This window comes from Rattus norvegicus, chromosome 9 (assembly GCF_036323735.1).
Source record: "Rattus norvegicus strain BN/NHsdMcwi chromosome 9, GRCr8, whole genome shotgun sequence".
Classification (NCBI taxonomy): domain Eukaryota; kingdom Metazoa; phylum Chordata; class Mammalia; order Rodentia; family Muridae; genus Rattus; species Rattus norvegicus.
In genome coordinates, this window is record NC_086027.1 from 73,307,360 (window position 1) to 73,379,448 (window position 72,089).

Consider the following 72,089-nt stretch of genomic DNA (forward strand, 5'->3'; position numbering starts at 1 on the left):
TTGAAGGATGACTCAAAAAAAAAAAAAAAGAACTCTCAAAAACAACATCTATAATGTGGACACCTGAGTTCTAAGTGATGCCTTTGGACCAACCTGGATCCTCCCACTCAATAAACCCCAGCCTCCAAAAGATCTCCTTTTGTTACAAGAGAAACACACACACACACACACACACACATACACACACACACACACACACACACACACACACACACACACACACACACAAAGAAACAATCTGGATCTCTGAAAATAGAGCAGCACTCGGGCTTCCACCCGCTTGTATGCCACCCACGCCACTTTAGCCTTTTCCAATGGAAGCTAACATGGAGCTGCTTCTGGCTTCCGGATGCACCTGCTTTGTGCACGGTGCCTGGCTCACGCTAACCCTTCAGAAGATAACCACGAATGAATGAAAAGATAACTTCCTCCTTCCTTCCTGGAGTGCAACCCTCTGTAAACATCATCTATCTTTCTATACTGTTTCAAAAGAAAAGGAACTGGAGATGGTGTTCCCTCACAGACGCGAGCAGAAACTGATCTCCAGGATTATCTACGAAAAAGGTAGAACAAATACACTCCCACCCTCATCCTCCACGATACTACACCCGGACACCAGCTTCCCCCTCTCCCTCTTTCTCTCACTTGAATGTCAAACAATCACTGGGTCCCTTTGGCAGACATCAAGCATCTTTTCCTTGCGAAGCTATCCAAAAAGTAATGAATATTATTATATCTTCTTCACAGCCATGTAATCGGCTAATACTAAAAGTGCTAAGAGAGATGGTGTTTTTTGCTGGTTCACATCTAAAATTTAGACAATCAACCATGAATGCCTCGGGCTGATCACATGCTGAGAAAAGCAATAATAATACGTCTGGCCAGATTTCCCTGCCAACTGGAAGGCCCAGGTTTGGGAGCAGATGTGCTGTGGAGGGGTGATACATTTGGTTTCCAGTGGGGAGGGTCTGTAGGTCTCATCTGTCTTCTGGACCCCTACTGGTCAGCTCCAAGTACAGTACCAGCTGCCTGAAGGACCAGCTCTTCCATGAGCCATCCAGGCATGGGGACAAGATGCATCCTGAGGACGCACAGCCCCCAAAGCACCCTACAACCGAGGGGACAATGCCAACTCTCTTCTTAATGTCATCACAGCTCGGTGGCATTGCACAAGGTGATTTTGGGATCGTCCTCTTCGCCACTCCTCCCCCAAGCTCGCTTCTGCCTCTGCATAGAGAATCAGCCTACAGATCACATGTCCGCTAGAAGCCACAGATGACCAACTGCAAAATCAATAACCTCTGTCGTTGCTGGAGCGGGCGACCCTGGGCTTATCAGCAGCATCATAAGTACCTATTTGCCTGACATCTCCTAAATCAATAGCTTTGTTATTGTTTGCATTATCTGACTATAAGTTTGGTCAATAATATACCCAGCTAATGGATAACATGAGCTAGAGTTGCGTTTCTTTCTTCCTTTTCTTTTCTTTTTTTCTTCTTTTCTTAACTCCCCCTATGACAGTAGGACTCACTAAGTGACCCTTTACAGGCCCTGTTTCTATCTGCCTTCGCTGAGTTTTATCAAATCCTTCTAAGATATGGGCTGTACTGAGACAAGGAAATTAATGTTGCCCAGGTCTAAACCAAATTGAATAAACCCTGACTCTCCTTGCCATTACTTTTATTAGGTTTTCACAAGGATGGCAGATAGGCCAGGCCTGGGGTGTATGTGTGTGTGTGTGTGTGTGTGTGTGTGTGTGTGTGTGTGTGTGTGCGTGTGTGTGTGCTTCCTTTTCTTAATATGCTCAAAAGAAGAGAATAAACTTGCTAGTGGGTCAATCTAGATGCACAGAGTTTTTTAAAAAACTGCTAAAAATAAAAATATACACGGGGCCAGTGAAGTGGCTCACAAAAGTTAAGGTCCTTGTTGCCGAGCCTGACTGACTGATTCAATCCCAGAACTCACACAGTATATGTGAGTTCCATGATGAAGTTTTGAAGTCCTGTACATTTTTTAACCTAAAATACACATATGATAGCATGTGGATAAAAATAAGCATTTTAAAATCATGTGACACTTCTGCTCCAGGCACTGTCTAGTGGCACACGAGTATGTGGCAGGATGCAGATAGCGCCACCTGCCACTCACCTTGCTTTGGATCACACAGGATTCTTATACCCTATAAAGTCTGAAATATTATAGCTAATAATTTTTTTTAAAAGAAAGGAAATAAAACCCGGGAGTAACAACGGCGTGAGATGCGCAGAATGCTTTGATTTTTCTGTCACATTAAAAATATTTACTGGTTTCTCCAACTTCAGCCTTAGCGGCAACCCGAGTCCTGAAGAAATAAACAAATGGCTGGCTTACCAGAACGAGCCTCGGAGAATCATTGCCTGCTTCATCATTCTCCCCTTTGCTGCTTTTTTTAATTGGATCTAATAAGTTATTCATATATAATGGCATTGGTAATGGGGTATAAATATATGGATCACAGGAAGAATGTTGCCGTTGTTGTGTGTCTACATAAATTAACTTTAAAAGCATGCTACCGGATTTTCAGATTGTGGACTGCTGTGTCTTAGTTCATGAGTTTAGAGTGCCCCGGAGCCAGCCTTAATGCAAGACAAGTCTCATATGTGACGTTTGCAGCAGAGATAACTAAGGCGTAGCCAGCTGGTTGACTGACTGCCAAATCAAAGGCCTGGTTCACCCACTCCCCGATGAGACGGGAAGCCCCGCCCTCTAGCCCTGCCCCAGGGGCCCCTAGGACACACCTTTCTCCACTCCTGATCTGCGCAGGTGTTTGCTGTTCACTGGAGACACCGTGGTGAGAAAGGCAGCTGCTTCAGAGATGCTGTTAGGTGTGTACTGGAGTCTGGACAGCACCTGCTGGGACTTCCCAAGTTCCCGTGTCCTGGATAAAGCAATTGGACCAGGGACACATGAATGGGATAGAAACCTATTTAAGTTTATTAGGGAAGAAAAGAACTTCCGGAAATGAAACTGGGCCAAAGCTGGAGTAAGGTCGGAGCTCAGTGACGCCTGTACTGGGTGTCCCAGGAGACTGGGACACTCGTACTGCATACATGTTGTCTGCACATACTCAATTAACGTTCCCCCCATCGATGGGGGAGAGGATTCTCCTTTCTCCCTCTCCATCTCCCTCTTCCTCTTCCTCCCCCTCTCCCTCTCCCTCTCCCTCTGCCCTTCCCCTCGATCCCTCCTTCCCTTCCTCCCTTTTCCCTTCCTCCCCTCCCTCCACCTCTTCCCCACCTCTCCCCTCTTTCACCTCTCCCTACGTTTCCCTTTCCTTCTCTCCTACCTCCTTCTTCGCCTCCCCACCCTGTCCTCCTCTACCTCTCTTTCCCCACCTCTCTCATTCCTTCATGTCCTAATCTTAAAGCCTGCCCCTGCCCTGATCTACCTTCCTAGCAGGGGGAGGTAAATATTTGACTACGTAGTCCTTCAAGACCTCTTTGATTTGTCAGGGGAAGGAAACAGGAGAACAGTGAAAGCCCAGAAAGTTCCAGAAAGGGTGGGAAATGAAAAAATGCCTGCCCCAAAGCTCAGCAGCACAAAGCGCGTGCGTGCACGCACACACGCTCTCTCTCTCTCTCTCTCACACACACACACACACACATACACATACTCTCACACACACTTACACTCATACACACACACATACTCTCACATGCACTTACACTCATACACACTCACACACACATACTCTCATACACACTCACACTCATACACACTCACACACATACTCTCATACATATACACACTCACACACATACTCTCTCACACACACACTCTCACACACACACTCACACATACATTCACACTCACACTCATACACACACTCTCACACACACTCACACATACATTCACACTCACACTCATACACACACTCTCACACACACACTCACACTCACACTCTCACACACAAACTCTCATACATATACACACTCACACACATACTCTCATACACACATACATTCACACTCACACTCATACACACACTCTCACACACACTCACACTCACACACACTCTCATACACATACTCTCATACATATACACACTCACACACATACTCTCATACACACACATACATTCACACTCACACTCATACACACTCACACTCTCACACACACACACTCTCACACACACACTCTCACACACACACACTCACACACACACACTGTATCTGCTGAGTTAAGAATGGATCTAGCTAACAGATGTGAAGGACTAATGACATTAATCTGGGTTCATTGCTGGGTAGTGCATCATCACAGGAAATTACGAATGAAAAGCAAGTGTGACCCATAAGTTATGGACATGGGAGATGGGTGATGATTCAGAGGCTCAGACTCCTTTCACCTGGTGACAGCCATGGGGCCTGTGCCCTAGGCCGAGCCACTCCTGCAGTTTCAAGGCCTGTGGAGACCAACCAGGCTGAGTTAAAGTTACTTCTGTTTACTTGTCCCAAATGTAGCCAAGACTGCACCTCCAGGGACTGTCTTCATATTTATGTTCTGTTGGCTTTCTTCCTGTCCCCTGATCCTATCTTTACACTTGGAGACAGCTAGAGAGGGGGGGGGGGTGACCTAAAGTGTCAGCTGACAAACAGACAAGATGTGCTCAATGCTCCCCCAAACTCATGAGCCATGGAAAGAAGACCGGAGCAGACCCATTGCTGTGTGCCAAGCCTTTCTGCACAGCAGACTGAAGGCCCAGAGGCCAGGATAGCCCATTCACCTTCATCCTCAGTACCCATGTTCTTTTCTGACAGACTCCTCTCGACTGGCACCCTGTCTAAACCCCCACGTCCTAACTGGTTGTCTCAATCATGAACTAGGAGCCGTCAGCACTTGCACCCCGTTCTGGTGGAGGATCCACGCAAACCTCCCCAAACCCCTTCAAATAACAAGAATCTTTAGAAATACGATGTTTTAAGAAAGCCTATACGAAAGCATCATAATCCAACACAGCGATTTGGCCTCTCTGGCTGTTTCTTCTGGTTTTTGTTCACAGGATTAAATTGGAAGGTCAGACTCCTTCCTTGTCTGCGGGTCTAGATGGGATTTCTCTCCTTATAATGGGGCTGGGAACCAGCTCCTCTGGGCGCATTTACATTATTCCTGCTAACACATTTTGAGGTTCTCTGGTTGCCATGCTACGTGAACCAGGTCAAGTCTGGGAGGGAGAAGGGGGCTTTTCCTTCCTGTGACCTCAGGACTGATTTAATTAAGCATCTCCTCCAGTGCCGATTTATAGTCTGCAAAGTGTCCTCGCAGAGGCCCTTCGATGTGCTCTGCCTCTCAATGAGCAGATAGGCAGCGACAGGGCCGCGCCATTCTGAGCGGCTGCTGCCCCCGAGAGAGCACTTCGAACAAGCGCAGCCTCTGTAGCCCTCGGTCCCAGCCTCCTTTGGTAACACCAGGCATGGGTGAGAGCTTCGAAGCCTTCCTGACTCCTCAGGCACAAAGCTTTCTCCCTAGATTCCTGACGTAAGAAGGAAATAACTTTTGGAACCGTTTTCAGAAATCATGATTTCTTCTCTAGATTAAAAATCAAAATAAGAAAAGCCTTACGTGTCTGGATAGGAAGACAGAGGGAGGAAAGGGACAGGGGAGACAGGGGGAGGGGGAGGGGAGGATATCTCCGTGGGACTGTCCCCAGTGGCTTCCCCTGTTCTCCCATAAGGCTGCAGCTGTCCTTCACAGCTTAACAGCCCTGCCCTTTCAACCTGCCACCTAGGAATGAATGAAACCAAATGTCCCATAGGACATGGCCCCATCCAGCCCCTCAAAGACGTCTCCCTGAAGATGAAATCTGACAAAAGAAACAAATTAGATTAAAATGTGGTGCCAGGGGCTTCGCGTTGCTCCGATAAAAGAATCTACAGAATTGTTAGGACCAAGAGCGGTCACAGTCGTGCTATGCAGTTTGCAGTGTGGAGAAGTCAAACGGCTTCTGCCCACAGCTGTTCTCGCTTGCCGCCATGCCGGTTTACTGTCTCGGCTGCAGACTCAGAAGAGCCAGTGGGGAGTGGAAGCTCGAGAGAAGAGCCCAGAACTGGCCAAGGGACCAGACAAGTAATGTGAATAATGAAACCGGCAATGGGATCTTTATATAAGTTGGACTTTTATATACGTTCTCCAGATTTTTAAATGTCTACCGCTCAATTAAAAAAAAAAAGCATTATTCCTGCAATATTTATATTGTGCACTTTCTAGATAGCAGGCCCTGTATAATCCCACTATAAACCATCTGAAGTAAATGTTGGTATTATTTACTGTTCCCCAATGCCTCACCCACACCAGGCAGATAGCCACCTGCCTGAACTCTAGCCACTGCACTAGACTGCCTAAGGGCTTCACCTGGGGAAACAGATCAGCCTGGGAAATTGCTTACCAGAGAGCAAGCAATTAATTCAACCCCCAGAACCCATGTAAAAAGCTGGGACCTTCATGAAGACCAAGCTGCATATCTGCTACATATATAGAGGGAGGCATAGGTCCAGCCCCTGTGTGTTCTTTGGTGGTTCATATCCCAAAAGTTGTCTGTTGCCTGTATGTGCTGTGCGTTCTTCTAGCTGGGCTGCCTCAGTGGGAGAGACTTAAGTGCTAGGGTTGGGGGATATCCCAGGAGACCTCCCCACCACTCAGAGGAGAAGAGGGGAAGCATTGTGTGAGTGGTGACCAGGAGAGCGTCCGTGAGAGGGATGTAAAGTGAATAAGTAAAAAATAAGTCAATAAAATTGAAGAAAAACAAAAACAGGGACCTTGCTTACAATCCCAGTGCTGGGGAGAAGGAGACAAACGGCTCTGTGGAGCTCCCTGGCCAGCAGTCAACCTAGCCCTAATAGAAGACCTCAAGTGAAAGACTTTGTCTCAGATGGATAGATAGATAGATAGATAGATAGATAGATAGATAGATAGATAGATACATACATACATACATACATACATGCAGAGATAGATGTATGCATACATGCATATATACATACATAGATACATACATTCCTGCAGATAGATGTATGCATACATATATAGATGCATAGATACATACATTCCTGCAGATAGATGTATGCATACATATATAGATGCATAGATACATACATGCAGAGATAGATGTATGCATGCATACATACATGCAGATAGATGTGTGCATGCATGCATGCGTACATACATAGATTCGTAGATACTACTTACATACAGGCATACATGCAGAGATAGATGCATGCATACATAGATGGATAGATAGATAGTACATATATACATACATACATAGATGATAGATAGATACATAGATAGATACATAAATAAATGCTAATGTGGTAAATGTCAGACAATACCCAAGATTGACTTCCAAATGCCTAACACCTGTACCCTAATCCATTCCTGTGCGCACACACACACACACACACACACACACACACACACACGGCTGGATCATAAAAGAGCATGACCATATTCTTTAAAACAAATAATAAAGCTACAGAAATTGACTGTAGCATATGAACGAGGCTTGCTGGAGAGAAAAAAGAGGCATAGTGGGGGAGGAAGACAGATGCCATTATTAATCAGAATTAGACTTGTCCTAATGGCTAGCCAGACCTAGAGACTAAGTGTCTTATTGAAAAGAATGCAAATGTAAGCATAAATAATGCTGCTGCTAATATTTTGTCCACGTGTTTGAAACCAAATGGTGGATAAGCCTCACAGCCTTGCCATTTGCTTGCGATTCAAATTTGTGTAGACAATGCTGCCCTCTCGTGGTCAACTTTCTAATAGCATGTTTTGTTTAAAATCTCGTTTTCCAAAAGTATTTCATAGAATATTGCATCCATTTCGTGTAGCATAAGCACATAAAGGAAAATGTTCACGTAGCACAACACCCTTTTTACATTTTAATACATAACTCATATTTAGGATTTATCATTTTTACAAGACGGCAGAAGAAATTACTGGATATTAAATCATGGAATTACTGGGCTCCTGAACTTTCAGAACTCAGATCCTTGGAGGAAGAAATGTTTTTCCCACGGTGACAAGCTCAGACGAACTCTCAAATGGACATGATCTGGCAGAAGTGACTATCATCTTCCATTCAAAGGAAGAGCATTTGTACGTGTGAAGTAAACACAAGTCCAGTTCACAAACAGGTAAGAGTAATGGTCTGTGGTTGTTGATTGAAAAACAAATCACTTCCTGGCTTCTTAAAGGGACAGATATTTATGATTTAAGTAAGTCAGGTAAGTTTCTGTGGCCCAGGGCACTATGCGCATAGCTTGGACCTGAGGACCAATGCTCAGAGCTTCTGGGCTGATCCAGAGAAGGCCTGTGTGGGAACTGTGGTGTAGCAGAGGACAGACATCAGGCCTGGAGAACAGAGCAGGCTGCTGCAGAAACGAGGTTAGAGGGCATTTTATAACTCCAAGGGCATCCCACCAACTTCGTGGTCCCTCTCGAAGAATATTTCCACAGAAAAGGAAACCCTCACCGATCTGAAACTCTCTAGAGACCAAATTTCATGCACACCATGGCCAGACTAGAGTCTGAGGCACATTTCACTTGCAAGCATCACTAACGTGGTCTACACTGTACTTTTTAAAAAAATTATCATTTTTGGTGTTGGGGATTTGGCTCAGTGGTAGAGCGCTTACCTAGGAAGCGCAAGGTCCTGGGTTCGGTCCCCAGCCCCGGAAAAAAAAAAAAAAGAAAGAAAAAAATGTGTAAAAAAAATTATCATTTTACATAAAAATCCCGACTTTGGTCCTCAGCAAAATGAGAGAAGTTGACAAGGCTGAAGGTTTGTCTTTAAATCACTAGAGCTGAGGAGGGCCAACCCCTGGAAGTAGAAGGTGTCCTGGGTGGTTTGACACTCCCATAAGTGTCTCTCCTATTAGCAGGTGTCTGCGTTTTGTAGGTGTTCGTGTTGAATGCCCTCTGTTCTGTCTCTAAGAATTGTGACACGCAGATTTGTTCAACAGCCACAGACTTCCATAAAGGTAAATGCCTGTGAGTTTGCAAGCATTCATTCTGACTTAACTCTTTCCTTCCTCACTCCCTGCTCTCCCACTTTTCCATTCTCTCCCTTCATTAATGGAACTACCCATGAGGATTTAAAGCCTTTTTAAAACTTACTAGTTATCCCTAAAGCACTGAAGGTTTGAGGAAGAAGGCTTTCATGTGGATCTGCATTTGAAATTATTTGAAATAATTAAGCCAGGCAATTAAAAGCTAAACTGAGATGAACAAACAGAAAACCCACAGTCATATTTAAGTCTTCACCTTTGATAGACTGTCACATTGAGTCATCCACAGAAACACACTTTACCTTCTAATAGTCCTCAATGGATACTTACAGGAATGACACCTACTCCTCCTACCTCACTGGGATTCTGAAAAATAACTGTAAACCAGAACATATCTGCTCAGTGTCCATAGTCTATAGAAGGCACTGAACCTATAAGGACCAAGCCAGCGTCACCAGAAGACGGCATTGGATCTACAATAAACTACAGCTCAATCCCAAGGAGGCATGGTTGAAAATGAGGCAAGATGACCAGAAGTTCCAGGCAACCCTTGGCTATATAGAGTTTGAGAGCTACATGAGACCTTGTCTTAAAAATCCAAAGGAAAAAAAGAAGGAAGAGTGGGTGTGGGAACTGCAGTGGCGGCTGTTATGTGCCTATTTGGAAAACACGTAATAAAATATCAGTAGTGGCAGTACCTTAGTCACGGTTCTACTGTTGTGAAGGGACGCCGTGACCAAGGCAGCCCGTATAAAAGAGCGCATTTAATTGGAGGCTTGTTTACAGTTTTAGAGGGTTAGTCCATGATCCTTATGGTGAGAAGAGAGCCGTGAGGCTGGAGATGTAGCTGAGAGCTTTACATCCTGACCCATAGACGGCAGGCAGAGAACCACTTTTGAAACCTCAGAGCCCACCACCAGTAACACCTCTCCTCCAACAAAGCCACACTCCCTAATCCTTCCCAAACAGTTCCACTAACTGTAGACCACACTTTCAAATAGAATGTAGGAGCCATTCTCATTCCAACCACCACAAGTTACACCGGAACAACAGGATTCAGGGTGATTCTTCTATTTGACCCTATATACTTTCTTCAAACCTTCCCTATGGTGAACCCATCTTAGCTGCATAGCAAAAATGCTAACAGAAAATGATTTTGAAAAAGACAGACACTGGTAGAACAGAAAGTGAACCTTTTACATGCTGACCTTCACAGGTTGAATAATTGCTAGCTGCTACAGCAGTCAATTCTAAATTTCTGTTTTTATACTTAGAATCATATATGTTTGATTTGGAGTTCAGGAGAGGCCATGAGAGCATCTTGGAAGAGGTGTACACTCTGTGCCTGGAAACAAGGGTAATTCTGGGCAGAAAAAGGAATCTGCATGAACAGGCTGTTAAAATCCCACCCCTCCCCAATCTATTCTGTTCATTTCTCCTTTTCTTCCTTATCTCTTTCTTTCTTTCTTCTTCCTGTGGTGGTGATTTTGTGTTACTTTTGTTGGTTGGTTGGTTTGGTTTTGGTTGTTGTTGCTGTCGTTGCTGTTGTTATTGTTTGAAGGGTGGTGTTGCTTCTGCGGGGAGGAGGAAAAGCCTTGCATATGCTAGGAAACAATCTACTCCATCTACCACTGAGTCATAGCCCCAGAATCAATCTATCTATCTATCTATCCATCCATCCATCCATCCATCCACCCACCCACCCACCCACCCACCCATCCATCTATTGTTCCTGAGGCACTGCGGTCTATAACTCGTTATGGCCCAGGCTGCCCTCAAGCACCTTTCAGTCCTTCTCTCTCTCCCCCCAGAAGCTGGGATTATAATCATGTTCCCCTATATCTATCTTACCTTAGATAGCTTCCTGTGGTGCTGGGTTACACCAAGGCCTCATACATGATAATCAAGTGCAGCTAAGCCAGATTCCCACAGGCCTACACTGTTCTTTTCCTGTTAAATTAAAATATTTTAAATAAAAATTCTAATTTGGGGTCTCTCATTAAAATTTTAAGATTTAGGATTAGACTCATTTTTATGCTGGAACTGAATGATGGGCACTGAGGTGAAAGTTTCCCTCCATGGTTTGTCACAATCCCCACCCCCCCTAACACCACTCTGTTCACCTCCACTAGGTCCACCAGCTGTGTTTTCTCTACTGCTCCTCAGCTGTCATCAAAACTAGAGGGAAAAATGTTCAGTCCTTCCCCTTTCTTGGGATGGGGAGAATCTTATTTTTCTCACAAAAACTCTTGGATCACATATAACCTGTATTATGTAGTCTACACTTTATTCTTGTTAATCTTGTTATAGGAACCTTGGCCACAAACTTAAGTGACATATGTAGAAAAAGATGTCTTTCCTCCAGTATGGTTTGAAATACAAAAATTAAATATATATTATATACATAATATGTGTATTTTAGTATATATTTATGTGCATATCATATATCATCTTATATATTACACATTACACATTACATGTTATATATATATACACACACACACTGTATACACACACATGCGCGCGCACGCACACACACACACACACACACACACACACACACACACACACATTACGCCAGTCACCAGGGATCTGTTCTGTGTCCTCTTTTCCTAGTGTTCATTTAATCAAAGTTTCCTTAGATCCAAGCATGATGAGAAAAAACTCCAATTCCCCCAACCCCCCTTGTCTTGCAAACCCACTGTGTGGAAACTGTGCCCACGGTGTCTCATTGGTGATGTGGGATGTCTCAGCCCTGACAACTCTAGTCATCCAGCTCTTTGTAGAGAAGCTGCCACTGTCCTCCTCAACTGAAGACTACTGTGGACATTGGTTCTCAGGTGGTGACACTACTGCTCCCAGGGACGTTAACCATCTCTATACATGACTGTTTTCCCCTGTCACTGTAAGAGAGGTACCTACCAGGTGCTTGGAATGTCTCTGAGCATCCTAGATGGGCCCTTGGCAGAGGGAACCAGTGAGTGCTACTAAAATAAGCAATGCATCTCTCCTTGATGTTACATAGAGGAAAATCCACGCAGGACAGTGCGCCATTATGAAAATATCTCTTACGCTCTAAGAGAGACTAGAACTTTGCTGGACCTCATAGCGAGAATGGTTAATATTTCCTGAGGCCACTTAAGACCGCCATCCTACTGTGTACTCATCCTGTGTTGTTTAACCTGCCTTTAAGATGAGAATATAGCAATCAACCTGACCTGCCCTGGGTTTGCCATGTAATTAACTTTTCCAAGTTAAACTAATGCATAACTGCATCTGAAATCGTGTGCTCTGCCGTGCCCCTGACCCGGCAAATAATGCACATCCGTCTGTATGTTATGGTAATAAATGCTAGGAACAGCAAAAGGGCTGAAAGTGGTCTTATAAAAATGATTAGTCACCATAAATGCTGGATGCTGTAACATATGGATGTGGCTTGGTGGCACTGGTTTGTTTGTTATCCGGGTCAGTGCAGGGTCAGTTAGAGTTCAAGATTTCTGTAAAGTATCCCGCATTCCTTCCCCCATGTGATGCCCGGAAGCAAAGCCCATTGTGAGGGACTCACAGACACAAATAAGGACAGACAGACTCAAAAGGCAGTGTTTAGGAGTCGAATTCAGACTCATACGGTAATCGGGAAGAAACAAATCAAATCAAAACAATCAGGAGCAAGTCAACCAAGAAATAGCCCGTGTCAGGTTTCTGGAGAAGCTGGGCAAAGACGGAATGGCCACATGGAGAAGATCTAGGTGTGTCTTTGTCCTAACAAAGCCCAACTGTGTCACTGTGTCTTACAGGACTTCCCGAAACTGCAAAGTACAGGCGGAACTAGGGCGAAGGAGGGGTTGGGTGGCTGGGTGATGGACGTTCTCTACCTAAATGAGCTCAAGCCTTCAGGGCAGCTCCTTGGTCTTCCGGTGAGAAGCATTCTTGAAGTCAACAGAAACAGAAACGAAGCCGTGGATGTCCCGCAGGCAAGCTCTGGGTTCCATGCGGGGCTCAAGAGCTGAACAGTTCGATCGTGCAGAGAATCATGAATCCATTCCACAGCGCGATGAAGACCCGGAAGTTCCTTAGGCTCACTAAGAATTCCCGGCTGTTGTTTCCTGTGCTGGGTTCCCTCAATTCCTCCCCAAAGTCTTGCTTGTCCTTCTTTTTCAGTTTAAAGTTGAGCACAGCCCGGGCGTTCATCAGCGACCTCCCGAACAGCAGTATGTCTCCCATCATCCTTACAGCCTTACATCCTTTGGAAGACAGGGGTCAGAGAAATAGAGAATTCAAGTCCAGGCTCACTCTTGATTAAACTGTGCCAAAGGGAAGTGTTTCTTAATCCCTTTCCTTAATGTGACACCAACACATTACTGGTAACTGAGTTTACCATTAAAGTGTTCAAATCAGTACATGTGAGGAGCATGTGAGACTGAGGAACTTTAAACGAACACCCAGGATAGCCTGAGTTCATGAGTATCATGAAGACCCCTCAATGGGGATGTCAATTTGGACATCTCAGGTGCCAAAAGCCAATGGAATCTCCTCATGCTGTTGTCTGGTCTGCCTGCAGTGGTGAGTGGTAGGGTCCCAAGGAAACGGAAAATGTGGATGTCTCAAGTCTGCTAAGCCAGTAGGTGGAGCAGTAGCAGTGACCTCATCTCCTTGTTCTTTTCATCAAGTCCAGTGCCATTCTCCTCCAGCCTCCATCACAAGAAACTGGCCTGGCTTTCCAAGGAGCCATGTCTCACTTAAGCTCCCAAACTGCCCTCATCGTGGGGGAATTCTGCCTCTTGGCGCCTGGCTGAGGGCGGCTCAGCGGCTGGTCCTTTATGAGCCAACCCACAGCGGGAAGAGACGGTAGGTTTAATCCATATGGCGATTTGGCACTTTACAAAAATGTCAGAGTCCTCATAGCAGCTACTGCTATCCAAGGAGGTCGGTTCCTCTTAAAACCTTCTCATCTGAACTCTGTGAAAGGCGGAGACCTATCAGGGAAGAGTGAAGAGCTGGTTTGTTCCCATTTACAGATCTCTGTCCTCAGGAAGAGGAGGGGATGAGACAGTTTGCTGGGATAAAATGAAACGACGTCTGCAGCACACCACTCCCCAGGGATTCAGAGCAGAAAACATTCTCGAGAGATGTGGACACTCAACTTCCCAGTCTTGTTAAAGTAGAACAGAAGCAGGAATTTAATTGAGACCCAAAAGCTGACCCTCGCCTCCTTACACCCCTCCGTTCAGTCAAAGGCAGGCTGTTACGGACACTCTTAGGTTTGTTTATGAGTGTGGATATCTCCTTTCTGTTTGCAGCTTTCTTTTCATTTTTTTTACATATTGTGTGTGTGTGTGTGTGTGTGTGTGTGTGTGTGTGTGTGTGTACACATATGTACATGTGCCACAGCACATGTGAAGGTCTAAGATCACTTGCAGGAGTCGGTTTTCTCCCTCCATCAAGTGGGTTCTTAGTAACCTGATGTCCTTACCCACTGAGCAATCCCACCATCCAGGAAGACTTTGAAAAGTCCTATTGCCACTCCAGATAGAAAAAAGGCGTTGAACAAGACGGTAAGTGGACAAAGAGAGACACAAGGTGCCTTTGCCTTTACCACCTCTGAACCGAATTCTTGACATTCATTATTAATGTGTTATGTTCATAATAGATGTTAGAATCAAAATCATTTGCCTGATTATTCACTTTTTGACCCATGGGTCAGAAAACAGCCTATTTATAATTCTGCTTGAGGAAAACATTTAAGAAACGGACACAAAGGTAGCCCACCACTCCATTAATTCACAAGCTGAGCTGGGCCTCTGAACCCTGGACCTCACTTTGGATTTCGTGCACGAGAGAGAGAGGGAGCTGGGCATGTGAAAAGGCCTGAGCAGATCACCAGGCAGGCACTAACTCTCATGCGGTTCAGATACCAAGGCGGGGGACGAATAATGAGAGCTTAATAAAATCCATTTCAAATCACTACAGGGCAGAGTCAAGAGTCCCAAGGAGAGTCCACAGGGAGACATAGTGACAGCTGAAATTACCATCATTCTGATAGGCACCCAGCTAAGAAGCCCTTCCCAGTGCTTAACGGTATTCAGCTATAGGGCTTTCTCCCAGCCACCAAAGACATCTGGGCTGTGATGGTCCCCTGTGGGATCATCTCTGGAGCAGAGAAAGAGGTCAAGGCAGACACAGGCAAAAGACGTTTTTAAAGAAGGGTGGCAGAGAGAGAAGACAGTGAAAATGGATGCATTCTTGAAAGCATGCGTGTAGAAAGCTAGCCTGCACTTCTCAACTACTGGAAAGTATTCTGTTACAGTAGGTAACGTCTACAGTATTTCCTGTGTGTTAAACTCGTCCTACACACTTTTCAGTCACTCAAATGATCATCGCATCAGCCCCTGTATGTAGCATTCTACCAACCTTACTAGTCAGGCAGAACATGTACCCTTGCTACACAGTTGGCGAAGGACAAAGCTGTAAGCTGTAAGTGGGGAGTCTGACAGGAACCTATGCACACCCCACTGACCTGTGGACCTCTCTCAGCCAGGGAGTGGCTACGCTAGACTTCCATAACTGTGGCAGAATCTTTGTGCAACCGGGTTTCAGGGTTAACCTGGAAGCTGTCTGTGTGCGCTGGTGAAGGAGAGAGTTGAAACATGGGGAAAAATGCTCCAAAGAGAGGAGCTCTGGAAAATCACAAAGAAAACAAAAGATACATGGAAGGTATGGAGAGAAGGATGGGTGAGGAAAAGAAGGGAAACAGCCTGGTGGAGGGAGCATGACTCAGTTTTCCCTCTACTGCCATTTAAACACCATGAGCAAAAATGAGTTGGAGGAGGAAAAGGTTTATTCCAGCTTATACTTCATAGTCCATCGCTGAGGACTGGAGTCAGGAACTGAAGCAAAACCCATAGAGGAATGCTGCTTACTGGCTGCTATTCATGACTTGTTCAGCCTGTGTTCTTATATAATTCAGGCTCACCTGCCCACGGGTGATACGCATGTGCCCTTGTGTACATGTGTGGCCGGGCCTTCACACACCAATCACTCATCAAGATGCCCTCACAGACTTGCCAACATGACATCAGCGTGAAGGTATTCTCTCAATAGAGGTTCCCTCTTCTCAAATGACACTAAGTTATTTCTTGTTCACACGCACACACACACACACACACACACACACACACACACACACACACACACACACCCCAGCTCCTGAAAGGTAAGACAGGGGGCAGGCTTGCCCTTAGGATGAGCCCATTGTCCTCACAAGTCTGTAGATTTTGGCACTGGTTCTTCTGGCAAAGCAGTCAGCAGTGGAGAGAAATCCACTCTGTCACTCTGTGATTCAGAGGACAGCGACCAGGAACCTACTGAGAGAAAATTATTGTTTAAAACCAAGCTCCCCTGAGAGTCAAAAATCTTCAAACACCCTCAGGTCAGGAGCCTGAGATTCACCAGCCATAACACCTGGGGGACAGAAGGTCCAGGGAGGCATTCGTGGAGAAAGGAAAAGCAGTTATACCCAGGTCAAGAAGGGCACAGCCCTGACATGACATCAGGGTGGAGGCATTTTCTCAATTGAGGTTTCCTCTTCTCAAATGACACTAAGTTGTTTCTTGTTCATACACACACACACACACACACACACACACACACACACACACACCAGCTACTAAAAGGTAAAACAGGGGGCAGGCTTGCCCTTAGGACAAAACCAAGAAGGTGATAGCCCTGCCATTCATTGGTGTCCAGGAGTGACCTCATCAACTGAGAGAACCTCTGCTACCCTCTGCCGTACAAGTCAAGAACACTGAAGCTCCCACAGCCTACTTGACACATGGCTGGATGTCCTCTGGCAGGATGAGGAGTACTAAGGAGACTTTTAAATGATAAGACAGGTTCCCACATGTGGGGCTCTCATTGCCATGTCTCACATTCCCGACACAGTCAAAACAAGCCTCCAGGGTGAAGAGCTGGAGGGAACGTGGCTGACAGCACTTTCCCAGTCCCCAGACTAGGAAGCTGAGTGACCAGCAGAGGCCGGTGGTGCCCAGAGGAGATCTGATAACGTGAAGACAGCTATGGTAGACTTCTGACACTCACTCACTCAATACAAGATCAATACCAGCAAGAAGCCTAGAAAAGACAAGATCCAAGGTGTCTGATGACCCTGCTCCTATGTGCATTTGATTGGTGGTCTCTGATTTGTTTATCATTATTATTGTATTTTTATCGGTGCTCTTGTATTATGCTACTTTTTAAATTATGTCTTTTTAAATTTTTCTTTAATACATTTTTCTGTTACTAAGCCATCTTTTGCTTTCTTCTTTCCTACTCCTCTTTCCTTCTTCTTCTCCAAGCTTTGCTGTTTTCTTTCTACTCTGTTTTAAGTAGTGTTCCTCTGCCTTGTTAGAGTCTGTCCATTTCCTTGTCTGCTCCCTTTGCTATGCTTGACTCTTTATTATTTTTCACTTATTTTTTTTATTAAAACATTTTCTTGCACATACAAAAACAATGTGAGCTGAGGGGGTTGTCCACTGATGTAGCATTCGCCTGGCATGTATGAGGCCCTGAGTTCTATCTCCACCATTTTATAATCTTAGCACTGGATAGGTGGAGGGAGAGAGGACCAGAAGTTGAATGTCACCCTCATCCACAATAGGATCTTTTCACTGGGGTCATAGAGATTGGTCTCCAAAAAGAGAAAAGCTGAACACTTTCCACTATGGTCACATACACCAAATCACACATTTTAGGTTTATATCCAGGAGGAAGCTACAGTGCATCCAAGGTGAAGTAGATGGAGTATTCTTATCATTCTATGTCTTTCCTCCAGGGACGTAGTATAGACCTCATGCAGATGCTTGACTCTTGTGGGCTTTGCTGACCATATATGGAGTTTTGAAGTCCACCGAGACTTGAAGTAATTGACTTCTAGCCAGTCACCTCTATACGGCACAAAACCTTCAGGCACATTGCAGACAGAGAAGCAAGTTCTGTTCTCAATGTACAAAGTATTTTTCCTTACATGGGCAACACAACCAACTAAAGTTCTGGACTCATGGTACTATTGACTGGTGATCACAGATTTATCGGGACAACATTCACCTTGAAGACAAGTCTGTTCCCTTTCCTAGCAGTCTCTTCTACTCGTTCACCCCCTGAAGAAGGCTGAAATCTGATTCAGAAGCCTGAACATACTGTCAGCACTATGGGTCAGCTTAAGTCTGCAGGTAAGCAAGAAGCAGGTGAGTTCCTGGGACTGGATGCTAAGTTTCTGTTTTGACCTTATCACGCTTGACTCTTTAAAAGCTCGTCTCTAATCTTTGTTCCCCTACCTATATTTATCTAAGTCTGCTTTCACACTTTCTCATTACTAGAAAAACCACCTCCCCAAATTCCTTGCCCTCTTCCCTTCTACAACATTCTCCATCCTTTTCCCCATTTACTGAACCTCACTATCCCTCACCAACCCTCACTGGCCCTCCATTGTCCTCAGTGGTCTTCTGTTTTTCCCTCCCCACATTCCCTTCCTTTATCTCATCCACATAAATTTTTCCATATTTACTTTAATTTGTAACTTCTTGGCACACTCTGCCTTATTGTTTCTACTTTATGACTTGTAGTTATTAGTGCTTTAATCATTTTAGTGTGTTTCTGTATCTGGTGTGGTTTGACGTGGCTACAATTATATTAGTTTTTTCCTCGTCACTATGTGGAACTGAGATTTGAGCCCCTAAGGCTGATCAATAACAAATCCCTAAATATAAGACCAGAAGTGATAATCAAATTAACAATTATACAGATTGTGTTAGTGAGGACCAGTGTCTTAGTTAGGGTTTTACTGCTATGAAGAGACACCATGACCAAGGCAACTCTTATAAGGACAACATTTAATTGAGACTGACTTACAGGTTCAGAGTTTCAGTCCATTATCAACAAGGCGGGAGCATGGCAGCATCCAGGCAGTCTTGGTGCAGGAGGAGCTGAGTTCTACATCTTCATCTGAAGGCTGCTAGGAGAAGACTGGCTTCCAGGCAGCTAGGACGAGTGTCTTAAAGCCCACAGCCACAGTGACATACTTATTCCAACAAGACCACATCTCCTAATAGTGCCATTCCCTGGGCCAAGCCTATACAAACCATCACAACCAGGAATACAAGAAAGAAAGTAGTATGATTTCACCAGAATATCCTAACTGTTAGTAGCTTTTTAATATAAGTCGCCAATTTCCTCTTACCCAGCTAGCTCCTAAAAAATTCCGACTAGACTAATACATTGATTTAACGAGCTTTAAAGGCACAACAACATCCATGCTAGTCTGGCTATCTCCCAGCTAAAAGTCCAAAAATACTTGCATTTTATGGCTTTCTCTGCTTAAACGCTTTTCTCATTCTCTTTCCTGAACTCCCTCCCTGTGGCTAATCCCGACTTCCTCCCTCTCTCATCCCCTCTACTGACTGGCAGGAAGTCCTGCCCTATTCTCTCCCCTACTCAGTCATTGGCTGTTGAATTCTATTTATGGATACATCAGGGAACAATTGGGTAACTGGTGTTTACACCAGATAGAGACAGGAGATTCTCTGAATAAGGATTGCAACCAGATATAGGGGAACCAGAAATCAGATTTGAATTACACAGTGCATGATAACATTATTCCTACACATAAACTCTTCAACCTGACCAAATTCAAAGATGCTAAAATAGGCGAAATGCCAGGTGAAGATTTCAAAAGTCTATTAATTAAAATGATCAGTGACCTCAAAGAAGATGCAGACAAGATGAATTAACACAAGACCTGAAGACCAAGGTCACCAGCAAAGTGGGTTAGGGCATCAGCAACATGAATGGAAATGTGATCAATGCAGGAAGAGTTCAGTAAGAAAATGGGACTTTTGAGAAACAAAAACATAAATATTGGCAATCGAAAACTTGATGTCATTTTTTAAGTGAAAAACCTGACCAATGGACTCAACCAAACTGAAGAAAGAAAATAAGGGCTTGCAGACAAGCTCAAGGAAATACTACCTTCAAATATCGATAAAGAAATAATAGACAAACATGACTACAATACCCAAGAACTGTGGAATACCATCAGGAGACCAACCTAAAAATCCACAGGATGGAGGAAAGTGCTGAGATTTAAAAATAAAGACAGGGACTCTATTCAATAAAATGATAGCAGAAATGTTCCAAATCAAGAGTGAAACAGATAAACAAATGAAAGAACCTCAAGCTGGCATAATTGGTGACAAACCTCTCATATTCAGTCAAGGTTTCAAAAATAAGGCTGGAGAGATCTATAGAATATTCTGTAAAACAGATCACATTCTATGTCACAAAGCAAGTATTAACTAACACAAAAGAATCAAAATTATTTCTTCTCTCTTATCAGATCACAGTGATCTAATACTAGATATCAATAGGTAGAGAAACCACAGACGTTGCCTGAATATTTGGAGATGAAATAACGCTTTGTTGTTTGACAATGGTTCAATTAAGAAATCTGGAAGAAAGCTTTAAAAAAAATCCTAGAATCGCATGAAAACAAAAAATACAACTTACCAGAACCTCTGAGATTTGGCTAAAGTAATCCTAAGAACAAAGTTAATGACTAAGAATGCTTATGTTTAAGTAAAAATCAGAGTGATCTCAAATAAATAGCCTAACGATGCACTTCAAAGGCCTTGGCTCCATCCACTTCTCTCCTGGGGCATAGGACAAGCTGTGGAGGAGTAGGAAGGAGGCCAGTCCTTGCCAGCTTCCCCAGACTGAGTAGAAACTCTGGGAAGCCCACATGAGGAAATCACCTGCCTTCCCTGTTGAAGCCCAAGAAGCCACATCTCTCTTCCATGACTCAATCTAGGCTTGCCCTTTCTTTCCCATTACTGACTTTGAAGAACACCCTTCAAAGTCTTTGTAAATGACTGTAGGTAGAAAAATGAAAGGGGGGTTGGTGGGGGGGGCACTGAAAGAAATAAGCATAACCAACAGAACATTGCATAATATTTATAGGTTGGATTATTTTGAGAAATTACTTGGAAATTAAACAAGATTTGCTACATGTTTTCCCTGCAAGTTCCCATCTTTTTCAAAAATGAAATCACTGATCATGTTTTCTCCTCTTGTTATTTTCTTCTCAAAGATCATCTAATAAGAAGCTTTTGAATAATCTTCCACTTGACTTTTTCTAGTTAATTTTAGTTAGCATTTCCTACTCCAAAATTAAATTCTACTGTGACATCTAGAATCTTTCAGACTGTGTTGTGTTTGAGACATTATGTAGTGTGTTCTTAGAGTTGGAAGAGAAATTTTAAGACACTCTACAGAGCCCAAGCCAGCCTCAAACTCGCCACCCCACACCCACTCCACACCCACAACCTCCCAAATACTGACATTATGGACATATGACACCACTCCTGGCTAAGTCAAAATCTTCTTCACTCTAACTCATGGCTATGACATGAAGAAGTCTTTGTGCAACATTTTTCTCTTATTGGATATTTTTATTTACATATTTATTTATGCAACTTCTAAGGAGCATAATTGAAATAGCAGTTCTGAAAAATGCTAAAGGAATCAACTTGTTCTTTCAGACGCTGGGAGTGTCCTGGTTAGCACAGCAACAGAGTTAATCTTTCAGTCAGAGCAGAAGTATGTAAGTCGAGCTTAATATTTTTAGCACTTCTTGGAGAGTTTAACTTAAGTGAACTGCCTTGCAACACTGATGTGTCAAACTGCCATCTGCTGCAGCTACGCTCATGTTCAAACATCCAAGAAAGCAGCACTCTTCTTGCTTAATTGTCCTGTAATTAAACTGTGCTAGTTGGTGGCTTAGTGGAACAAGTGTTTTGTTTACCGCTAACCGTCAACACCTCTCACCTTTGATTGTGAAGAGTTTCATATTTAACTCAGTCACTGGGGAAAAATATTTTAAAATAAACTTATTAAATGAAAAGCCAAACTTACAACAAAAAAAGAAAGCTTGCTTGGCATTTACTCAAATCTACAAACGCATAAATAACTGGAAGATGGAGTTCAGGACTGATGAATGCTGCAGAGCATGGGGAATTCATGTTCTGTGGAGTCTCTGCTCACAGATATGTAAATTGCATACATCTCTTAAATACAAATAATTCTACCAGCCAGTTGCCCCCACCCACGCACATACCCACCCAAGCTGCCCCTCCCACTCTGCTGCCACGATTAGGCGTCTTTCCTGTTTCCTCTCCTTCTCGTCCCCAGCTACCATACAGGACTGATTAGGGATGAATCTACAGGGCAGTAACAAAGAGAAGTGTGACAGAAGACAACCAGTCCTTCCTATCCCCAGTCCTCTTGTCCTTTCAAGCATTCTGCATTGCCCATTGGAGGCAGTCCAGCTGGGAGGCTACCTCCTCATGGCACATAAAGTTCTCCAAGACTGGCTTTTGGGCATCTTTTCTACTACCTTGTTTTGATATTGACTAGTTTTGGGGAAGAACTCCTGCCCATGTTGTCTTGAGCATCAAGCCAGTGTGGGTTTGTCTCTTCATGCTCTCTTCATACTCTTTTCCAATCTAATATCTTCTGTTGTACAGACTGAGCAACCTCAGTGGGGGAAAGGTCATTCCTCTTTATCTTCAATATCTAAGTATTTCCAAAGTGCCTGGTACTAAATTGACATTTTTTAAAAAAGTGGTAACCCCCTACAAACAAATCTTATAGTATTATTAATAAATGGCCAGGGCACTTTTCTTCAAGTGCTTCATCCTAAAACTCATGCTCACTCTTCCCTCTCCATGCTCCAAGGGCTACTGACATGATAAAGAAAGAGATCGGAGTTTATTAAGCTTCTCTAAATGAAGATGCCTAGGTCATTCTGTCATCCTAGCATTCTGAGATGTAGTTATCAACTAGGCAAACATTTGTCTCTAAGTAGAAAAGAGATGGCAGGTACCATTGGAGTGTCCCAGGCTTTCATTAAACAGACTGGGCACCTAGTATGCAAAGTGAAGACTAGGTTATAGAGCCAGCCTTTACGTCATCTACTGCAAACAGCTATAGCCACTGTGCCCTTCCATTCTTGTAATTGTGTTCTGAGGTCTTGGCGTTCTCCCTAAGAGCTCAGACCATCAGTTTGAACATCAACAATGAGGAGCAAGTAAGACCTGTGACCGTTACTTTCCAGTGTTTAGAGAGCTTCTGATACTCTTACATACTCCCAAGTGCCTCAAGGAGCATTTGTCTCTGTGCTTGCCATAGCTGGTGATACTTACCATACTGGAAATCAAAACAAATATTTAAAACGTTTCTAAACTCCTGCAAGACAGCAATAATCCCGTTATATGTTAACATGTCTTTAAATGTAGTTCATTTTTTTCCAATATAAATGATTCAAGTGACTTGCTTTACGTAGCTGCAAATTTCAACATCTGACTTAAGAGACGACAACTGGATGTTATATTTGCTTCTGTGCGTATTCTGATGCAGTCTCTACAGGCTAGGGAAGCTCTGGGAAAATCTACCATGCATTTTACCATAAGAGTAAAAGGTAAACAATGTCTTGGCCTATTTTGTCTGCAAATGACCTGAAGGACTCCCAGGGGGGCCCAGTACACTCTTTCAGAACCACTGACTTATAATATTTCAATCTGGGTACATATATCATAAGTTAAGATTGCCTATCATCTCCAACTTGATACGGGCAAAGTTAAAGGGAGGCAATACCACATCTCTGGGAGCAATGTCAGGAGCTCAGAGCACCAGTTTGAGCATCAACAATGATAGCAAGTATCTCATCTTTTAAAGTCAACACTGAGCTGGGTCTAGTCAAAGGAAGCTAAGCTGAGGTTTGGGGAAGTGTCATGGCTGTACAGTCATCAAGAGAGGTCACCACAGCCATGTCATCCTTCCGGAAATGTAGTAACCACTCTTGAGTCAGCCAGCTTCGAAGCACGCACTCACCTTTCGATCATCCTTCCCAAGGCAGCGGAGGGACTCTTGCTTGCTGGAGCTGGAGCTGCCTGTCAACAGAGCCAGACACAGAAGAGCTGGCAGTCAAGGAGAAGTACAGGAAGCACACCCTCCTCTGGGATAGAACCAGTGAAGTAGCTGCTAGAAGGAATGGTTGCTGAGATCTTAGGACGTGTTGGTGGATCCCTTCTCTCTGGGATCAAGTCTGCAGGTGAAAAGGAAATGCTAAAGTGGGCCATTCGGAATTATATCTACATCTTAATCTCATTCAGCAAATATAATGGTATCACTTAGAAGGCTGCAGTGGAGTAATAAGACTAGTTTATTGGGTATTTGCTTCATAAAAGGCTATGTTAATTCATTGAGTCACTTAAACCTCATAATAGCCCACATTACACATGGGGAAACTGAGATAAAGAAAGTAATGTCAACTAGATAAAAGTCAGAACATGATCTTTGGGAGAAGAAATAGATTGTCATCTATACAAGTTTCCTGTTGCTGCTATAACAAATTAACACAAACTTAGTCATTTAAGGCAATTAACATTTCTCTCACAGATATATCTTAAACTTCTGTAGGTGGGCAGAGGAATAATTTCACTTGTCTGAAGTCTAAAGTGTTGGGAGGAACTTTCTCTCCTCAGAGATTGTAGAGAACAATTGGTATAGCTTGTCCATTTTCCAGAAATTTGACTCCTGGCTTTTATAGTTTCAAAGTCAGGAACACAGCATTATTTCTCTGACCTCTACTTCTTGCCTCCTTAGTCCAGTGCTGTTGCCTCCTTCTTATAAGGACCTCTGTGATTACTTTGGGCCTACTTGACAACCAAAGATATAATCCCCCCAGATCTAGACTCTTAATTTGAACACAGCTCTTAGCTTTGATAGGCACCACCATCATGGAGATCTGAATGTAGACATCCTTTGGATGCAGGATAACCATTATTCAGTCATCTAACTCAAATATAGCCAATCATTCAATAAAGATTCACTGAGGGTCCACTATGAGAATCTTTCTAAACACTAGGTAGACCGTAATAGACACATTTGGAAGACCACACAGGGGTCAACCAGGTGAAAGGGGATGTGGGGACAGTAGTGCCTGGCAGAGAGGCCCAGTTAGAGACGGAAAGCAGGAAGCAGGTCCTTCCACAGAGTCTACATGCTCTGCCCAGTCTTATCTGTGAAGAAATAGCTCTCAACCTTGACCCTTCATTCATCAGAATTTGCTAGAAAGGGTGTTTGTTATTTTTGCTGGTGGTGTTTTCAAAACCTCCTCTGCTGGCTCCTGCCCCCAAGATTCTAACATCACAGGTAGAACTTGGGCATCAGGTGATTCCAACATGCAGCCAGGAAGTTAAAACAGTGGAGTGTAAGGACACAGGCATCCAGACGTGGGACTGAAAAGGAAAAGGAGCCATAATGGACTTTGTAACCCAAGAGCAGGAACTTTACAAGAAGGGCTCAAAGAGGAGTGATTAAATTTTACAAAGATCTTCTCTTACAAAGATCTTCTAGCTAGGCAATGTAGAGGAATGGAGAGGTACACAATAAAGGAGGTTAAGATTATGGAGCCTGAGGTCCAAGGGGATGGATGAAGTCAAGTGACAGGGAGACAGGATGGCTTGTAGGATGCTTCAAATCATTAGCATCAGCCTGTATTAGACAGGTTCTTTTTAAGAACAGAACGAATAGACTGAGTGTGTGTGTGCGTGTGTGTGTGTGTGTGTGTGTGTGTGAGAAAGAGAGAGAGAGAGAGAGAGAGAGAGAGAGAGAGAGAGAGAGAGAGAGAATATAGCTTTCAGCCTGTGGTCCAAGTAATCTATTTCCTGACCAAAAGGCCAAGAATCTGCAAGAATCTGGAGGTTGTTCCGTCCGTGAAACTGTAGTGTCAGCAGCCCCAGTCTTGTTCTGGAACCCTAGGGAATTCCAGAGAGCATTGGTCTTCAGTCTATGTTGGAATCCTGAAGCAGGATCTAATAGCAGCAGAGAAATGCCTCTGCACTGGGATAGCTGAGTTTGCCGGTGAACATGAGGGCAAGCAGGCAAAATCCCAAAGCTTCCTTCTTCCATGACCTTTATGTGGACTGACACCAGGAAGTGAGGCTCAGACTTAGGGTGGGTCTTTCTGACTCAAATAATTCAATAAAGAGAATTTCCCTCAGGTGTGCCCAGCTGCTTGGGTTTTAGTTGGCTACAGATGTGGGCAAATTGACAACCAAGATTAAACATCATACCTCCTAACTAGATTTCCCAGCACCATTTGTCCTATTAACCCAACATATCATGGCCACATTTACCTCCCATGGTAGCCAGTTATCATGAATGTCAAATAGCCAAATGGTTAAATGCTCTAGGGCCAAATGTTGTGAGTTCAAATCCTACTTTTGTTGCAGTCCTTTGAGTTGCTTTGGTCATGGCGTCTCTTCTCAGCAGTGGGAAGCCCAAGTGAAAGAGTGAGCAGGAAGTGGTTTATGTCATCTTACAGTCCCAAGTTACAGCCTGCCATTGTGAAGACAAGAACTTCGCACAGCCACATCCTATCCACAGTCGAGAACAAGAACAGAAAGAATTCATCAATGCATGCCCTTTGCTTGTGCTCAGCTCCATTGCTGCCTTCTTATACAGTTTAGGAGGCCCAGCCTAAGGAATGGTACAGCCCACGCTGGGCTGAGTCTTCTTACATCAGTTAGCTTAATGAAGACAATTCCCCACAGATGTATCCACACGTTAACCCAAGGTACACGATCTCCGTTAAGATAACCCCCAATGGGGTTGGGGATTTAGCTCAGCGGTAGAGCGCTTGCCTAGCGAGCACAAGGCCCTGGGTTCAGTCCCCAGCTCCGAAAAAAAGAAAAGAAAAGAAAAAAAAAAAGATTTTATTCCCCAGATGATTCTTTGTGATGTTAAGCTGATAGTTAAGCTAACCATCACAAACTGTGTTTCCATCACAGGGCTGCTGTGAGTGGGTGGACCTAGGAGAAGCTATATCATTACCTGTGTATTGTAAACATTCTTCCAAGTTCACTAAAGCTATCTCGCTCTCCCAGACAGAAACCTTCAAGAAAGGTTGATGATTCCATTGGGAACCGATCCTGGAAACTTGAGTTTGGTCTCCAGAGCCTGTTTAAAAAGCAGAACACAGCAGCCCACACCTATAATCACAGTACTGGGGAGATGAGAAGGGAAGTCTCCCTAGCTAGTGAGTACAGCCAACTGGATACATTGCAGGCTTAGTAAAGAAACCATGTCTTAAAACTAAAATGAAGTGTGGCTAAAGAAGACATAGACAATACAACCACACTGACCTCTGACCTCTTTGGCACAGACACACATACACAGGTACACACATACATACAGGTATATCCACCAAAAAATAAACAAGCAAAAAGGAAGAAACTTTAAAAAAAATAATGCTTGATTCAAAGGCTGCCAGACCAACTCTTCATTTCCCATATCTTCCAAGCCCATCTGAGCTCCCCACCCCTGAACTATGCCTCAGAAACATTCCAGTTAGAGCTCCTTTGTGTCTAGCCACACTGGTCCCTCAATTCCAATGCCTTTCTCATCTCCTTTCTCCTTCTCTAATTCTCATTCCCTTAAATGTCCATCACCATTCCTAGCCAAATGACTTCAAATGCAGTGGCTGTTGATGGTGTCCTATGTAATCATCTTCCCTCTAGCGGGACAGCTGTCATTCCTCCTGGGAGGCTATCATTGCTAACAGCTCACAGGTCCACTCATTCGTGCAGCTGTCACGTTTGTGTAAATACCAAGTACCCACAGAGGCCCAGGCCCTAAACCTGTCTTTTCTGTGCTATGAAAGCACCCCAGTTAGTCCAGAAGCCTATAAATAAAAAACTACTTTGAGCTGGGTGGTGGTGACATATGCCTTGAATCCTAGCCCTCAAGAGGCTAAGACAGGCAGATCTCTGTGAGTTCAAAGCCAGCCTGGTCTACACAGAGAGTTCCAGGATAGCCAGAGCTACACAGAGAGAGACTGTGTGGTATGTGGCTTTTTTCCTCAAAAAAAAAAAAAAAACAACAACAACAACAACAAAAAACGAACGAACACACACACACACACACACACACACACACACATACAATTAGTTTGATATGAGTTACTTTCCTTGAGGCTATTGGTGAAATACTTTAAGGCTTCTTCGGATCATTAAACCGAGACTGTATATTACGAAAACAAAACCACCAAAATATATTAAGTGACCAGAATATACTTTGGCAGCTATTCTTAGAGGAAAGACAAAGTACTGCTTAGAGGACCTGCTTCATAAAACAGGTCCTTTTGTCTCCCCGCAGACTTCTTGAAGTATGATTGACAAATCACATACACTGTGCAGTATTGTGGAAAGACACCATTTCATAAATCACATGTTCCTTTAACTGTGAAGTATTAGATCACTTCAAGTTCTCCTGAATTTTCAGACAGGTTAGTGTCATGTTAAAATTCACGCTGCCTACAGTGAGGAATTCCGCACCTGTAGGTTATTAGCAATTTTCCATGGCTGGGAAAAATGTGTCTCAGAATCCGAAATTCAGACAGCTAAAATGGATTTTCCCTTTCATTTTTATTGATTTTTTTCAGTCAGTATTCAAAACAATGCATTCCATCATTGTCATTTTCATACATGTGATCACTGAACTTCGCTCACACTGCCCTGTGTTCCCGCCTGTTCCGTTCTAGGCCCCTCCCTCCACATATACACTCCCTCCTACTTTCACATCACAGGGATTTTTTATATGAATTACAGTTCGCATTGTATTTCTCCCTGTAGTACTGAGGACTGAACCCAGGCCTCTCACGTGCTGGGCAAACAATCCACTGAGCTACCACTGAGTTTTCATTTTAAACCAAGACAAGGTAGGCATTGAATTTGCTTTGGGTTGAAACATAAGAGATATTCTATACGATATGCCCCTTGTTAGCTACAGCCATTCCATATGATGCCTAGTTCAGTAGACTTGGGGAGTAGATGGGAGGGTTTCTGTGTTCTTGGAAAAGGTGAGAGAGACCCAATGTATCCAAGTGACTTGAGGCAACAGGCCAGTGAAGTGTCAGCAGTGATGGGAAGGCTCCATTCTTACTGGTTTTCTTATTCACACACTTACTGAACCCTCTCCATTTCACCGAGGTGGGTAGCTCATCCCGTGTGTGTTAACTTGAAATAAGACACTAATCTTCAGCTCCTGCAGTTAGTCAGCAAGCAGTGTGAGAGGCCCTGACCCCCTGGGTCTGTAAATAACCGGAAGCCCCCAGGAAGGTGCTGTAGGGTACCAGTGCACTTCCCTTCCTACTATGATGACCTAATCTGCATGCCTGATTTCTGACTCAGTTTCCCACACTCTCAACTCCCTGAGACTATTTTGCTGGAACTGAAATATTTCCCAGAACCTTGCTTCCCTAATAAGTCATGATTATTAACACCTTTCCTTAAGCTGGGCCTTATTTCTTGGATCCATAAGTGCTTTGAGGCTAATGCCTAACTGAATGGTTTTGTTATCTAAGTTTTCGTGATCAGTGAGAGCTTTGATCGGTTTTCAGAATGTCAGATCTCAAGGTCAAGAGCTAAACCTATGAGAATCAGAAACTCTGTGGGAAAGTAAATGTATACTAAAGGAGGAACAGAGGGTCACAGAGATTCAGTTATGTGCTGGAGTCCTGGCCAGGAGAGCAGAGCCAGGAAGAAACCAGCTTCAGTTCAGATCTTTTATATTATAATTAGGCAGTGGGAAGGCTTGCAAACCTGTTTACCTCAGTTTACCCTTTTCTCGGCCAGAGCCTCCTTAGTTTGTTTCCTAGAATCACATAGTTTTCTCTCCATCTTCAAAAATATAACCCTAGGTCAAAAACTCAAATACCGGAAGTAGACAAGTGAGCGATGTATCCTGACCAAAGCAGCCTAGATGGAAACACATGTGCAGCATTACTGTCAGGCTGAGACTTTGAAAAATTAAAGACATGATCCTGTTCAAGGAGACAGCCAACCCCAGTTCCTATGAGCTGCTTCTCAGCACAAATGTGGGCTCTGCTTTGCCAATTGATCTAGATTCTCTTGTGAAACTTCAAAATGTCATTCCCAGAATTCTATTCCACCAGACAACACCTGGTCTTAAAAACTGGTGAGGAAAGGAATGAGTACCTAGCCAAAGCAAGCTATGACGGAGGCTCCTAGTGGCCTGAGGACCTCAGTCCTACAACCAAAAAGCCAAACTCTGCTATCAACTGTGTTAGCCTGGAGGAGGATCTCAAATTCTAGAAAGGAATGTAGTACAACCAGAATTTTTGTGGCCAATTTTTGGGACCTTAAGCAGAGAATTTGAGTTGGCTGATTAGAATTTTGTCAACTTGACACAGCTAGAATCATCTGGGAAGAGGAACCCTTAATTGAGGGATTGCCTCCATCTGGCTGTTTGTAGGAGAAATCTATGAGGCATTTTCTTGATTAATGAATGATATGGGGCAGCTCAGCCCACTGTGGGCGGTGCCATCCCCTGCCAGGTGGTCCTAAGCAAACCATAGAGAGCAAGCCAATAATCTGTGTTATTCCATGGCTTCTGCTTCAGTTCAAGCCCTTGGGTTCCTGCCTCCAGTTCCCACCTTGACTTCCTTCATGATGGACTATAAACTGTGAGATGAAATAAATATTTCTTCCCCAGTTTGCTTCTGGTCCTGATGCATATCAGACCAGCAATAGAGAGCAAATTAAGACAACTAAGCCACTTCTGGGTCCTCACACAGGAAGTCTGTGAAATAATCAATATGCTGCTGTTTGTTTTGTTTTGTTGTTGTTGTTTAAACCACTGAGTTGTAATAATCTTTGATGAATCAATAGTAAACTACCCTTGGAATGGCCCATTTTAGACAAGAGAAATAAATTCCAGAGATTCATTCCTCACCTGCTGCCCTTATCTCTATCCTTAACGGTCCTGATGCAATCAGGATAAGGAGAAATTACATGGACTCTTGACTCACATTCCTGGAGATTCTTTGCTTTTCCGGGAGACAGCTTAGAGAGAGAGAGAGGCTACATAGAATAGACTCAAATGGTGAGATCTGAGAAAAATGGGAGAGATCTACCTGATCTACTGGCCTTCAACCGGGCCACTCTCTATGCTGGAACGAGATCAGTTTAGCCAAAAGCCCCTAAATAGTGGGAACAGAGACTAGGATGTGTGTTCCAGATCCCATATCACCACTGTTCAGAAAAACCCATTGCCTTCTCTGCAAAACTCTACTGGCCTCCCTGACTAAGCTCTCTGAACTCTTGCTGTTTGTATACGTGAAGACACCCCAGAAGCAAAGGAGTTCTTTACAAACACAGAAGGAGGCATGGACAGCAACTGAGCCCAGAAGATGGCAGGTGAGCATTCTGATCCCAGCCTTGTAGTTTCTGCACTGACCTTGCCCCGTCTCCTCTGTGCTCCTCTATGCTCCTCTGTGCCTCTGTTTGCTGGCAAGCTTTAACTCTGTCTCACTTTTCAATTTCCACTAGAGGCTAACCTTCCCTTCTTGGCATTCACCCAGCTGACAAAATCCAGGGGAAGGTCTGACACGATGTTTCAGCACATCCTATTAGCCTGATTAGCCAAGGAGAAAGGGGTGCCTGACAAGCGCATAGGTGTCAAGGAAGTCCCTGATCTCTAAAGTAAGCATAGCTCCATCAACAGAAGTCTTCTCTGGTAAGATTAAATACACTGAGTCCTTCAGATTCAGGCTGCTGGTCCCTAGAAATTCTTCCAGTGGTGTAACTAGGTCTTCAGCCAGATTTCCAGCAGCAGGAAGCAAGTGGGTTTTTCTGTTTGTTTGCTTGTTTTTTGTTTTGTTTTGTTTCTAGCTATCTATAAAGACAATGAAACAGGCATCACATGGGTTGACTGTATTGCAATGGATAAGATAGGAGTGGGGCAGAGGGAAATTGGGAAGGTTAGCCTACAGAATACCAGCAAACAAAAAAAGTTGCTTGAGAAAAATATTTTTCCCATCTCAAACACAAAAGCTTTTTAGTCAAGAATGACATGATTAATAGAATGAGAAGAGAACTCAACTAAATTATTAAAGTATGAAGTTTGGTTAAGAATAAATTATTGATACAAGCAATGATAACACTAAACATTTACTGAAGTGAATTTACTGTGTGTCTGACTATGTGTTCAATTTTCCCTGTTCATTCTCTTCCTCAGCCCTCGGTGCTGAAAGAAAGATATCAGTACTCTTCCTACTTATCAGAAAATAAAATAAAAACATTGCTCACAAAAGTTTATGCAATTAGCAATGGACAAGTGGTACACAATCTCAGAGCTGGAGTTCCCACAAGTAAAGTCAGAATAGCAAAAACAAACAGACATTCAGTAGTCCTGGTGCCAAGATTCATGAACTCTAGGCATTAAAAATGGACACACCAGGGCTGGAGAGATGGCTCAGCGGTTAAGAGCACTGACTGCTCTTCCAGATGGTCCTGAGTTCTCAATTCCCAGCAACCACATGGTGGCTCACAACCCTCTGTAATGAGATCTGAGGCCCTCTTTTGGTGTATCTGAAGACAGCTACAGTGTACTCATATGCATAAAATAAATAAATCTTTAAAAAATGGATACATCTAAATATTGGCTAATGTAACAGAATCCCTGGTACTTGAAAGAGACTTGTAGTTCAGAAAACAACATCAGTGTTTAAGAAGTAGAAGAACATAGAAACTGGCAATATTTGGATATCTGTGCTCTATAGGTAAACTAAACTGTAACTTTCAGATTGGAGTATTCATAACAATAGCTGTTTTGCGTTGCATAACTATTCATACAGTAACTGAGTGTAAGGCTCTCTGTGGTCCAGTCTTCCAGGCGAATCTCTCGGATGACTATAACTATGCTATTCCTCAAGGGAGAGCCTGAAGATGAGAGGAAGTGGGTTGTTTTCAGGTATACAGAGACACTGAGACGCTTACCATATCAACTGAGACCACTCTGAAACCTGCCAAACAATATTTAATGAGCAATTTATATGCAATAGCACTTGCAATCCTCATCACGATAAAGTCTGGTGTCTTCATTCTTCAGAAGGAGAAACTGAGCTCAGCTCAGGGAAGTTAAAGGATGCACAGGGTCGCTTGGCTGGTAGGATGACAGGGTCAAGGTATGGACTATCTGTAAGCTGACTCTGTGTACTCACTCATTGTATTCTGTGCACTTCAAAACTGTGACTTATACCTTTAAATACTCCCAAAGTCACATCATGGCTGGTTTCAAAACATACTAATTATGTGTTGAATTATTGCTTGTTTCATTACATACTGACTATGAAAACTGCCATTAAGAGTAGACCAGTTTTATCGAGAGGTGATTTAATGCAGGATTAAGTTGGCCTTGCTTTATTTTTATTCTATCATTTTGGTGGAAATATGCCATAATGAACAGTGATAAATCACATTAATAGTCTTTTGGAGCCAGAAATTAAGGAGATAATGATGTTCAGTCTGTCAATAAATACTGCTTTTTAAGGATTTATATTTTTTACTTTATGTGCATGACTATTTTGCCTTCGTGTATGTATGTGTGCCACATGCATGCCTTGTGCCCACAGGGGTCAAAAGAGGACATCAGATCCCTTAGAACTGGGGTTATAGAGGATGCTGAGCTGCCATTGCCCCAGCTCTGCAATTTTTATTTTTAAATAATTTCTTGTATTTTTCAGTTAGCATACAAGGTATAAGATGCCACTGTTGCAGTTTCAAATGTTCTAGATTCTACTCAGCATACTTTATTTTATATAAACACACACACACACACACACACACACACACATGATTTATGCCTTATACACATTTGTATATTACAGACTAGGAACTGCATATGAGGAAAAACAAGCAGGATTTTTTGGGTCAGTGATTAACAAAATTAAGATAAATCCTCTAACGAAAAAACAATGAAGGAGTGCCTGGGAGCCCTTTTGTTGTTGTAAAAATATAAAAAATTTAAAAAAGTATCTTGTCTTTTACCCCCATTAGGTCCGGCACCTCAGTGTCCCAAGATATCTCCTAGATATCTTGGCGGAAACACATCCCAACTCTGCTCGGCCCAGACCCATCGCCCCACACTCCATTACACTTAAATCTATACATTAAAGAACACACAACACAATAACCTTAGATTCAATTGATAAGATATAATTGCCCACTTAAACATACAAAGTCCGGTACCATCCATCCCTTAGGAACATTAATAACAACCTGTAAATACACAGAGGGGAATCTTTTTTTTTTTTTAATCTTTATTAACTTGAGTATTTCTTATTTACATTTCGATTGTTATTCCCTTTCCTGGTTCCTGGGCCAACATCCCCCTAACCCCTCCCTCTCTCCTTCTATATGGGCTTCCCCTCCCCACCCTCCCCCCATTACCGCCCTCCCCCCAACAGTCACGTCCACTGGGGGTTCAGTCTTAGCAGGACCCAGGGCTTCCCCTTCCACTGGTGCTCTTACTAGGCTATTCATTGCTACCTATGAGGTCAGAGTCCAGGGTCAGTCCATGTATAGTCTTTAGGTAGTGGCTTAGTCCCTGGAAGCTCTGGTTGATTGGCACTGTTGTTCATATGGGGTCTTGAGCCCCTTCAAGCTCTTCCAGTCCTTTCTCAGATTCCTTCAATGGGGGTCCTGTTCTCAGTTCAGGGGTTTGCTGCTGGCATTCGCCTATGTATTTGCTGTATTCTGGCTGTGTCTCTCAGGAGAGATCTACATCCATTTCCTGTCGGTCTGCACTTCTTTGCTTCATCCATCTTATCTAATTGGGTGGCTGTTTATGTATGGGCCACATGTGGGGCAGGCTCTAAATGGGTGTTCCTTCTGCCTCTGTTTTAAACTTTGCCTTCCAATTCCCTGCCAAGGATATTCCTGTTCCCCTTTTAAAGAAGGAGTGAAGCATTTGCGTTTTGGTCATCCTTCTTGAGTTTCCTGTGTACAGAGGGGAATCTTAACGTCAGCCTCCTTTGTCCTGCCACAGCTTCTTGCCCTCTTCTCCTGTCTCTCCCCTTCTGTTCCAGTCTTCTCCTCTTCCTTCAAACTTCTCTCCCACCCATCCTTCCTCCTCCAATGACAGGCCTCCTTCTGTCCTGTACCTGCCCCTCACCTGTACTTTACAAATTCAATGGGGAGAAGTTTCTGCTGAAGTCACCTGAGTCCTGAGTACATGACTAGGCAGCTGTCCTTGAGGCAGTGGAATTAGCATCAAAATACAGATAACTCCAGGGCAAACCACAACACCCTTTCCTTCTCCGGACCCTAAGATGCTCAAGTGCATACATGGATGTGCATAGCCTGGGCTGGTTCATCTTTTAAATGAAACTTCCAGGATACTTTTCTGGCAATAAGCAGGAAAAATAATGAACACTGAAGGGCTCAGTTTATTTCTCCTTTCTACTCTCTTGCTGCACTTTAACTTCCAAAGTAAGCTGACATGATATAGAGAGAGTTACTCTCTGAAAAACAAATTCTATAAAGCATGATCTATCAAAGATAGACTGTGTTCCACTGAAATATGAGCGTGTAGCCTAACAAACTTTAATTTCTCTATGTGTATGGGGGTATGTACACATGATTATAGGTGCCTGAGGAAGCCAGAGCCTCCTCCAGGCCTCGAGTGACAGGTAGTGCTGAGCTATCCAACACAGGTGCTGAGAATCAGACCTAGGTCCTCTGGAAGAGCAGTGTTCTTAACTGCTGAGCCGTCTTCCCAGACCCCAGACTTTAATTTCTTGCTCACACAAAGCACTATATCGATTGCCTAAAACAGTTCCGCCAGCTCTGCGTGTGGCTTTTAAGATCAGGATCTCAGAGGAAGACAGAAGTTAAGGATTGCACGCAGACTCTTACACCTTGGTTCAGAAATGTCGTGCTGCGTACAGTTCTGTGGCCGCCATCAGACCTGTGCTCAAGCGGACCCAAAACCTAAAAGTTCAGTGTTCAAGAGCTGCCTAGCAACCATGAGGTCTGAGGTGTACTGAATACCCAAAGCCTACCATGCATACATGTAGTGCATAAACACACCCAGGCAAACACGTATGCATATAACATAAACGTAAGTAAAGATTTAAAGCCTCTAGGTTTTCCACTAACTGCCATCTCAGCTGCTCTCTAGCATCTTGACATCTGCCACATCCATTCTGTTCTCATTCTGAACATTTCACAATTCTACTCTCCCTTTACTCAGAGCAGTTCTCGGGGAAAATGCTATGTAAATTCCCAAAGGTAGACATTCTGAGTGACTCCGTTTTCTTAACTCATTGTTTTATTTCATAATCAAATAACATTTCAGAAGTTAAACTTAAAAAAAAAGTTTGGACTTCGGATTTCTTTTATTATTTTTTGGACATTTATTTTACCCTCTAAAGCAAGGTGGAAACAATGTTGAGAGTGAAAGACCCCCAAAGAGGACCTTTCCCTCAGGAGGAGTCCCAAGCACCCAATGACCGAGCCGAGTCCACTCGGATGCAATCAGCAAGAGGGTTTATTGGAAAACACAGGTACCTGCAGGCACACAGTCTCTTCGGAGGACTTGCGCGCCCAGCAGCTCCAGCATGGGGCTTTTATAGGGATTGGGGAAGCAGAAGCGGGCGTACAGAAGCAGATGCATAGTTACAGGGATTGGTGGATTCAAACGAGGCACATAGACATGTTCACATATGATTGGCTATTTCACATGATGAGGTAATAAGGTATAGCTACACACATTGGCAGGTTTGGGGCGTCCTGGATGTCGGGGGCTGGGGGCTTATCTCTTCCTGCCAGGTGGCCTGTGAGTCAGATCCGGTACTCCTGGTCTGTTCTGCATTCCTTTCCTTATCTTTATGGCTTGCCAGTCCTGCCTAGACAGTGTTTCCTGTGCTCCTTTATCTCTATGGCCTGCTAGTCCTGGCTGTAGGGCTTAGCCCTCGGTCTGTGACCTTTTGGGGTTTATTCTTTTAATTTTGTATCTGTGGCCTTTTGGGGTTTATTCTTTTAATTTTGTATCTCCAAACCTAGAATTCGTATAATTCTCCTTTCATTCCCTTCTCCTTCTACTAAATAATTCTAATCTTAGAATTTTGATATCAAGTCTTGTATTTGGCCTCCCCAGTTGTCCTAACTGACTGGTACTGTTGTCTCAGTCACACAGGGTCCAAAAACTAAAACCAAGAAAATTATTAATAATGGCCCAGCTGTAGCAGAGACAGGGAGACTGAGTGAACCAAGACTCAAACCAACCTTGTTAAGCGTCTCTATCTTTTTGTAGGAGTCAAGCCTATTAACTAGTTTCTTTAACATACATGGACCTATAATCAGGAGCAGAAGCAAAACTAAGAAGGGTCCCATAAGGGAAGATATCAGAGTAGTTATCCAAGGAGATCTACTAACCCAGCTCTCGAACCATTCCTGATGTGCTTCTCTGTCTTTCTGTCTTTTATCTAACCTTTCTCTAAATTTATTCATGGAGTCTTTAATCACTCCTGAATGGCAGTTCTGAATTCTCTATAAGCCTTGCATTGCAACAGCAGATGTCCTTGAGCTGCCCTTGCAGCACCTAGATAGCCTTAGCCCTAAGTAATTCTCAACTCCTTTTTTTTGTGTCTTACTAAGTCTTTAGCATCAGGATTCCAATCTGGACACTATCTGAATCTATACACCAAGGTCATGACTGTCTTTCAGAACTTCTAAACTCATACAGGTTGTGATCCCTGAGGCACAGTCCCAAGAAGTGTTAGGAGTACTAACATATGCAATGTTACATCATTTGCAATAGAAATCAAGCCTATTTCCACACCTATCCCGATGGAACGAGGGCAAACATGAAATTCTTGTTTCTAAAGCACACTCCTCAAGTGAGCATTATAGCAACCTCCCAGTCAGTTTCTGATGTATCCACTTATCTGATGTGTAAGTCTAGGGAGCTTTTTGAAGATCTGAGTGTCCCTCTAGGTCTCAGCTCTCAGCCCCAACAGCTAGTATGTGGCTGGTGAGGGCTGAGAATTGACGGCTGTCAGGGTGGTTAGTAGCACCAGGTACAGTCCTTTCCAGCGATGCTCGAGTGTCTGGGCTCAGTGTAGCTGCTTCCGACCTGGAACTGATGAGATGTCTCAGGGGTCTCCGGGGCATAGGCTGCTGTCAGCTGTGAGCAGATTTCTTTCTGTATCACCTGTAGGTCTTTTAGCCTGGCACACAAATCATTATTACTATGGCACTATGACATGTTGGTTCAGTAACATCATCTAATACAGTCAGGGGGGCTGAGGCCCCATAAAAGATCTCAAAGGGGGTAAGGCTGAATCTGGAAGGGGTATTTCTTGCTCTGAAGAGAGCAAGAAGGAAGGAGTGCCACCCAGTCTGTGCCAGTCTCCATGGTCAATTTGGTCAGGGTCTCTTTTAGAGTTCTATTTATTTACTCTACCTGTCCTGAACTTTGAGGTCTGTAAATACAATGTAATTTCCAATCGACCTCTAAATACTTGGCCACACCCTGGCTTACCTTGGCAATGAAAGTAGGGCCGTTGTCTGACCAGATTACCTTGGGCATTCCAGACCTGGGGAAGATTTCTTCCAGTATCTTCTTGATGATTGCAGAGGCTGTCTCTCGTTTGGTGAGGAAAGCTTCTATCTATTCCTGAAAAAGTATCTACAAGCACTAGGAGATACTTGTGATTATATTTTTCTGGTTTTATCTCAATGAAGTTCACTTCGACTTTTCACTAAACTCTCTAGGTCTCTTTGCCCTGTTTGCTTGCTAAGCATTCACTTATTGTCATACCTTATACTTTCTACTGCCTCTCTGGCTAAAATCTTAAAGTCTATTACATACACTTAACTACTTGGACAAACTTTTTATCTCCTAAATGAGTCCATTTCTGTATTTGGCAAAGTGAGTCTTTTCTTTGTTCTCTGGGGAGTATAGCTTTCCCCTCAAGTGCGTCATTGTCTTTTTTTTTTTTTTCGTTTAAGCAATTTGGGCCTTTTCTTCTGTTTTACATTCTAAGTGAGGCCATCCCTTAGTCCGATCCTAGTTCTCAGTGGCTGTCTCTTGCAGTCCTTCAACCAGGATAGGCTCCTGCATAGCCATTTCCCGAGCCACTTTATCTGCTTTGTTACTGCCCAATGCCACTGAATCTCTTCCCTCCTGATATCCTGAGCAATGAATAGTACTCACAGTTGTTGGCTTCACCAGGGTATCCAAGAGATGGCAAAGGCATCTGCGGCACTGATGTACTGGGGGGTTGAGGTTCAGCCATCCTAGATGACTTTGTGTTGTCCACCATGGCAGCACCCACTTATCTCTGACCTTCATGAAGAGAACTGTTCCCGTCTGTGGACAAGGTAGCCTCGGCTTTCAGCAGGGGTCAATCTGCCAGTCGCAGAGGTCTTTCCTCCACCCATGGGCTTCTGCCAGTGCTTGACACTCGTGTTGCAGTGACTCCAGATCCGGATTGGGCAGCAAGGTGACCAGATTGTCCCCAACCGGTAGAGAATCTAGTCATGGCAGCTGACCAGTGGTCCCATCTTTTGGGACACTATTCAAAGGCAAGACATCAGCCACTCTATCACAGTTTAAGTCCTGGATTGGGTGATAATTGTTAGTGCCCAGCTGGTAGGAGTGATATGTTCCAAGTAGAACAGCGCTAAGCCATTCATCTCCCAGCATCAGGTACTGGTGCACTGAGACAGGTCTTAAGCTCCGCATACACAGTCTGTAGATATGCATACACATGGCCTCACCCAGCCATTTCAGCCCACGCAAGCCATTTTGGGGAGCAATTTTCTCATGAGCAAGGGATGGGGGCAGTCAGAGATGACTATGAACTAGTGGGTTACCCGGCCCACGCCAAGGTCCACTGTTCTTCGGGCAGTCCATAAGTATTGTTTGTTGCCAGTAGGCCCCTGTACCCAAGGTCTTTGGATACTGGCCCACTGGAGCATAGGAGCACAGAGCATTGGGTCCCTGTATCCATAAAACAACTGGGTAGGCTTCCCTCCTATCTCTGCACATAGCCAGCACTCCAGGACCGAGAGGCTCTCCAGTGTCCCCTCTTGTTCTTTCTGGGGCAGTCCCTGACCCAGTGTCTTTTTTTTTCTTTGCATTAGGCACACTGATCTTTAGCCAGGAATTCTCTTCTGTTGCCAGGTACTGTCTTCCTAGGTTCCCTAACTACTGTGGCCAGTATATGTTCCTCTCTTGTCTTTTATCTCTCTTTAGCTCTCTAGCTTCCTCTTCTTTTTGTCTCTTTTCTTCCCTAGCTTTCTGCTCTTTTTACCTTCTTTTCTCTTTCTCTTTGTTTAACGTTACTTTCTCTGTAACTTATACTAACTCTCAGCAACTTAGCTTAACCCTTCAAATTTCTGTAACTTTCTCTTCATACCCTTTCCTTATCTTAGCCAGATTGGTGGGGCATTTTCCAGCCCCTAGGAGACCCACCCTTGGAGCCTGGGGGCAGACCTGGAGCACTCCCTACCTTCAGGCGTATTGAAGTCAACAGTCAGGAGCCTTCCATCCATGTCTGGAACATTCTTTCTGGCCTCTAGCAGGATTCTGTCTTTCCTTGGTGGTAAAGAAGATCTGTAACAGTTACTAACAAGCATCTCACGTGGGATGGTGAGAAAACAAGAGGAGAGAGGTCCACTGAAGAGGACAAATAGCATTTAGTCACACAGCTAAACCAGGAGGCCTTTTTTTGGACAAAAAGGCCACTGTAAATATAAGCACAAGCTTTGTCTATGAAACAGAAAGGCGAGCAGAGAGTCAGCCTAGCTGTTACCGGCTGTCTCTCTGGGCTTAGATTTTCCCTTAAGGAGTACCTACCTCCCTTCAGTGTCAGCTTGGTGGCTTTGTCTCTCAAGAGAACTAGCCTCCAAATGACACTAGGCTTTTAGTAACAACTAATAACAAAAGGATGGAGAGATGGTTAGAACCTGGTTGCTAGATGCCAGGTGGCTGAAAAAAGAATCGTAACCAGTTCACCTGGGGCTATCAGGACCTCAGTAGCAGCCCTTTACCAAACCGTCTCACTGGGTTTAAAAGCCCATGGAAAAGAAAACATTAATCCTGACTGGCAAAACAAAGTTCTTCACAGTTGTAGATTCTTTGAAACTATTTTAGGGGCTCTTTTTGTCCCCCAACCTGGGGCATTTTAACCATAGGGGCAGGAACTGGCTGCTGTGGGGATAGGACCAAAGGCACTCTCCATGTTAATGATGATCAGCGAGAAAAGTAATTTAATGTTGGAGACTGACTCCTCCCTTGGAATAAGGACAGCATATAAGGCAGGCTTCCTTAAAGAACTTCTCTTAATGAGCGCTCTCCTTCTGTGAGCAAATGTCAGAAATTCCTTTCTTGTTTTCCTTATAGTCCTCTCCCACCTCGCTCTCAGCCTTTTTAGATAGTTCTTCCCGTAGCATTTCTAACACCGCCTGTCCCTTTTTTTATAGCCTGTTGACAGCATTTCTGATCTTTTAGGCAGCTACGCACTAAGTGCCATACCGGCTGAAACTCCACCTTTAAGATTCCTTACTCCCAAGGAAAATTTAAATCTTTCCCAGTTCATCACAGCTGGCTGCGAGCACAAGCACAGATAAAACACTATGTTTTTGTTTTGTTTTTCTTTCCTTTTTTTAGAGCTGGGGACCGAACCCAGGGCTTTGCGCTTGCTAGGCAAGAGCTCTACCACTGAGCTAAATCCCCAACCCCCAAAACACTATGTTTTAAAAATTAACTTTGGCTATCAACCAACACACCGCCACTAGAGCGGGGTCCACAAAATTAAGTTTCTTACTCACTAAGCGTTAAGGGGACCAAGTAAAACTCTTCGACGAACAAAGCAAACAGTTTCATGATTTCAAACACAGTCATCGGTCCAAGATTTTAAACACAGTCGTCAGTCCAAATTCAAACACGAAACAAAAGTCAAAAAGACACTAACAGACACCAACACGTCCAGAAAACCACAGTCAGGTCACAAAGAAGACAAACAATTCCAACAGTCAAACAAGTAACAAACAGACGCGCCACGCGGCTTCGGTACCAAACTGAAACCAATAATTCAGACGGAGTCAGCGAGGGTCTTGGATCCTCTACTCCAATAAAATTCAGACGGAGTCATCAAGGGTGCGGATCCCTCCGAAAACGGACGGAGGTGCCACGGATCCGGATCTCCCTCTCCTCCAACCACCCTTGGAACGTCTTCCAGGGCTGCGGGGGAGAAGTCCGAGCTCGTCAGCTCCTTCTCTGGCCCGCCCAGATAGTCCCCAGATCTGAGCCTATTGATCGATCGTTCACAGGACAAGACACAACAGACAAGACAAACGCCGGCCGGCTTACCTCCCAGTGGGTGGTCGGTGATCTCTGGGCGGAGGGTCTCCAAACCCTGGGCGAGCCCCCATAATGAAAGACCCCCAAAGAGGACCTTTCCCTCAGGAGGAGTCCCAAGCGCCCAATGACCGAGCCGAGTCCACTCGGATGCAATCAGCAAGAGGGTTTATTGGAAAACACAGGTACCTGCAGGCACACAGTCTCTTCGGAGGACTTGCGCGCCCAGCAGCTCCAGCATGGGGCTTTTATAGGGATTGGGGAAGCAGAAGCGGGCGTACAGAAGCAGATGCATAGTTACAGGGATTGGTGGATTCAAACGAGGCACATAGACATGTTCACATATGATTGGCTATTTCACATGATGAGGTAATAAGGTATAGCTACACACATTGGCAGGTTTGGGGCGTCCTGGATGTCGGGGGCTGGGGGCTTATCTCTTCCTGCCAGGTGGCCTGTGAGTCAGATCCGGTACTCCTGGTCTGTTCTGCATTCCTTTCCTTATCTTTATGGCTTGCCAGTCCTGCCTAGACAGTGTTTCCTGTGCTCCTTTATCTCTATGGCCTGCTAGTCCTGGCTGTAGGGCTTAGCCCTCGGTCTGTGACCTTTTGGGGTTTATTCTTTTAATTTTGTATCTGTGGCCTTTTGGGGTTTATTCTTTTAATTTTGTATCTCCAAACCTAGAATTCGTATAATTCTCCTTTCAGAGAGCTTTTACGTACACTCATGTACACATAAACACAAAGTGATACCCCAAAGTTTCTTCAGATTATAGCATCAAAGTAGTGTAGCAATGGTTTACACACACTGGCTGAAAACTTCAGCTATAGAGCTGGGCAGTTCTGAGGCACAATTTTAATATCAATATTTGGAAAGCAAAGGCAGGCAGATCTCTGAGTTCAAGGCCAGTATGGTCTACAGAGCAAGTTCAGTCTTAAAAAACTAAAAGAGAAAGAGAGAGAGAGAGAGAGAGAGAGAGAGAGAGAGAGAGAGAGAGAGAGAGAGAGAGAACGAGAGAGAACCTCAGCTTTAATTATCTGTAGACTTGGAGTATGAGAAATCAGACAAAAATTGAAGTGGGGGCCATCTTGATGACAGTAATAGTGACGATATCTCTTTATACACATCGAGTAACTGTACCTTAGTCATTCTTCTCTTTCGTTATTAAAGAGACAGTACTCAATAACTGTGGGTGACTATTTGAGTCCATAGTTAACTAGGCAACTGTGGTTCATCCACAGATAAGGGTCTGACTAACAGAAATACAATCATATTCCACCTTCTGAGTTATCAACAGCTTATGAGAAGATATTACATTACTTTCCTATCTTCCTCCCATGTAGAATGATAACTCTAAACACTTGATAAGCACTTTTTGGAGTCACTTACTTATTGATTAATAATCACACGAATTTAATTTGGCAGTCTCTGTCATCCAGAATTCAAGCCAACCTTCAACCCACTCTGAGTCATTCTTATGTCTTATGGTCTAATGCAAATTTAACAGAATTTGTATAAACTTAAAATTTCCACCAATTCAGTCTCAGTGTTTAGTCATAGTGGAGTGAGTAACTGATCATGTAACAGGCAGCCTCCTGACCACTATGTACCTGTGTTTTCTTAGGGGAACAGGAAAGAAACAGTCAGGGACCGTTCTTAAATGTAATTCAGGATCAACTGGTTTCCAGTTGCTGCTATAACTCTCAAGGTGTCTACAGAGCTACACTGGGAAGATACAATGTCTTGCTTTTGTAGCCTTTAAAAGTAGCTAGGATCCTTGAGACATTTTTTCTTCTTTCTTTCTTTCTTTCTCTCTTTCTTTCTTTCTTTCTTTCTTTCTTTCTTTCTTCCTTTCTTAAGCATTATTGCCAGCCCTTTCTCACAATCCCATCTCTGTTTCTAACCCTGTCATCTTCATCTTACCCAGCAAGGACTTACCAAATCTCCTCATTGTAAGGACAGCTGATAAGCAACTTTAATTCCACCTGCAGCCATAATTTCTCATGCCATAATCTCCCATCTTGATCAGTGGCTTTGTGGAGTCATATATGGACTATCATTGGACCCACCAAAGACCATGAGCCAAGAGTAAATAAGTAAATAAAGCATGAAGGATATTGGGGGGGAAAAGATAATAGATGGACAAGAAGAAATTGTACTTTTAATAACAGTAGTGGGACCACAGATGCATACGAAGTGGTACAATGGACTACAAAATTGTACAGGGCAAAAGCAGCCCCTATTTGCTATTCTTAGTTCGAGTACAAGCACACACAGGCATGACATTCACACCTGTGTGCACACGTACACAGAAAGAGAGAGGGAAGGGAGGGGAAGGGAAGGGGAGGGGAGGGGTGGAGGAGGGGAGAGGGATGTGGGGAGAGAGAGAGAGAAAGAATCCTGTGAATTGTATCCTCCTTAGGATTCCACTGTAGCAAAACAAACCAAGCAAATAACATATATTGTTTTTTAAGCTCTCCTGTCGGGGGGGAGGTTCAGATTTCTCTCTTTCTAGAAATATTTATTGGTTCCTTCTTTCTTAATTCATCTTTAATACGTCTGAAAGTTCTCTCTGTCCCTCACTGGCTGCAGTACACCCAAGAGAGGGCACAGTAGAGCCGGCCCTGGTGGTGAAGGTGCATCATGGGAGAGGGAGAGATGGTCCTTCCCTTTGCTTACTGCTGCACTGGGGGAGCTAGGCTTTTAGAGAGCCAGCCAGGGCAGTGCTGGAGCGCTCACCCTGGTGGTGTGGGTGCAGGAAGAGTTGTAGGCTGACCAACTCAGCTAGTGTCCAGGTCCAGATCCAGGGCTTTGAATTGGACTACTGCAACATCTACCCCATCTATGAACTGCTGGAGCATACGAAGCCAATCCTGAAGATTCAAAGCTGCAGGATCTCCATGATACAGAGAAACAGCAGGATATCCAGGAGGAGTCCCAGTGAGGATCCAGTATTGATAGAGTAGCAGAAGTCAGAGGCCTCGAACCAAACCAATGAGTCATCGCAGTGAACATTTGCAAGTAAAGATGTGTGGACAAAAAGATGTGTGTGAGTGACACACTGTGACACACTAAAGCTTCCACAATGAGATGGTTTTTTTTTTCTTTTTTTTCTTTTTTTTTTTTCTTTTTTTCAGAGCTGGGGATCGAACCCAGGGCCTTGCGCTCGCTAGGCAAGCGCTCTACCGCTGAGCTAAATCCCCAACCCCTTTTTCTTTTTTTCTTTTTCTTTTTTATTTTCTTTTGTGGGGGAAGTTGCAATGGTGGAGGGCAGATATGAAGGGATCAGGAGATGAGAGGGATTGGGGTGTATGATGTGAAATTCACCAAGAATCAATAAAAAGGGTTTTAAATTTATTTTTTCTGAAAATTTCTAAAAGGATGAATGTAAGTTGCAACATTTGCTGCTTCCACTAAAAAAGACTGGTAGTGATTCAAACATGCCCTCTTTCATAAAATTTCATACATAGTGATTTATGCCAGTTAAGAGAAAACATGGAGCTGGCAAAATGTCTCACTGGGTAAAAGCACTTGCTACCAAGCCTGACAGCCTGAGTTCAATGCCCAGGCCCCACATAGTCAAAGGAGAGAATAGACTTCCACAGCTGTCTCCTGTGCATGCATACATACAAGTACATGTGTGTGTGTGTGTGTGTGTGTGTGTGTGTGCACTAAATTGTAATCAAATTTTATAGAAAATATTTTAAAAATATTTAATTCCTTTCGTGCCCTCAGTGCTGCAGGGTTCAAAGGGAAGGTCGAGAAGCCACCACCTGCATTCCCTGTCTGTCTAGCTGAATGAGATTTCTTGGCTAATACTCCATGGAAAATGGCCCTTTGGAAAGTAAATCTCCCTAGGGCCTTACAATCAACTTTTCTCATCTTTTTAAACATATCTATTGGGAAATCACTGTAAAAACGTATTTCACAGAAAAGATAATCGGATCCAGTCAATACCACATGGAAAGATATAACAGCCCAAAATAAATGATTCATTCCCCTGCCTTTTAAAGGGTGTGCTGGAAGCACTTTTGATGGCTGTTTCTGACTGTGAACCTCAGCTCTTCCATTGCACTGTGGCCTGCTAGAAAGCTTGGCTCCTGCAGTGCGGTAGCCGCTCCTGCTTGCCCCTTCCTCTCCTGTCTCTGTCTGTGGTCGCTGATTTTGGTTTTGCTGGTGAGACTTCCTCAAGCCAACTTCCTTCCCCTTCCCCTTGCTGTGGCAATAGTAACTAGGATACCAAACTCGTTAGAATTTTCAGCAAAATGAGGTTGAAGGAAATCCTAATAAAGGACTCTCTCATGAGTAAAGTACTTGAGGTTTAGGACAATGGTGACACTGTGCATGTGACTGTGGGCTCCATCTGGGACCTGTGGCTGTCTGGCATCTATTTGGCTGTTTGGGAGGCTATTTTATATATTTTCTATTTTTGTCATGAATGGGTTAGTATAGATAATTGTACTTTGACAAAATGAAACATGGCTTATATTTTGAAATGGTGTAAAAGAGGCATCCTCAGCTCTAGAATCAAACCTCTCACCAAAGTCATGCCCCCTCCAACACGTATGTGTCTCCACATAAAACCAGGGCCATGAACTATACAGTTCAGTAGGCCAGGACTTGCTTAGCTTGTGTGAAACTCCAGGTTCAATCCCCATCTCTGGACAAGTAATAGGGTGTAACAGAAATGCCCATTAGTAGTTAATAGCAGGTCATTTATAAAATTAAATACTACAAATCATGAACAATGCATTCATATATTACATACATATATACATACATACATACATACATACATACATACATACATACATACATAGAAGGGCTATACACTGATCACTGTCATAGTTGGAGGCAAAAGTCTAGATGGAAAATGCTTCCTTTTTGGTTCCTCAGGAAAAACAGTCTGAGATACATCTCACAGGCCCTCACAGGAGGCCTTAGAAGAATCTAGCATATCACTCTTGGGTGGTTATAATATTAAGTGTGCTTGTGACAGGATCTAAAGTCACCTAAGAGAGCCGCCTCTGGGAATACTTGTGAGGATTCAGTAGATTGAGTTAACTGACTTGGGGAAGATCAACCCTAAGGGTAGACAGTACTGTTCCATGGGCCAGGTCTTGGATTGTCTGAAGAGGGAAACGTGAGCTGGACACAAGACACAGTATTCTCTGCATCCCAAATACAGAAGCAATGTGACCATGTGCTTCCGTGCCCTCCCACCATGGTGGAATATCTTCGTCTATCTTCAAAGATCTTCAGACTGTGAGCTGAAGCTGCTCTGTCAGAAATTCTGTCACAGCAAAGACAAAAGTAACCAAGGCAACCTAGCCTCTTCTCAGTCCACAATGACCTATCTATCAGCTTTCTCTCTCCCTCTAGTATCATCCTCCTGGCCCCTGGTCCTGCACCCCAGGGCCTAGAATTCTACACACAAGCATTTGGCTTGGGTTTTGCTTTGGAGAACAACAAAATTAACTGTCGAGCAAGCATGGGTGTATTGATCTGTATTACCCACTGAAACCACCGAATATCAGTGAACCACACAGCAGCCATTGCCTCTGGATAGCCTGATTTTTGAGAAGAATACAATCCAATTGTCTAAGTTACTTTTCATTAGGGTTTTTGCAAGCTGAAGCAAGTGTGACTGTTTTTGTGTTTGTTTTTTTAATGATACATAGACCCATCAAAATCTTTTTGGGCATTTTTTTTTCCCAAAAGTGAAGGCCACAGACCAGCTTCTTTCTGTGTGTGAAACTCGTGGCTAAGAGCCACACAGCTTCTGGTGACACAGTTCCAGCCTGCAGGATTGCTGATATTAGAGGGGAGATTTGGAACAGAGGACGGGAAGAAGAGCCACACATGTCTCTTGTACATTTTACACCCCTCAGTTTTTAACTTCTTATAACATTTTGTCATTTGAAGAGACTAAAAAGCTGCAGAAATCCTGAAATAATCAGCATATGCTGTTTTATGTCTTTTGTGAGGACAGAAAACCAGTATAAACAAGGATCCATTACTTGACGAGCACTACTGGAAGCACTACTGGCAAACCACTCAAAGAGCCTCAGAGAGACCACCACAGGTCTCCTTGCTCAAAACCAATCACCGTGTGCTGAGAGGAGGCGGGGTCTAGTAGATCCGATTCAGTTGCTGTGAGCACTGCCCCACACTCTGAGAATTCCCTCCAAAACCCAGCTCAGATAAGCTCCGTAAGCTTAAAGAATCGCACGTGGATCATTACTTGTTTTTCAAGTGCAGTTTCCAAACAGGCTGCTCCCCTGCCCCCGTCCCTTTTTGCACTTTAGATAGTTAGAAAGCACTGGAGCTCCCCCCAATGGGTGAGTGCTAAGGGGAGAAGGCCGCATGCTGAATTCATTTGGCACACAGGCAGCTGAGGTAGAGGCAGGGACAGAAGGGAGAGGGTCGCAAAAAACAGGCAGGATTCTGGTCAACCTTAGGCTACCAGGTACAAGATTTGGTCGGAGCACGTAACTGTTACCGTCACCACATGCTCCGGGTAGAGATGACACTGAAAAGAAAGGTGGATTCAACTGAAAAAAAGAAAATAAAGAAAAAAGAAGAAGCTGGTGACAGTTCTGAGCAATGCCACCAGGGTCTCAAATGACAGTTGTGTGGGGTGGGGAGCGATGCCAGGAGTAGAACCTAAGGAAAACACTAAAAAGATCCTGTGTTGCTGTGGGCAGCATCTAACTGTAGTAGCTCAATCTGACATCTGCCCCAAATTATTGAAACAAAGTTTCAGTGTTATTTATTGTAAAATATCTGTCTTACTTACAATGTGCTTTAAATTCACATTGCATTTAGTTCTTCCCAAACTCCTGTGAGGAGGAAACTTTTTTCTGAAGTAAAGAAGCAAAGTAGACAAAGATAGGAGAATGTGAGCTACCCAGCTCCGCTCCTGCCATAACAGAATAATAAACACTGGGAAGCTTGTTTTCTGTCGTTTTGGAGGCTAAATGGCAGAACAAAGTGTTGGCAGCCTCAGTATCTGGAGAGGCTTCTCTCCTGCCTCACAGAAGGCCACCGTCTTGCTGTGTCCTCAGATGGCCTCTTCGCTGTGTCTGCACAAGGCCACTGTCTTTTTGTGTACTCACAGAAAGTCATTTCTCGTTTCCTTTCCTCCTCTTATTTAGACACCCAGTGCTATCTTGGTGACCTCAATCCACAGTTATCATCTTATAGGTCCTATTAACAAATCCAATCATATTAGGGGCTGGAGCTCCATGCATTTGATGAGGAAGTTATTCAGGAAACAACCCCCAAGGGGAAATGGGACAGGCATGGTGTGACTTAATATATGCTTTTATTATTTTATTTTAATACACCTTTTATTGAGGTGTGTTTTAATTATGGCCAAGTTTGAGAGCAGTTGTTGTTGTTGTCAGAGTTTGACTTCAGACATCTTCTGAAATCACTCTCCACTTAATTCACTAATGGAGTGAGTGTCCAGGATGTGTTGGCGTGACCAACCAGCTCAGTCAGTCGACTGGTTCTCGAGGCAGGGAGTGAGGATTGAAAAGAAAGACGCTTAGGCAACACTATAACATGATTCCAGCCAGTGCTGAGGCTGAAGCAGGTTTATTTTTCTCCAGTCTACTTTTATATCATTCTAGGTACATATAAAGAATACGGTCAGTCCTAAGGCATAAACAAAGTAGTTAAGGAACAAACAAGGTACAAACAGATTACTTAAGGAACAAACAAAGAATAAAGGTCCCATGATCACTGAATTCAGAGTCTCAACAAGACCATCAAGATACAAAGAACACAGTCCTCATCAGAACTCATCTTGAGCCTACTTCCCAGTCCTAGCCCAATGTCAAATTCCTGCCAAACTCCTAGAAGGCAGCCCCCAAAGCTCTCCACATTGGTGAACCCTCAATTCACTGATTTAGCTGGTCTGAATAGTCAGCTTACCCCGGGGACCCGCCCTTCGCCCCTGTCTCTGTCTTCATAGCCCTGGCATTACAAGTGGGCCACCACTTTCACGTGGGTTCTGCAGACCCGAACTTGAATCTTTATGCTACAATGACCAGTGCTTTCTCTGCTCTCCCATCTCCCCAGTCCAAATGAGTTTTTACTTATACTCATCCACCCACTCCCCCATTGCTATGAAGAATGTGGCACTGAATAGGACTCCAACCCTTGCTCTCCCCCAGACAGCAGGAGCTGACACTGGCAGATTTTACTCTGGCAGCTGAAAGACTTCATCTCAAGCTCCCTCCAACATAAACAGTGCGGGGTTCCTACCTGGGCCAGTCCCCTGCTTCAGTTCCCTGTTCTGGAGCCTGGGAAATCAGCTCTTGCAGACATGTTTCACAGTGTTTTTCTCTGTTTACTCCCTCTGTCTTGGGTAGGCTTTCTAGTGCTGTGATAAAACACCATGACCAAAAGCAAGTTGGGGATGAAAGGGTTTATCTTAGCTTACAACTCTCAGATCAGCCTTTGTCACTGAGGGAAGTCAAGGCAGGAAACTGAGGCAGAAACTGAAAGAAGAATCCATGAAGGAACACCTTCTTAGACTGCTTTTTTTTTTTAACACAATTCAGGATCATCTGTCCAGGGAGAGTTAGTATACCCCCACAGTGGGCACGGCCTCCCCATATCAATCCTCAGTCAAGAAGATGCCCTACAGACTTGCCAGCAGGTATTCTGACTAGGGTGTGTCCTCTTCCAAGATAACTCTAGCTTGTGTCAAGATGACAAAGACAACACAACAACAGCAAAGACAAGACAGAAAACCAAGCTGGACATTCTCTAAGACAGTATCTGGACAGTGCCGCCATGACTCCAGTTCACTTCAGAAAAACGTGTGGTGCCTTTCTGTCAGATGATTTTAGGGTCTCCTCCTCCTCCTCCTCTCTGGTAAACATATCCTTCCTGGAGACCCAGTCCAGAAGCAGGCTAGCCCCTTCCTGTTCTTGCTGTTCTTGGGTGATCTCCTTATCCACTGTTTGTCTTCTGAGCCCTCCCATATCTTGAATAACCAGTTCCCTACCTTCAATGCCCTCTGCCTCACTCAGCCTCATTTCTCTTGGTCATTCTTTTCTCTATGCTGACCTACTTCCCGCTTGTTATGAATGGCTGAGAAGCTGGCACAATTGGAAGCCTACCATAGAGCCCACGGCAGAAGCTAAAAGCTGGAGAACTTCAAGATACAGCTTTTCACCAAGGACTCTCAGGCACTGAATTGACCCTTACACTCCATAGGGTGACACCTTGATTTTCCACATCATTAACAAATCTTACTTGTCCTGATGTGTTCACTGTGGATGGCTCACCAGCGCCTCAGATGGAGCTTTGAAAGCTATAAAGCCTAGCGACACCTTTGCCATGTTTCCCCAGCATCTATTACAACAAAAAGGTATTGAGTGATTTCTCAAACTACCTTGTCTTATCTTCTCTTTGCTTTTGGGTTTTTTCCTGATGTTGTTGTTGCTCTTGCTGTTGCTGTTGTTGTTGTTTTTTGTTTTGTGATTGTTGCTGATTTCATTTGTTTGTTTATATACCACAGGCTGGCCTCAAGCTCACTATACAGTGAAGAGTGACCATGAACTTCTAATTCTTCCGTCTCTATCTCCTGGGTGCGAGTATAGGTTTACGTCAGTCTGGGGATGCAACCCAGAGCTTCAGGCCTCCTAGGCAAGCACTCTACCAATTGTGATAAACGGCAGTCCTCCGTCTCTTTTTCCAAAATCTCTCTTGTCTATAAAAAAATAACTGGGGGAAAGAAGTGTATATTCGCAAGGAGTTTTCAGCAGCCTACAGATTGGGCTAACCTACTGAGAGAGGAGAGGAAGAAAAAGCTGAGACTTAACAAGGGTTAAATGCCTGTTCATTCCAGTTGCTGCTCATTCTGCCTAAATGTGAAGTCCATGCAAGTGGATTTCTAAGCCTACTGCGCAAGCCCCTTCACCTCTGGTCTGGCTCTACAACGAAGCATTACCTTCACCTCAGAAGGCAGGCAGCATGGGTTCACAGCAGCCCCGTGTGCCCAGGACTTCTCCAGAACCGCAACAGCTCTGAGTGAAGCAAGGAGCCATTTGCCTGCCCATATTGCAGAAACAGGGGTGCAACTGCCAGGCAGTAAAAGGGAACCTGACAGTTCCCATCTTTCCTGCACTATGTGATAAATTACTTCACTCAGAGAGCTATCACGAGATGACCGGCAGCTAAGTCGAGGGAAGTAACCCCGAAAAAGAAAAAGAAAGAATCCTGTTAGTCACGGAGCTTTTCTTGGGAGCCACAGAGCCGGCTCTTACTGTCTGGGAGAAACAGTATCAGCTTCTCAAACAAAAGCAACTTCTCAGAATTTAACAGTCTGGGGATTCTGAACTGGATTTGGTTTTCATGGGAGAAAGGCATAAATTTCAAAAGGGAGCTAGGGCCTCTGAAGAAAGTCACCGTAGTAAAGAAGCTCACTATTCAAATCCGAGAGCCCAGGCTGCCAGGCAACTCCACTCTGCCTTCCATGCCCAGTGGGCACACAGCAGTCTCTGGAATTTTCCCACAATGTGCCAGCAACCCCAGACGTCCTGGTGAATGCCAGGGCCATTTTTAGATCTTGAAAAATAGGATACAAAGGAAAAAGTGGAAGTGTGAGGCTGGAGAGATGGCTCAGTAGTTGAGAACACTTGTTCCTCTTGCAAAGGACCTGGGTTCGATTCCGGGACTCATATGGCTCACAACTATAAATAACCCCAGTTCCAGGGAGTCCAACAGGCATGCATGTGGTACACATACATATATGCTGGCAAAACACTCCTATACCTAAAGTAAAATAAATATATCTCTATTTAAAAAATAAGTGGAAGAAAAGCTTCACTTCGAAACTTAAAAGCAACATCATAACATCTTTAAGGTATGTGTGATAGGTTCCAAAACACACTTTCTACAAGAAAGATGTTAAGAATGAAGAGACACTTGTGTTGGGAAATTGTTTAAAGATGGAAAAAAAAACCGTGAAGAAAACAGTACTATCATGCAGGGAAAAAATGTTTATCCAAAATAAAAAAGTGGATGTGCACTTGGAAGTCATGCTGTCAGAACAAGATGGCTGGGGTGGTGTCTGCTTGTAACAACAACGCTTGGGCAGCTCAGGCAGGAGGGTTCTGAGTTCCAATCAGTCAGGATTACACAGCAAGACTCTGTCTCAAAAGGCCTAAAATGAAATCAAAAGCATTGCCTAAGCCTGACTCATGTCTCCTAAGCGGTGGGCAGGATGTATGAGGTAAACTGCTACCTTCATTCTTAGTTCTCATTTGTCTTAGTGTTCTTTTGCTTGAAGAGACACCATGACCACAGCAAGAAAAAAAAGCTTTCTCTTTTCTCTCATAAAAGAAAGCATTCAGACTGGGGCTTGCTTAGAGTATCAGAGGTTTAGACCATTACCATCATGGTCAGGCACATGACACCATGTTGCTGGAGAATTAGCTAAGAATTCTATATCCAGATCCTCAGACAGCAGTAAGAAAGAGCCATTGAGCAGAGGTTGGGCATTTGAACTCCAGTGATGCACTTCCTCCAACAAGGCCACGCCCACCCCCAACAAGGCCACACCTCCTAATCCTTCTCAACTAATTCCTGAGAACTAAACATTTTAATATGTTATCCTGTGGGGCCATTCTTGTTCAAATCACCACATGATTCCTCACCCAACTTGTGCCTTTGGCATTCTCTTTCTCCAAAGGTGTCTTGGGCACCCAGACTTGGCCCAGGAAAGAGTGTTCCTCTGAATTACTCATACTGCATCCCAGAAGTACTTGCTGTGTTAGATCCCAATGAAATTGAGCAATGCTTCGACAGATAATGACTCCTGATAAAACTTCAGTCACGTAGTAATTTCTCTGCATCTAACCTGACACCACATACGATAAACTGCCCACTTTTATGGATGGTGACTATTTACATTCTGTGGGCTGGATAACGTTGTTTTCAAAATGCCGACTTTTAAAGTTTCAATTAAAATAGCCATGTGTTTAAGCTAGACCCCACAAAAATGTTTTTGATCTTCTAAATTTTGTTCTTGTCTTTATATTTTATCTTGTACATGGAAAAAAAAAAGCATAGGAAGAGTATTGTCTCAATATCCAACCAAACTTCCTAAAGCATTGCTTGATTGGGCCATGCTTCCATTAGTACTCCAGAAAACTGAGGAAGCGTTTTTATCCAGATCCTGCCCTTGTCATGGTAGAGGTCAAGCTCACGGAGACATACGCTGTGTCCAGACCATATTTTGCAGTTCCCACCCCTGACTGGGGAGACAGCTGCAGTAATTCCTACAACTGCTTGCAAGGTGCAAGGCTTGTGGCTTCGGTACTCTTCCTATCAGTAGGTGACGTGGCCTTCTCTCTGCCTTCATCTGGGATGCCTTTGTGATTTGCTCTGGGCAGTAGAATCCGGCAGAAGGGGCTCAGTAACTGCTAGGCTTAGGCCTCAGGAAGCCTTGGGAATTCCATTCTATATCCATGGAGACCCAAGCCCCTGGGTAAGGAAGATCAGGCTACTCTACCAGAGTCGTACAGAAAAGCACCAACCAAGGCCAGGAGAGTGTGGTGTGGTCTCCTTAGGCCATGCATCCCATCCAAGGCCAGTCAGTGCCTGTAGAGGACAGGCTGGTTTTCTCTGCTCTACTGCACATGAGCCAGTGAGGAAATGACTGACTGTGGTGACTGCTCTTAGTTGTCAACTTGACTGGATCTGCAATTAACTAAAACCCAAATGGCTGGGCATACCAGTGAGGGATTTTTTTTTTCTGTATTAATTAAATCATTTGAAGTAGGAAGACCCAGTTCTAATCCAGACCTCTGAGGTGGAAGATTCACCTTTAATCCATATCTTTTCAAGTAGGAAGGTCACCTTTAATCTGGGCCATAGCTTTGCCAGCAACCTACATAAAGTACACGGAAGAAGGAAACTTGCTATCTTAGCCTGCATGCTCTCATCTTGAGTGTATTCCTTCACTGGTATTAGAGCTTACTTCTTTGGGGTTCTGATATATTCTGAAGGCCAGCTGAGACATCTAGTCTTACAGACTGAACAATGACTGGATTCTTGGAACTTCCACTAATCAAGGGCATACAGCCATTACTGGATTAGCTGGACCACAGCCTAAATGTCAACCTAATAAATTATATAATATATATATACATATATATATATATCACATATATGTTCTGTTCCTCTAGAGAACCATGGCTAATATAGATTACAGATTTTGGTACTACAATGTTTCTGGAGCAACAGAAATATAAGAATGATTTTTTTTTAAGTATCTGGAATAGTCTTTCCAGTTTGCCAACACTTAAAGTTCCTGAAGCCTCTCCAGTTACTGAAGTCTCTCCCAGAATCTCAGAGAGTGCTGAAAGCCCATAGTGTGAACTATTTTATAAATATTTACAAGTGCATTTGATTATCCTGATTCTCCAGTTGTTGAGAGGCAACAGATCTGTTGACTCTTCATATAAAACTTTTGACGTTTTGTGGAAAATAAGAAAAAAATGATGCTGTTAGTCAGTTGCTACTAGCATCTCTGGATAAATTGGCAAAGGAAAAGAAGGAGCTCTGTGATAAAAATTAACCGACTTCTAGCATCTCAGAATACACGGAAGGATAAAATTGATCAGTTCCAGAAACACTAAAAGTCTCTAAGTGTATCCTGGAAGAGAATCTTCTCTCTAGCAGCCACAGAGCTCAAGCTGTAGGAAATCAAACCATAGCCCTCACTGTAAGGTTGGGTAAATTTACAGAGAAAAATCCAGTCTTATCCGGTGTCATCAGTTAAAGTGGATTTTAAGGGTATGGGATTATGGTGGAAGGGACATGATACTGGATCAGGCTGAGGTTACTGATATGGACCCACTGAGTGGAGATTCTGGATTTAATATGGAAGCTCACACAGAAAAAGAAGTGCCAAGCATTTGTTTGGGGTTTTTGTTTGTTTGTTTGTTTGTTTGTTTGTTTGTTTGAATGATTGGCTGAAGCATTTGTCAAAAGATGACCTGCTGAAAAGGAGTTGGAGATGACTGATATCCCTTGGCTTCATGTTGATGAAGGGATTTTAAGGCTCAGGGAAGTTGAGATGCTAGAGTGGGTCTAATTCTCCTCAATGGGAAGGCCCAGAAGACAAGCCCTTAATTAATTCTATAAGACACAAAATGGTGAGAGGGGAGCCATTGTTGTTGCTCCTTTGCTAGTGTGAAACCTTAGGGTTAGAGATGCTACTGCTCAGTTGGATGAATTAAATGCAGTGGTTTTAATTGGGCCCCAAAGTAAGCAGGGGCCAGAACTGAATAGCCAAAGGCAAGGTCATTGTAGTTATTGTAATGGGCAGCATAGACAAAGCAATGTCTATAATTGCCTGACCTGTAATGGTCAGCACAGGCAAAGTTAATTTTATGATGGCATGACTTGTATGCCCCTTTGGTACTGGCTAATCAATCATAGTGTTTCCAGGTATGAAATAGATTAAAAAAAACACTACTACATTTTTTGTTTGATCTGTATAGCAGAAAAATTATCAAAAAAAAAAAAAAAGACCAAATTGGATCAAGACAAAAAGGAACCTCAGCTTGTGAACCGATTTCCAGACTTTAGCCAGTTTTCAGACCCAGGACCCCTTGAATGAAGTGGTGGCTAGGTTCCCACAACGAAGGACCTTGATAAATTCCTAATAGTTTTACTGTTAGCCTTTCCCTAGTCCTTCCCCAGAGGGACCTTTTACAAAGGTAACTGTACACTGGGGGAAAGGAAATAATCAGACTATTGGATTCTAACTCTTAATAGATGCTGATTCTGGAAGACCCCCAAAAACTTGTGGCTTTCCATCCAGTTAAAAAGTAGGAGCTTATGGATGTCAGGTGATTAATGGAGTTTTGGCTGAATTCCAAGTCACAGGAGGTCCAGTGAGTCTCTGAACTCATTCTGTGGTTATTTTCCTAGTCCCAGAATATATAATTGGGATAGATATTATTAGAAATCGGCAGAATTCTCACATTGGTTCCCTGATCTATGATAGTTGGAGTGGACAAATGGAAGCCTTTAGCATTGCCTCTGCCAGGAAAAATAGTGAAACAACAAAAACAGTTTCACATCCCTGGAAGAACTGAAGAAATTTGTGCCATTATCAACGACTTGAGAGATGAAAATTCAGTTCAAAGGGATTTTGGTTATCTCTTACATAAACCGTCATGCTGGTTTACTATATTGGCGACATTGTGCTGATTGGAGCCCATGAGCAGAAGGAAGCAACCACTTTAGACTTGTTAATGACACATATGTTCCAACCACATCTCCCTTTAACTCTCCTTCTGACCCCTATGGAAGACAGATGGATCATGGAGGATAACTGTTAACTGTCAAAGACTCAATCAAGTAGTGACTCCCATTGCAGCTGCTGAACCAGATGTGGTGTCCTTGCTTGAACAGATGAACACATCTCCTGGTACAGGGTATGGAGCTATTGATCTAGGAAATAAATGCCTTTATCTCAGTGCCTGTCCATAAAAGACAGCCAGTAGCAATTTGCTTTCAGTTGACGAGGTCAACAATATACACTTATGGTTTTGCCTCAAGGATATATTCACTTTCCAGCTCTGTGTCACAACTTAGTTGAAAAGGATCATGATTGTCTCTTATACAGAAATATCACATTGGTACACTATATCAGTGCCTTTATGTTGATTGAACCAAGAAAGCATGAAGTAGCAACCACTTTGGACTTGTTCATAACACATGAGCGGATCAGAGTATGGAACTAAATCCACCCAAAATTCGAGAGCCCTCTCCCTCCTAAAAGTCTTAGGGATCCAGCGGTGTGGGTCACACAGAGCTATTTGTTCTAAGACAAAGGACAATTACTGTACCTGGCCCTTCCTATCACCAAGAAAGAACCACAATATTTTATGGGGCCTATTTGAATTCTAGAGATAGTACATTCCTTTCTTGGGTGTGTTATTCTGGCCATATACCAAGTGACTTGGGAAGCTGCTAGCTTTCGGTAGAGCCTGGAACAGGAGAAGTCTCTTTAATACACCCAGGATTCTGTGCAGGCTGCTCTACCACTTGGACAATTTGATCCCAGCAGACCTGAGGGTACACGAGGTATCAGTAGCAGACAAGGATGCTGTTCGGAGACTTTGGCAGGCCCCCACAGGTGAGTGACAGAAGATACATTAGGACATTGGAGCAAGGCTTTACCATATTTGCTAAGGGCAACAATGACTAATTTCCCTTTGACAAACAGCTTTTGGCCTACTCCTAGGCTTTAGTAGAAACTGAACTTTTGACAATGAACCATTAAATTAACATACTACTTGATCTGCCCATCATGTGCTGGGTATTATCTGACCCACCAAATCATAAAGTAGGGTGTGCCCAGCAACAATCCATTATCAAATGGAAAGGTATGCTTTGAAGGAGCATCCAATGTATGGTATGGTCTCTCCCATAGCTAAGATGCATGGATTCGGGGATCAAAGTGTGAAAAGGAAATAGTTCCACTCACCATTACCCCTAGTATTTCCCTGGGGAAAGTTTTGCTTCCTGTTCATACAACCTTAAGTTCTGCTGGCCTGGAAGTTTTGGTTCCAAAGTGAGGAGTATTCCTACCAGGAGCCACAACAAACATTCCATTGAACTAGAAACTCAGATTTTCCCCTGGCCACTTTGGGCTTCTAATGCTCTTAAACCAACATGCTAAGAAAGGAGTAACAGTGTTAAAAGGGGTGGTTGATCCAAATAGATTACCAAGGGGAAACTGGATTGCTTCTCCACAATGGAGGTAAGAAAGATAATGTCTGGAGTGTAAGAGACCCTTTAGGGTGTCTTTTAGTGCTACATATCCTGTGATTAAAGTCAACGGAAAACTACATTATCTAGGCAGGATGACAAAGGCCACAGACCCTTCAAGAGTAAAAGTATGGATCCCTTCTCCAGGAAAAGAGCCAAGAATCTTTTAATGGTGGCATTTAGGCATCTGAGTTTGAGAAGATTGTAATTCTAGATGCTGACATCTGGTCTTGGCTTTGTTGGATGGGTGTTTTGTTCTTTAGTTTCTGTTGTCTTCTCTGATTCTTAGGGGAGTGTGGTTGATCTGTGTTGCCTGATAAGAAATTCTTCTGAGAACCTGATAGTTGTCTAGGTTCCAGGTAAAATATGTTTTAAGGAGCTTACCCTTAGAAATGGGGCTGGGTTAGGGGAAGGGGCTGAGGTGGTTCACAGAAAGGAGGAAAGTAGAATGTTCTATCAGGACATGTTTAGTCCCCTGGTTACAGGTCCATAGAGTGGGAAGAGGCCACACTAGGTGGTCTGCTATAGAGCTGGGGATAAAAAATGGTGGGCTAGCTAGTGACATGGCCACTTGCAGAACTGAGGATTATAGTTGACATGAGTGCTTCTGTCATATTTTGCTAAGAATATTGTTAAAGTAACTTTTACTCTCCTAATGTCATTGTCACCTCCAAGGTTAACTGCCTCGGTCTGCTGACATAGACCTAGTCCTGGAAGCTTCTAGCCTCCTTACAATCTTATGTAGGCCTAGAAGGTTTTTAGCCTCTGTAATTTACTGCTGCACATGCTCACCCTTTCTAGTTCTCTCTGAGCTCTGGCTGGCTGGTTCAACTCAGCTCTTCTGGCTCAAAACTCCTCTCCAAACTGACTGATTCAAACTGGCTTCTTTTAGCTTCTTACTGAATTGTCCTGTTTGACCTCAAACTAACTCTAGCAATCTGTTCTATTTTCTGGCTCCTCATTTTAGGATTCATTCTGTGTCTAGCTTTAACCTGTCTCTGTAAAACTCTCCCATAAAACTTCCTCTGAATCCCGTGAACTGATTGAACAGAACTGACTAGAATTCTAGACCTACATGCCTCTGTCTCCTGAGTGCTAGGATTAAAGACATATAGCACCATGCCTGGACCTAAGCTTTTCTGTACCTGACAATTGCTCTATACCATGCTGGCCTTCAACTCAGATGTCTGCTTGCCTATGTCTCCTGCGATTAAAGGTGTATCCTTCTACTGGCTCACACAGACCTATAAGGTGATTGGATGTGATCTCTTCCCAGAGTAGCCATGTTCTGAATTAAAATTCCTCTATAGAATATGTTTGTATGGATATTTATCATGTAATGTAACATCAATTAAGAGAATATCAGTGCCCTTCTCTAGTGGATCACACAGGCCTTTCCCTCTACACTTCCTCCCAACTCATTGTTTTACCCCAGTCCCCAACACTAGCAGGCATTCCCTAAGAACCAGCAGGCCACTCCAGACAAGGCCATAGGTAGGCTTACTGTAGATCTTCACTGCTCTCTTTACTCTCCCAATCCAACCCTCCAGTTTCATCCCTAGCTCTTCAGTGGACTACAAGAAGGCCTCCCTTACCCTGCTGCTCCAATATCCACTATATCACACAGATATTCCCCTCCTGAGCTCCCTCCCTCAACTCACTGTTTCATCCCAGCCCCCAACCCCAGCAGGCATTCCCTTGGAATAGCAGACCAGTTTTGTCTAGCTGAGCCTGACAGAGAAGCAAGTAGTCCAGTGAAGCAGTTAGGTGAGCTTCAGATCATCACTCTCTCTCCATTCCTCCAAGTCCAAACTACCATTTACATCCCCAGCCCTGTAGCCGACCACAGGCTGTGGCCTCTCAGTCTCTGGACCCATTCTTAGGAGAAAAAAAAAACCAATCCAGGTGGAACACCTGCTTCACTCCCTCTGTGGACCACCTCAGCCCCTCCGTCTAACTCGGCCCCATTCCTAAGGGTAAGCTCCTTGAAACAAATTTTACCTGGAAGCCCCAGTGGCCACACCTATCTGCATCTCAGAAGGTTACCAGGCAACACAGAGCAACCACACTCCCCTAAGAGTCAGAGAAGACAACAGAAACCAAGGAACAAAACATTCATCCAACGAAGACAATGTCAGATATCAGCACCTAGAATTATAATATTTTCTAACTCAGATGCCTAAGTGCTACCACTAAAAGATATCAGTAACAGGACAATACATCTCTACTAGAATTCAGCAACTTTATCACAGCAGGCTCTATGTATTGCAACATAGCTAAAGACAGACAGAGAGAGAGAGAGAGAGAGAGAGAGAGAGAGAGAGAGGAAGAAAGAAAGACTTAAAACAGCCTCTGTGAATTTGATAGAAGTCCTTAAGAAGAAATTATTAAATCCCTTTAAGAAATCTATAGAAGGGGCTGGAGAGATGGCTCAGCCGTTAAAGGCTAGGCTCACAACCAAATATATAAGAGTTCAGTTCCCAGCACCCAGAAAGAACTGGAAGAGCCTGAAGGGGTTTGAGACCCCTTATGAACAACAATGCCAAGCAACCAGAGCTTCCAGGGACTAAGCCACTACCTAAAGACTATACATGGACTGACCCTGGACTCTGACCTCATAGGTAGCAATGAATATCCTAGTAAGAGCACCAGTGGAAGGGGAAGCCCTGGGTCCTGCTAAGACTGAACCCCCAGTGAACTAGATTGTTGGGGGGAGGGCGGCAATGGGGGGAGGATGGGGAGGGGAACACTGATAAGAAAGGGGAGGGGGAGGGGGATGTTTGCCCGGAAACCGGGAAAGGGAATAACACTCGAAATGTATATAAGAAATACTCAAGTTAATAAAAAAAAAAAGAAATCTATAGAAGGGCTGGGGATTTAGCTCAGTGGTAGAGCGCTTGCCTAGCAAGCGCAAGGCCCTGGGTTTGGTCCCCAGCTCCGGAAAAAAAAGAAAAGAAAAAAAAAAAAAAGAAATCTATAGAAGCACAAACAAACAATGAGAGGAAATGAATAAAACAAAGACCTGAAAGCAGAAATAGAATCAATAAAGAAAATTCAATCTAAGGAAAATCTGGAAATGAAGAACACAGGCACTAGAACAGGAATCTCAAAGCAAGCTTCTCCAACAGAACCTAAGAGATGAAGGAGAGAATCTCAGGATTTGAAAACATGATAGAAGAAATGGATACCTTGGTCACAAAGGAAACGTTAAGTCTAAAAATTCCTGGCATAAGATGTCCAGGAATATGAGACAGTGTGAAAAGACCAAGAGTAAAAGGAAGAGAAGAAGGAGAAGAAACACAGGTCAAAGGCGCAAAAAATATTTTCGGCAAAATCATAAAAGAAAATTCCCCTAATCTAAAGAGGGAGCTGCTTATCAAGAATACAAAACACCAAATAGATTGAACTAGGAAAGAAATTCCCCTCAGCACATAATAATCAAAACATCAAACATACAGAACAAAGCCAGAATGTTAAAAGCTGCCTGAGAAAAAGGCCAAGTAACATATAAAGGCAGACCTGTTAGAATTACATTGGACTTCTAAGTGGAGGCTCTAAAAGCCACAGGGGCCTGCACAGATGTCCTACAGATTCTGTGAGTCCACAGATGCCAGCCAATACTACTACACCCAGCAAAACTTGAAGTCACAATAGATGAAGAAAACAGACATTTCATAATAAAACCAAAGTTAAGCAATATCTATTTACAAATCCAACTCTATAGAAGGCCAAAGAAGGAAAACTCCAACCTAAAGAGAACATAGGGAATAGATAATAATCTAAGACCAGAAATTTAAAAGGGAAAATACAGACAGACAGACAGACAGACAGACACACACACACACACACACACACACACACACACACCACTACAACTACAACAAAATAAGAAGAATTAACAAACACCGCTCATTAATATCTCTCAATATTAAGTGGGCTTAACCTCCAATAAAAAAGATACATACTAACAAAATGAATATGAAAACAGGATCCATCTTTCTGCTGCATCCAAAAAATATACTTTAGGGATGAAGAGATGGCTTAGTGGTTAAGAGCACAGACTGCTCTTCCTGAGGTCCTGGGTTCAATTCCTAGCAACTACATGGTGGCTCACAACCGTCTGTAATGAGACATGTGTGTCCTAAGAGAGCAACAGTGTACTCAGATAAAATAAATAAATCTTTAAAAAAATAAAAATAAAAAAATATACTTTAACATCAAGGATAGACATCACTTCAGGGTAAGCACATGGAAAAAGATATTCTAACCAAATGGTCCTAAGAAGCAAGCTGGTATAGCCATTTTAGTATCTGACAAAATAGACTGTACACAAAAACTAATCAGAAGAAATGAGGAAGGAAAAATCATTAATGGGAAAATTTACCAAAATGGTATTTCAATTCTTAACATCTATGCAATAAACACAAGAGCGTCCAAGTTTGTCAAAGAAATGCTACTAAAGCTTAAATCACATTCTTGACCCTCGCACACTTAGAGTGGGATAGTTTGATACCCTACTCTTGCCAATATACAAGTCATCCAGACAAAAGCTACACAGGAGGCTAACCTACTAACTGATGTTATCAACCAAATGAACATAACAGATATCTACAGAATATTTCTTCCAAACACAAAAGAATGTACCTTCTCAGCACCTCATGGAACTTTCTGCAAAACTGGTCACACGTGTGGACACTAAAAAGTCTCAACAAATAAAGGAAAGTTGAAATAACACCAAGAAGAGATGGTGAACACACACAAAAACAGAAATAAACAAACAAAAACAAAAAACAAAAAAAATAGGGCCCCCTAAAGCAACATGATCGAAGCTCATATGAACTCACAGAACATGCACAAGGCTTGCATGAGTCTGTACCAGGTCCTCTGCATATATATCTTGGCTTTCAGTTTAGTGGTTTTCTGGGATAGCTTCAGTGTGTGAATGAGCAAGTCTCTGATTATTGTTCTTTCTCTTGGGCTCTTTTCCTTCTGTTTGTTTGTTTGTTTGTTTTTGTCTAATTCCAATGTTAACTTTTATTTTATCTTAATATATTTATTTTAGTATTTTAAAAATCTTTTCAAAATATAGAAGAGATATTAGTGGCATTTAGATTGAGATAGAAAAGACTGTCCCTCAAGGGACAATTTAAAATAAATTCAAAATTTATAATACATTTGCAGTTGTACAAATGAGAGTTGTATCATGTTAGGAATAATTATGACCTGGTTACTATGTTCATTTGGGAATAAGGAAATAAGGTTGTGTGTCAACTTGACAAAGAGTGGACTTGTGATGGCTGTTCAAGCTTATCAACCTGACTACATCTGGAATTAACCAAAAACAAAATATCTGGGAACACCTGTAAATGACTTTTTTTTCTTAATTGTATCATTTGAAGTGGGAAGACCCAGTTCTAATCCAGATCTTTGAGGTAGAAGATTCACCTTTAATTCCTATCTTTTCATGTGGGAAGATCCCCTTTAATCTGGACCTTAGCTTCTGGCGCAGCCTACATAGAGGATATGGAAGAAGGAAGCCCTTTCTCTCTTTGCCTGCTTGTCCTCACACTCACTAGCAAGTTCATTCTTTCACCGGCCTACTTGTTCTGGATTTCAGTATCTACAGAAGACCAGTTGAAACTTCAAGCCTCATGAACTGAGCAACAACTGGATTCTTAAACCTTCCATTGGTAGAAAGCCATTGCTAAACTAGCTGGTCCACAGCCTGTAACTCACTCTAATACATCCCTTTTGGATGGATGGATGGATGGATGGATGGATGGATGGATGGATGGATGGATAGACAGGCAGACAGACAGACAGATAGATAGATAGATACAGACTTATTCCCTAAATTCTGTTTCTCTAGAGAACACTAATATACAGTTTTAAGTGGTACATATTGAAGATGAAATACTTGATCCCAAAAAGCATTATTTTGATATAGAAATGTAAGGGATCAAAGATTAAATGTGGCCCACTATAGAGATACTACCCTAATACCCATGCTTTCTTTTTTGATGGCAGTGACTCAAAATATGATCCTAGACTAGCATTATCAGCAGTATGTCAGGACCTGTTTGGCACACAAGTTCTTGATTTCCTACTAAATGAGAAATGTAGTCCAGTATTTCATATGTCAGCACATCTAACAGGAAATTCTGGCACATGCTATAGTTTATAAGCCTCTGTTCTATAGCAAGAAAACTACTTATATTAGTAGGCAAATGCAGCTGCCTAGATGAAGACTAGGTAAGAAGTCAGGGAAGCTGACAACTACATTCTGGTCAGTAACAACTATATTGCTGGAAAATAGAACATCTTTAACTACACGCTGGCTGGAATTCAAATGTGATGGCTAGAGCCCTGGAATCTCTCTCAGGCTACGAAATGATCTTGGGAAATGAATCCACTCATGTCTGAGCAAACGGCACTATGGGGAGCTGTCGCATTAACTGTGGGCTGACAGACTCCAATGCTCTGTTTTATTTTGCCTGTTACTTCAAGTAACGTTTCACATAGTTAAGATGAGAGTCTAATGTAATTAAGTTAGTCTCCATTCCCCTTACTTCCTGAGATATTCTCTAATATAAGAATATCTTATTTCCTGTACTTGTCGCAAATTATCTGTTAGGGATTTTTTTGTTTGTTTCTCTAGTTGTATATTAACAGTGTCTCTACTTGACCTTAAACTTCATGGGGGCAGTTTGTTTCCCTTATCCCTGAATCACCCAGCATCTGACACACTTCTGTCCTGACAAGAGAGGTTCAGTGAGCACCTGTCCCCAGCACGGACAGAAGGGTGAATACAGGCAAGCCAAACTTCGTCCATGTTCTAAACTCTAGTAAACTGAAGAAGCTTCCAAATAACACTCTCCATTCTCCACATCACACTCTCGTTCTACATTTTGCTCAGAACATGAGACAACAATAATAGTACCAACAAGTTTAGATGCCCTAAGATACGCTGAGGACAAATTGCAATGAAGGAGAGGCCACCTACAATGACAGTTTTCTTTAAACTCTCAGCTTCATTGGAGAAGAAAAGCCTGAGAAACTGTCAGAGCCAACAGAGCCTAAAGAGACAGGACAATGAAGCATGACAAGGTGGGATCCTGGCCCAGAAAGTAATATTAGGCAAAACCCACAAACTTCTGCAGAAACTACAAAGTTTAGGCACTAGTTCTCATGACGTCTGAACTGGTTCATTATGACAAGTACTTGCCATTAATGATTATCTGATCCTAGACTAGCATTATCAGCAATGTGTCACCAAAAGGGAAATGGTGGGCTTGCCCTCTGTGGGACAGAGAAGGGACATGTGAGAATCCCAATGGTACCTACACACTCGTTCAGCTAGTTTAAAACTGTTTAAAACATAGTTTACTGGGCCAGGCAAGATGGCTCATCAGTTAAAGATGCCCGTTACTAAGCCTGATCACTTGAGTTTTGCTACCCCTGGACCCATATAGGAAAGAACCAACTCATGTTTGCTGACAACAGTAGGGTATCATAGACTATGTCTGACATAATTACCTGTATAAGCGTATATTCTCGTAAAGACCAACGTGTTGTGAAACCTATTTCACAATTACCTTACGTTCTATTTCCCCAAGTCCTGGAGGCACATGCCTAAACATTGCCTCTGAATCAAATGTATTGGATTCAGTCATTTACATAGCATTGTTATGCGCCAACAAGGGACTGAATTTCAGTGACTCTGTGAGCAAAATTGCCAGAGTCAGAATTGAGAGGGAAGAGGAGGCTTGTGCCTGTCCACTGAGGCTTAAAAGCCACAGGCAAACTTTCTCAAGCACGTGCTATTCTAAACTATGTCATATTTCCGTGTTGGCATCGCATGTAATCCTCCGACAACTAAAGACACCTGGGCTTGACATCTAACTAGAAGGAATAATTCGTTACAGTGAAGCTAACAGATAATAGCTATTGTTAAGAACAGATATAGGGGCTGGGGATTTAGCTCAGTGGTAGAGCGCTTACCTAGGAAGCGCAAGGCCCTGGGTTCGGTCCCCAGCTCCGAAAAAAAAGAACCAAAAAAAAAAAAAAAAGAACAGATATATCATCCAGTAAAAGCTAAAAGCTGATTCAAGAGTGCGTTTGACACACCCCAGGTGCCAATATAGCAAAGGCCAAGCACACCCCTTTTCTGTGCTAAGAGAACCCCTTCAGTTGGCAAAAATGTGTCCTAGAACTCCCCTCTAATCACACCCATTGCAAATTTCCATAATTTGTGATGTAGCTGTTAGGCCAATTCTCCAGCCTCCTGTAACATATTTTGTCAGGACACGGGATTTTCTTTACAAGCTATCATCCTAAACAAACATGGCACCACGGCCAGTCAAGCCGAAATTCCTGCCTCTTTTTTTTTTTTATAGTGATTATGGTAACTCATACAGAACGACATTAGTATTGTACTTTGACGGCACATTCCTGCAAAGGACATTTTCATTGAGTTGGACTCCTCAAGTCTGAATATCAATGGGAAATATTCAAACTAGACAACCACCTGGAAAAAGACCCAAGTGTAATGGATTGAGTGTACCCCACTACCACAATTCCAAATGCTGAGAGCCTACCCACTCCCCAATAGAACAGCGAGAGAACGTAGTGAGGTAATTAGGTCATAAAGGTGGGATCCTTGTGAAGGAGGCTGCATGGCCTTATAAAAGACCCCAGAGACTTCTCTTTGCTTGTAGGTGACATCATGAGGACATTCACTCTCAGATGCCAGATGTGTAGCACTTGGCTTTGGGCTTCCTGAAGCTTCTACAACTCTGGGAAATAGAGTCAACTGACTCATGCTGTTTTGTGACAGGATGATGCTTATTAATACAGCCTAGGCTGACCAAGCCACAAGGAAGTATTCACAGCTATGATTTTGTTGTAATGCATGGTTCTTCCACCTGCCTCATTTTATTCTTGAAAGTTCAGCTGAGACCCAGACACATTCTGTCCTTCTTACCTGCTCTGTGCATTCCATTTTCATACTCTCCTACGAACCGCAGAAATCTTCCTACTCCCATTATTCTGCAGCTACACATTGTGCTGTGGCACCGGGCTTTTACATAGGTGCTGAACTTCAGTTCTCATGATTGCATAAGCAAACCCTTTATCTACTATGCAATCTCCTGAGCCTCTAGGTTGCAGTCTTTAATATGATGACTAGGGTGTGTTTGATAGCTGTTCCTGGTTGTCAACAGATATGGTTGACCACATCTGGAATGAACTACAATCCAAAAAAAGAAAGGCATACCTGTGATCCAGATCTTGAGGCTGGAAGACATAGGCTTCTGACCCAGATCTTGACATGGGATGACACATGCGTTTGATCTAGATCTTGAGACATGGTGGCCTTGAAAAGCTTAGGCCCAGGAAAGGTAGTATACATCTTTAATCCCAGGAGACAGAGGTAAGCAGATCTCTTGAGTTCAAGGCCAGCCTGAGACAGAGCAAGTTCCAAATCCAGGCATGGTGGTACACACCTTTAATACGGTCCATACCTTCTGTGAAAGGCCTACATAAGGAAGGCCTTCTTCTTCACCCGCTTGCACTTACTTGCCAGGACATCTGTGGGAATCATCTTCTTCAGGATTACAGTTTATACAGAAGATCAGTGGAACACCTACCCTCATGGAACTGAGCAAGTTCTGGCTTCTTGGACTTCCCGTTCAGATACCTATTGTTGGGTTAGTTGGACTGCAGACAGTAAGTCAGTCTAATTCTTTTCTTTAATATATAGAGAAATTCCATAAGTTGTATGACTCTGGAGAACCCTGACTAATACAGTATGCCTCAGGTAAGACCGGAGATTGAAGCAAATTTTAGAAGAAAGTGGGGGAGTTGTCATAGTTACCTTAGGCTGTCAACTTGAGACAAACAGGAAGAAAGAACCTCAACTGAGGAATTGGCTAGATCAGGTTGCCCTGTGGTCATGTGCTTCATGAGACAGGTTCTTAATTGCTAATTAATGTAGGAGGGTCCATCCCATTGTGGGGCATGCCACCTCTAGGCACGTGGGCATAGGCTATATAAGAACAGTAATTGGACAAGCCAATAAGAGTGGCAGGCCAGTAAGCAGCATTCCTTGTGGATTCTCCTCTCAACTCCCTGCTTTGAGTTTCTTTCTTGGCTTCCCTTAATCATGGACTGTAACCTGTAAGCAGAAATACCCCCCATTTCTGCATAATGTATGTAACTTGTTGAGTTTCACAGGAACCCAGTTGAGAGACTTTGAATTTTTTAAAGGCATATTTATTTATTTTACATCTATGAGTACACTGTAGCTGTCTTCAGACATACCAGAAGAGGTCATCGGATCCCATTATAGATGGTTGAGACCTCAAACTTTTAAAGTGTTAGACTTTTAAAGGACTGTGTGGCTTTAAAAATGGGACTATGTTTTATACTGTGTTATTAATATGAGATCTTGTAGTCAAACAAATGTTATGGTTTAAAGTGATGTGTTTATATGTCAAAATTGACAAAGGTTGGAATATCATAGTTAGCTTCAGCTGTCAACTTGACAGAAACCTAGCGTCTCCTAGGACTCACAACTAAAGAATTGCTTAGATCAGTTTGGCCTGTGTCTGTAAGGTATTTACTTAATTACTAATTAGTGTTGGAGGGCCCAGTACACTGTGGACAGTGGATCTGATCCACTGAGCTTCGTAAGAGGTAGCTGAACAAGAGGTCGACAGCCCTTCAGTCATCAGTGTCCTCTGTGGTTTCTGCTTCAAGCCCCTGCATTGAGTTCTTGCCTTGGCTTCCCTCATTAAATGGCTGTAACATATACATGGAAATAAACCCTTTCCTCCCCAAGTTGGTTTCATCCCTGATGTTGGTCACAGTGACAAACTAGGAAGCAAACTAGGACAGAAGTTAATTCTACAGGTGCTGGGAGAAAAATTCCAGAGAGAAGGGAAGAACTGGAGTGAAGACCCTGTGGCGGAAATAGAGGCTGCACAACTGAGAAATGTCCAAGAGGCTAGAAGGTGTGGAACAAAGGGTATGAGAACTCATGAGGAGGAGCGGTGAAGCAGGAACATAGATCTTATAGGACTTGTGGGCTACGACCAAGACTGTCCTTCATCCCGTGTGAAGCAGGTAGTGGGAGTGTAAGTAGAGGAGAGCCATGATCTAACTGTTCTGAGATTTATTCTGGCCACTGTGTTGAGAATAGAATTGCTGTGTAGCCAAGACAAAAGGAGAAAAACCTGTTAAGGGGTAATTATAGGTGAGAGATACTGCTGTTGCCGCCGGCCAAAATAGTATGAACAGTGGAAGGAAAATTCTGGATTTTAGACCCTGATGGGTGGGATATGGGGTGTAAGTGACAGAGAAGAGCCAAGAATGATGCCCAGGCTTCATTCTGAGAGACTGCTACACTGGAGTTATCATGAACTGAGGGCAGGGGATAATGGCTTAAGAATGCAAAGAGAAGGGAGCTTATATCCTTATATATACTTTATATACCATACATATAGTATACATATCGGTATACATATACACAGACACGGGTAACATCAATTTTAAAAAGAAGAAGCCATGGATTTGAAAGTGAGCAAGAAGGAGCTACATAGAGGACTTGGAGAGAGCAAAGGGAAGAGGGAAATGGTGTAATTATATTATAATTTCAAAAAACTTTTTAAAGAATGCAAATAGCAAGACATGAGCAAAAAATACAAATGTGGTTGCCTGGCAACCTTCCATTGGCACTTTCTGGTAAGACAGAGCAAGCACACGGAGAGTGGGTGTCTGTGAACTGAAAGAAACTCTGAGTTCAGCAGAGGGGCACATTTCAGATATGCTCACTGCCTCTTTCCAACACTCCTGATGTAACAGCAACATTGCAACAAGAAAAAAGCACAGACACCAACATCTCTGTGCCTAAAGGTGTTTAAAAGAATTAGACCCTGAACATGAAAATCTTCCAAAACTGCTTAAATTGATTTGCCTGTTCTTGTCTTTTTATATATTGCACAAAAATAATATTTATGAGTTTAAAATTCTATACAAAAACTCTAGAAGTTTATCAATAAATACAAGTTTGGTGACAAGAACCCATGCCACAGTAGAAAAGACGATTAACTTTTTCATGATGCAGAAATGTCCATTTAAGTGGATACAAAGGTAAGGTAAGACCTACTGTCTTAGGGGTTTACTGCTGTGAACAGACACCGTGACCAACTCTTTTTTTTTTCTTTTATTGAATATTTTCTTTATTTACATTTCAAATGTTATCCCCTTTCCCGGTTTCCTCTCCAGAACCCTCCTATCCCATCCCTCTCCCCCTGCTGCTATGAGAGTGCTCCTGTCTCCCTGTCCTAATGGCATGCGACTTCATACATGCTACTTAATTTGCTTCATTTTATGTTTAATACCAAGTAGTTCCCTGCCAAAGTTCTAAAAGCTAATGTTTAGAACTATTCCCTGATATAACAAATGCTCTACATGAGGCCAAGCAAACTTGAAACTTGTCTGTTTTGAGTCTTTATTTTCTTGGTTACTTCCACAAGAAAATGAAGAGAAGTAATGGATTTTTCTCCTTATTTAGTAAAATTTAAGTACTAATATAACGATTGAAATCCTAAATATTTTTCGTTAAGAGCCTCAACACCATGAATGGCATAAATGTTTCCAGAAAGAAATAGTAAATTATAGTTGGTCTCTTACATATACGATGTCTTTTTTTCTTTTTTTTTTCTTTTTTCTTTCTTTCTTTTTTTTTTTTTTTTTTTGGAGCTGGGGACCAAACCCAGGGCCTTGCGCTTCCTAGGCAAGCGCTCTACCACTGAGCCAAATCCCCAACCCATATACGATGTCTTAATACTGTATGGACAATGTCTGAGTTACTTTTGTATTGCTATGAAGAGATACCATGACTACAGCAACTTCTAAGAGAAAACATTTAGGATCTGGATCAAA

General features: G+C 43.2%; 1 protein-coding gene and 1 long non-coding RNA gene across 2 annotated transcripts; both read right to left on the reverse strand.

Moving 5' to 3' along the window:
* Positions 1-12,646: 12,646 nt before the first annotated feature.
* On the reverse strand, positions 12,647-13,282 carry LOC103690545 (small integral membrane protein 7-like). Its single transcript, XM_039084969.2, has one exon. It carries the CDS (start codon positions 13,272-13,274, stop codon positions 13,047-13,049), a length of 228 nt encoding a protein of 75 aa, XP_038940897.1. The 5' UTR covers positions 13,275-13,282; the 3' UTR covers positions 12,647-13,046.
* Positions 13,283-38,988: 25,706 nt separating this feature from the next.
* LOC134480377 (uncharacterized) lies at positions 38,989-43,778 on the reverse strand. Its single transcript, XR_010054803.1, has 2 exons — positions 42,345-43,778; positions 38,989-40,568 (listed from the first exon to the last, which is right to left on the reverse strand). It is a non-coding gene; the product is annotated as an uncharacterized LOC134480377 (long non-coding RNA).
* Positions 43,779-72,089: the final 28,311 nt, after the last annotated feature.

Excerpts from the sequence above, each read along its gene's own strand:
- LOC103690545 (XM_039084969.2), bottom strand. The coding sequence starts at position 13,274 with ATGATGGGAGACATACTGCTGTTCGGGAGGTCGCTGATGAACGCCCGG.